We start from the raw sequence: 72089 nt of genomic DNA on the forward strand, positions 1-72089 counted from the left end.
GGCCAAGTCTCCAAACCTGGCTGCACAGATAATAGCAGGCTTATCTGTACTTAAAAACAGCAGTCCACAAAACAATTGGTGAACAGCATCTCCTATGACTTCCCTATAACTGATCCAGAAGCTCCAACCCCAGACAAACCCAACCAACAGACACCAGGCATGTCTTATCTGTTACGTCACACTTGAGACTAAGGGAGCACTGTGGAACTAAAATGATTCGCAGCTCACACACAATCAGAAGAAAGCCCATAACCCCCACAGTTCCATCCACAGCTCAGATCCGAGGCCCAGCCACAGCAGATTTCCCTGAAGGTCTTCCTCATCTCCTGGCTGCGGAAGGCATAGATGAGTGGGTCGATGACCGAGTTACACATGATAAGGATTAGGTACATGTTGAAGTGAGACATGAAGCAGATGCAGTAAGGGTTTCTGGGGCAGGAGATCATGAGGATGAGGTGCAGGAAGAAGGGTGCCCAGCACACCACGAAAACACCCAGCAGGATGGTGAGGGTCACCGCGCCCTTCATGTTGGCCGCCTGCGGTACAGGTCCATTGCCAGGAAGGGCAGCGATTCGCTTCATGTGAAGCCTGGCTAGAAGGAACATGTGGACGTAGAGCGAAGCCATGAGGGCCAGCATGGCGAAGAACATGCTGATAAGGCAGATGAGGACAGTGGGACTCTCCGAGTAGACGATAAAGAGCACGCCGGAAGCTGTGCAGAAAGCCCAGATGCAGACGATGACGATGGCCGCCCGCTTTTGGGTCATGATGTTGTGGTACCGAAGGCCGTAAAAGATGGTGATGTAACGGTCGATGGCTATGGCCAGCAAGTTCCAGATGGAGGCCAAGAGGGAGCTGCAGATCATGGAGTCGAACACATTGTCCATGGTCTTGGCGACTCCTCCAGAAATGCTCAGGTTGCCGCCAGTGATGAGCGCCATGACCACGGTCTCTGTGGAGTTGGAGAGGCTCACCAGAAGATCGGCTGCTGCCAGACTACAGATGAAGAAGTACATGGGCGAGTGGAAATTCTTGTTCTTGACAATGGCAGCGATGACCAGAATGTTCTCCACCAGGCTGACCAGCCCCAAAATGAGGAACACTTCGGTGGAGACCAGCAGTTGCTCATAGCAGCCTGAGGTTGGTTCCCTCTCCACTTTGCTTCCAGCATGAGCAACCAGACTGTGGTTCCTGTGGGAATGGTGCAGCCCATGGTGCTGCGATATGTTCATCTTTGCTTTGCTTTGCTTGGGTTCAGTCAGTCCATTTTAATTGTACAACTTTTTAAGCTTTTTATACAGCCTGTGTCGAGCAACTTTTTTGTTAAGGCAGGTTCAACCACTGAAGAGCAAGACTACAGTAACTGTAGAGGGAAATAGTTGAAGAATGGAAATCCTAAGAGGATTTAGACAGTTTAAGTGAGATCAAAAGGGAGCCAAGAGAATGTCCAGAAACCTAGAACTTTCTACATGCAACTGGGAATTAAGTTACTGCGTAGTCCACTGTGAATCATCAGAGAACAGTCAAAAATACATCAGTGATGTCCTTCGTACTCTCCATAACATCCAGATGTGTCAAAGGTCTAGTCAAAAGTAAGTAGATTTGATCTTCTCACCTCAGAATGTCATCCAATATTTACTCCCAGTGCACTTTAAAATACTAAAATCTTCAGCCCTCCAGTAGGACAGTTGAGACAAGTTGAGATTCCTTGCGTCTTTTTTTCGGAATGGGAAAACAACCTGCATTCTGAATCCTCAGCTGCAGCTGTATCAGCACCCCTGACCAGCTTTCATCTTCTCCTGCTCACTTGCTCTCTCCTCCCGAAGCGTGACAAATTGACAGAGCAACGGAGCAACGCGAGGCAGTCGGAGACTGAAGGAAGGAGGCAGGCAGAGTGAGAGTTGAGCTGTGCAGGCAGTCTCCCAGGTCCCAGCAGCAGAGAGTTGAAGCAAAACCGCTGAACCCAGCAGAAAAAAAGAATGAAAGATGCAAGAATCTGAGGCGAACAGCAGATTGCCAGAGCATCTCTTGACACTCCGGCAAGTAATATTCACTTAGTCAGTGTTCCCCCTCAGCCAGTGTTCTGCACTCTGCTCACAGACTCCTCCTCTAACTCCTGCATCCAATCAGAGCCTATTTTCAGAGGGATGAAGGCACATTCATTTCCATCAATGATGTAGGGATCTGTCAAAAATTAGGTCTGAAGATAGGAATAGGAATAATTTAAACTAATGCGCCATTAAATAAATGTCAGTAATGTTCTCCAAAAGGTCACACAGATTACCAACCTGCATGTTTAATGGTATTTTCATCCCTTAGAGATGCAAAATCTGATGAGTTAATTTGTCCCTTTGCAGCATGTTTTGCATTTGATAAACCACCTCGTTATCACTGTTGCTTAACCGCCGTGCATTAAGCACACCGTTGTTGTCTATCCCACAGTCTCGCTCTCTCCCAGCCTCATTGATCACACGGTTCTAGGTCGTCACCGTGCCAGCATCATCACTTGGCATTGTCAATGCATCGAGTGTCCCCGCTCCTCAGCCAAGTACGTGGGCAGACTTGATTTCAAGTGTCTTCCATCGGCTGAAAGGAAGAACATATTGGATTAGCTGTAATGAAGAAATAAGAAATCTGGAGTGCTAATTCATTACAAAGGTTGTATAGAGAAAATATCAAATGTAAAAATATTAGATTTGTTTATGGGGGTCATTATGAGAAGATTGTGCCTATTGTTTAAAAATGACTTCAGACTACATAGAAAGCATATTAGACAGGAAATCATTGGACAAACTAAAACATTTAAATAGCATTAAAGTGTGTAAAATCTTAACAACAAAAAGATTGAGATATTTTACAAATTAAAAGAGTCATTCGACTTGACCAGGCAACACAAACATGGAAAAAAATACACTCCTATATCAAATAAAACTTGAAAAAAGTGAAGTTTAACATTCCAAAGAGTAATAATGGTGGTAGTGGACAAATAGCTATTTTATTAAACGCGAGGTGACGATACTCAAAAGAGATGTAAGTCCGGATAGGAGTAAAATGACCGGAGGACCACAGAGTTCAGCGAAAAACAGTAGGTAAGACAGAGGACGTCTGAGAAAAACTCATACATGGTCGTTCTGGACGGGAATAAAATCACATAAAAGTGAAAAGTTCCCCAGGACCCCCTGAAAACTAATCCCGTCCAGAAAGGGCTTTAGTGTCGCATGTTAAAAAAAAAAAAACAGATGGACAAGACATGATCCAATTTTTTACCACTGTTTTAGGGATGAATAAAGGTTTTTATAGAGGTAATTATGAAAAGATTGTGCCTTTTGTTTTTAATAACTTTAAAATGACTTTAGACAACATAGAAACCATATTTGACAAGAAATTATTGGACACTTTGAAAAATGAAAATAACTTTTAAGTATTAAAAATCTTCACAACAAAAAGCTTAAGATATTTTACCAATTAAAAGAATCATTAAACTTGACCAGGGAACATGAAAAATGAAAACATACAAGAAGAAGTTTAACATTCCTCTGTTTTTGTTATAATGTGTTTATTTAGGAGAAATCATGAAACATATATTGTTAAATATTTTATAGTCAAGACCCCAAGAATAAAAGGCCAAGTCTGAGTTAAGACCAAGACTTTGACATTAAAACAGCTCTAACCCTTCGAGGCATGACTCCACACAGTCTCTGGAGATGTCGTGTTGTATCTGGCACCAAGAATAACACCAGATGCAGCAGATCCTTTATATTCTCTGCCCTATAAGCTGTAAGGTGGGACCTTCATGGATCTCTGTTTGCTCCCGTCAAACTGTCGAACTCTTGTGCTTGTAATTTTTTCCAATTCTTCTTGCTTCTAACACATCAACTTCAAGAACTGACTGTTCTCTTTCGAAGCCTAATATATCCCACCTCTTCACATGTGCCACTGGAACGAGATAATCAATGTTATTCACTTCAATTCACACCAGTCAGTGTTAATCCACTCATAATGTCACTTGAGTTGAAGGCCACTAAAGCCAATGTCAAGTCTTTTACTTTACGCTTTTTTTCACAGGTACAGTACATGAGCAGTTCAGGAAAACAGTGTCTTGTAGGAGCGTAGGAATTATTTGTACACGTGCATCTGTCCTTCGACTAAAGTGATAACTGAATATGTTACTGTAAATTGAGAGAATATTCTTTCATGGCTGTTCAGCTAGAAGCCAGACTTTTACATAAGATGAACAAGTACACATAAAAATGATAGGGTCAGTCAGTATTGTATTAAGTTCTGAATAAACACTACTCGCATCTTTATAATGTGGCCTCTAGTTAAAGCTTCCAGTAAAACACATTGCAAATGCGTAATAAGGAGGATGACATTTCCGTTTATGGCGCTGATATTTGTTTACGCAAATCCATGTCCAAACAGCAAGTATGTCTTAATGTCTGTAAAAAATATATATTTCTCACGTCTACTCAGTGATAAAACTCTTGTATCCAGACTGCAATTGATAAAAACAGGAGGATCAGTGGGTTTTTGGCTTTCTCTGTCACAGGACATCACGTTCAGTAGCTCCTCCATTTCCACTTGCTGTTGTGTTTATGTGGATCTCTGTGAAAACGGGAGCCCAACGTGTGTAAGTGTGTAATTATGGTGTGTGGCAGTGGACAAATAGCTATTTTATTAAACATTATTTAAAGTAACGAAACTCAGAAATGGGAGTCCTGACGGGACTAAAATTACTGGAGGACCATGGAGTTCAGTGAAAAACAGTAGATAACTCAGCCTGTAATTTTCTCAAAGGATGTTTGAGAAAAAAACACATATATGGTCGTTCCGGACAGGAATAAAATCACAAAGGATACTGATACAGATAATGACTGTAATAACTATAGTGCAAAATGCAATTAAACAAAAAAGCAACGTTTTTAATACTTTTGTTGTCACTATTATTCCGGAGGTCTTGATGATGTATTTTGGAGAACATCCCCTGTTCAAGAAGGAGAATCCAGAGTGTCTGTTTTCAGCTGCAGGTAACATTACTTCAAAAAAGATTTGCATTGCAATCAAATGCTTTTTTTTTAAAGGAACACAAACACAAACACACACACACACAGTGGCGTTTGCATTGATATTGTTAAATCTTTTGGTTTAAGGAACTCGCAGCAGAAATGTGTGAAACTATACATGCATGGACCTGTTTCTGTTAATAAGTTCAAAAGCTAAACTGTTCAGAAGCTGAGATGCACAACATAAAGACATAAAGCCAATGTTTATGCCTTTTTTATTGATTAATGCCATGTATTTTTGAAACTTACAAGAAATGCTAAGTTAAAAGTAATTTAATTTAATTTACTTTTTTACTTGTGGTATTTATTTCAATTTTTCTGTTTTATTTATTTCTATTTGTGTCTGCAATTTGGAAATGTATGGAAATTCACATTTAAAAATATTAACTTAACTTATTTAAAAAGGGAAAGCAATTGGTCATTCATTATTATTTGCTTGAACCAAGCAAATATGTTTTATCTGCTTTACTCGATTAATTAAATTGATTTTTTTTAGTAGAGTACTCGATTACTAAACAATTAATAGCTAAAATTCTGCATATTGGTCCAGCAGAAGTACAGTGGATGATATTGATTTGCAATTCTCAACACTAATAATAGGTTTAGCCAAAATATTATGTAGAGTTGGTTATGTTAGATCTAAATATGATCTAAAACAGATGTCCATCCCATTCTAAATTTGGAACAAATCAGACGGCCGGAAAACAACACAGGGTTTCCCATAGCACTTTTTATATTTAGGGTGGCCTTGACAACAAATTGTCGCTGTCCAATGAAAAAACGTATCTCCAAAACAGCAATTTTACAGGAGAGAGAAAAATCTTCTACAATTTTTAATGGAAGTCAATGTAAAAAGAGTTTATTTCTGGTCATTTTGAAGTATTTCTATTGGTCCGTTCATCAAGAAAATTTGGCACAGTGTAAGGGACAGTTTGTCTGTTCAAATTATGTAGTAAACTAAAAATCGACAAAAATGGAGATAATTGTTTTTCATCGGACAGCGAAGAAATGCACCCCCTTCTTGACAATGTGCGGAATAAAAAAGGCTGCATCGTGATGTTACTGCACCATTTATCACCTGTTGTTACACCAACATTATTAAACAAGGCTGTTGTCCAGTTATCGGCCCCCACCCCACAATCTCCCACCTTCACCCACCCCAGACACAAACAAGAAACCGTGAATCACAGGCACCACAAGGCCACCGCATCCCACTCGCCACCAAACAGATACACCAAACCCCATCCCCCAAACCCCATTTTAAACACAAGCACCACCTTGACCTTGCAGGACCAATCAGGTTTAGTCATTGTGAGTAGGTGCTATACTGGTGCTATAAAGCTAATGCAGCTAACAAGAAATGAAAGACTCTCATATAACAGTGTAATAAACCACATCAGCAAGTCTATTTTTATTTTTATTTATTGAGCTGCTGCATGCAGTGTGGCACAAGTGAGTAAATATATAGACACATACGTTTCCATAAACTTGTGTGTCACAGCTACGTAGCCTCGTAGCTCCAGGGCTAAACAAAAGAAGCTTACCAAAAAGGGACACAAATCGATAAGCAGGGTCTAGTCCCTAGTTTGGTCATTAGTGTGCGAGAGAACAGCTGGCCCTGCTGCTCTTGTGGACTGGAGGGGAGGCTTAGTTCCTGTCTGGTCATTCTGAGCTCTGCTGAAGAGCGATGAGCATCTCTTATAGATCAGTTTTGGAATTTTTTAGTGCAATATAACAGTTAGCATGGGTCTTACAGGCTTAATAATACATTGGTGAGAATTAGTTCTTCAAGTCCCATCAAATCTGTGTTATATAAATGGGACTGAACTCCCTGTTGTTCAGGTGTATAGCTGCATTAAGCAGTAGGCTATGGCTATGTTAGGCTATGTGGCTTACTGTATGCCACCATATGTTGCACCACCAGAAAAAGAAAGAAAAGAAAGAAAGAAAGGCTGCTTTCAGGTGCAAATCAGGCAGGAATTTGTGAACCTGGCATGGCAACATTCATAAGTTCATGACAAAATATATGTATATTGTGGAATCATCATTTAGGAAAGTTCAGTTCTTAATTTTTTTTATGTAATTTTATTCCTCCCCAGTCTACACGGCCAATTACCCAACCCACTCATTAGGACTCCCTCTATCACTAGTGATGGCACACACCAGGAGGAAGAAGACTAGCTCATGCCTCCTCCGATACATGTGAAGTCAGCCACCACCTTTTTTTGAACTGCTGCTGATGCAGCATTACTGAGTAGCATCACAGCGCACTCGGAGGAAAGTGCAGCGACTCGGTTCTGATACATCAGCTCACAGAAGCCTTGTGCTGAGCGACATCACTCTTTGGAGTGATGTGGGGAGAGAGCGCCATCTACCCACCCAGAGAGAGAGCAAGGCCTATTGTGCTCTCTCAGGGCTCCGGTAGCCGATGGCAAGCTGCATGAACAGGATTAAAACCGGAGATCTCCTGATCGCAGTGGCAGCGCTTAGCCTGCTGGACCACTCAGAGCCCCCAGTTCTTTAACCTTAAAAAAACTAAAAAGTGCTTTGATTACTTAATTAATGAAGGCAGTTCATTTAATAACTTACAATAACTCACAATAGTAAAGAAACCTAGAATGAGAATGGTTGCATGGTTAAAGTTGTCCCACTTGTCACTACAGTATCCCAGGTGGTTGCTATGATATCCGTCTTCCTCTTCATTATATTCCAGAGGTTTTTAATTTGGTAAAATAAAAGATAACTCATAATGTTTAAGTTGTCTCTTATTTTTTTCTGAAGCTGTATGGTTCTTTTTTTAAAGGACTCAGTTAACTTCTTCTTTTTTATAAGTATTTTTAATGCATATTCTAATTTTGTGCATGAATATACCACATGGTCAGCATAATTTGCTGCCTGGATGGATGGACAGTGAGCTTCTTTCCTTAGCCATGATAAAAATAGTGCTGACATCAGACATCAAGACTCGGGTAATTGGTGTTGCATCGAAACTTTATATGTACCTGATTCATCATCCAATTTCAGAGTGTGTGTATGGTGAGCACTCACAGCACAGATGAAAAAAAGGGAACAGTTACAAGGGAATAGATTCATTTCTTTGGACCACATTTTGTCTTCGACAAAGTTCGAAAGTATTTTTGTGCTAATTAGGTAGCCATGCTGAACGTCTGGTGCAGTGATTTTTACTAAAGTCTATAAACAGAACGTTTGTAAATTGGTTAAGTATTTGCTCTGTCTGGCTAAATGCACCGAAATGAGCATTTTTTAACTGAACCAAACAAAATGAACTATTTACCATGAACTACAATTACAATTGACATTTTTTTTTCACCTCTGAATTAATCACATGACCTAAATGTGTTTGTGTTTTGCTTTTTTTTTTTTTTTTTAACAAAAATACATACCAACAAAGCTTTGCACAATTAACTCCCTCAGTAGTGGTATTCTAATAATAATTTTACGCCCCATATCATCCAGTCTGAAGGGTGTTAGGACAAACTTTTAAAATTTCTGGTCTTTAAACACTATGGAAGAACAGAGGTCAGGTCAATTGCATATTCTAAATTGCCCAGAAAAATGTAATACTCTAAATTGATCTGGTAAATTGAATAATCTAAATTAATCTGGTAAATTTAATACTCTAAATTGATCTGGTCAATTGGATATTCTAAATTGCCCAGAAAAATTGAATACTCTAAATTGATCTGGTATGTATGTAAGTTTGTGTGTGTGTAAGTGTGTGTGTAAATGTATGTATGACTGTGCCCAGATATGGATTGGCACTCTGTCCTAGGTAAATGCTGTACTGCCCGATGCAGTCCTCCAGGTGGACGGTTGTTTCCGGTTGAGAGTACACTCTGCGCTATTGGCTGCCGCTTCTCACCGGTGTGTGGTGTGCTGATGTGTAATGTGCTTGTCTGAAAAAAACTTGTAAATTTTAAAGCGTCCTTGGGTTTCTAGAAAGGCGCTATATAAGTTGAACTTCATTCATTCATTCATTCAGAGGTGTGCTGTTCATCAAAGGTAAGTACTTTTTATCATGTTTTACTACACCAAAAGTCTATTTTACACCAGAGTTCCTTTTAGTGGTGTAGAGAGTGGACAGGCAGCTTCTATAAGTGTCCTGTAGGAATTTCTAAAGTCCTCCAAGCTCTTAGAATGTAAATAACTTATTTTACTTTATTCTGTTTTTTTCCAGAGATGTGATGATCATATAGAAATGCTTGTTTTTTTTTTTTTTGTAAAAACTCGTCAGTCGTCTGAATGCAGCTGCTTTCATTGAGTTCCAGTAATCAGCGCTGTGGCAGGATCACACACGGAGCGTAAAGGCTGATTGAGGAAGTGTAAAACCCGGTGATCGCCCTGTTAAACAAAGCAGATGTCACTGTAGATAATGAAAGTTTTAATTCACTTGTCAGTGGTGCTTCTGTTATGATTGATTTGTGCATATTTCATGACGTCACTTTATGAAAGATTGTCTCAGGTGACAGGAATTTGCCTCCCAGGTGTTCACAGCGAGCCTGCATTGTGTATCTTTAGCTTTGCAGGTGATGGCAGAATTTTAGATGGCTCCTCCCACTGTGCTTTGGAAATTTTAAAGCTCTACAGTCTGTTCATATTGTGTTTTGAAAACAGCGAAAACCCTTAAGTCATCAAACTCACAAACAACTTAGCAATGCCCCTATAATGCTCTCGTTAATCCTTATCAAGCCTAGAGTTATTGCTTCATTTCTGCTGTATTAGGCAACATAATATTTTGGAACACTCTGAGCGCCCACTATAATGCCCTGATTAAGCCAGTGGCTAGTTACTGAATATCAAACAAATAACAGCTAATTACCCGCCCGCATATTACCGCATTATTATACAACAACTGGGGCGAATGAAGCATCTCCCAGAGTACCGTAAGCTGGGCATAATTTACTTTAATTATGTACACAGCTCCTACATGAGCATCTACATAGGGTATATGGTCTATATTTTGTCTACATTATTCACAGCATCTATTGGGTATCAAAAATGAAACGTTATAATAATATACTTATTTGGCATTGTTTTAAATTGCAATTATAAATCACCAGTTAATTATATGTCCCCAATCTGTTTTCAGAATTTGTTCTTAAATTAGGTTGTTTATTTAATTGGTTGCTGTTTTGGCTCATTATTTTGTTGGTCGGCTGATTATTTTGTTAGTTAGTGGTTTGCTCATTTTTATTGGGTTGTTTGTTTGATTTGATTGGCTGGTTTTTGAATTTGATTATTTTTGATTATTGGTTATTTCATTAACTGGTTAGTTATTTATTTGGTTGGTTGGTTATTTATTAGTTTTTTGGTCATTTGTTTTTATTTGGTTGGTTAATTATTTGTTTTTATTTGGTTGGTTAATTATTTGTTTTTATTTGGTTGGTTGGTTATTTGGTAGTTTGTTTTTTTATTTGGTTGGTTGGTTATTTGTTTGTTTAGTTAGTTAGTTATTTAATTGGGCGGTTGGTTATTTGGTTGTTTAGTTAGTTATTTATTTGGTCGGTTGTTTATTTGGTTGGTTGGTTGGTTGGTTATTTATTCGGTTGTTTGGTTATTTATTTGTTTTTTTTTGGTCATTTGTTTTTATTTGGTTGTTTGATTAGTTATTTATTTGGTTGGTTGGTTATTTATTTGGTTGCTTGGTCATTTGTTTTTATTTGGTTGGTTGGTTATTTGGTTGTTTGATTAGTTATTTGTTTGGTTGTTTGGTTATTTGTTTTTTTTTGGTAATTTGTTTTTATTTGGTTGGTTATTTATTTGGTTGGTTGGTTATTTGCTTGTTATTGCTTTTGACAAAGAAGAGGAACAGCATGAACAAATGTTACAGGTCTACTACTGCTAAAGCTGTTCTATGACATTTATACAGATTAATGAATCTTTTTCTTTATGAATTTTGTTTTTTTATTACTTGTAAATGTCAGTGCTGCTTTTGGGCTATATTTGATTAACTATACTGTCTTTCATTCTGTGTCTCTCTCACACACACTCCACCAACCCATCTATGTTCCAGAGCTTTTACCAATTTGGAGAATCAATTTTCAGAGTTAAGTGCATAAAACACACATCTCTTTTCAGTGAAGTTACCATGGTTGCCGATTCATCACTGAAGAAGGACCATATAGGTCACTTTCAGAGTATTGATCTTAACAGGTAATACCTGTGCACGCACACACACACACAGTCACACACACACAGTCCTGCACTGCCTTGTCTGTGTGTTTAAGCCTACCCTAAGAGAGATTTCATTAATCACTATACCACTGAAGCATATGTGCTGCAGAAGTTAAAGGTTAGACCTGGAGATGAGCCTGTGTTCAATTCCTTCATTTTGTAGGACTTTCTATGAGCCATTTGGAGCTAAGATATATTTTATTGTGCTTAGCTTAGACTATAATCTGATCCCTCAATCAAAATGTCCTCATAAATATCTTTTACTGTACTATACCTACACAAAGCCCTACATATTGTTCCCAAAGGAGCATCTTAAAGAAGAAGTCTGGTGTAAAATTGACTTTGGGAGTATTAAACATGATAAAAAGTCCTTACCTTTGTTGAATAGCCCACCTTCACTCTCCTACAGCTTTCTGAGATATAGTAATTTTGTGTTTTTTGCTCAGCACTCTGTACAACGGCTGTATCGGGGCATATTTTGCCCAGATAAATTGCTTTTTACACCGATATCCAGGCTCAAAGTAGCTCCACACCTTATTGGTAGAATCTGGAGAGCCCTGATATTTAAATCAAGGCATTAATAACTTAAAAATTGCACAAGAAGTTTATTATAAGCCACTGTTTACATTCCATAGCGCTTCTTTGTAGCTCCGGGCGCCTCCATCACTGTACTGATAGTGACAGACATATATACATAGACTCTGCATAGCCTGCCTCCTGGTGCCCAGTGCATTTATTTACACTGAGGAAGGTGTTTAATACACCTATAATAATCACCTCTACAACAACTCTACCAATTTTTACCAGATTTTTACACGGTTTGGTTTGTTAAAACAGCAGAGATGTGGTAATGATTCAGGACGCTGTCGATGCTGCTCAATTTAAATGTCAGGGCTCTCCGGATTCTACCAATGAGGTGTGGAGCTACTTTGAGCCTGGATAACAGTGTAAAAAGTGATTTATCGGGGCAAAATAAGCCCCGACACAGCCATTGTACAGAGTTCTGGGCTAAAACGACAAAATTACTGTATCTCAGAAAGCTGTAGGAGAGTGGAGGTGGGCTATTCAGCAACTTTTACAAAATACTACAAGCACCCATCATCACTACCCTCCTGACTGCTCTCCCCACATTTTTTTCCCTCTGTTTCTCTCTGGCTGAGCCTACGATTGTCTTCCTGGTTGAGCCTTTGTTGTCATCGGGGATGACAGGTTAAAGTCTGACAGATGAGATTTGTACTTGTTTTTTTATGTTGTAAGGAACAACACAACGACTTTGTAAGTGTTGGAGTAACTTTCTGAACTGCTTGTTTTCACTATGTTGTCATACACACCAAGTCTTACACAGAAGATGCTGCCAAACGCTTCCCTGACTGCTTTTAATGCAACCATTATCTTAGCGTGGCGTCCTTGTCAGCAGACAGGCTGTTGCATGTTACTCAGTGGTGTTTTGCCAGATTTCATTCAGCATTTCTAGATGCCAAGCAAATTTGCATTTATCAAGGCCAAGTTAAAGGATCAAACATAAAAAAATGATAACATGACTTGAGGAGTTAATACCTGCTCAAAAAAACTCATTAATTAAACCTCTAAATACATCTCAAAACAATCTTGTCCCTATTAGCAACATCTACTTCCTTTCCGTACTTGCCTTCACTATCAAAAAATAGTATCTTGGGCTGTGGGCTTCTGGCAAGCTGGACAGCAAGGATTGGACTTCCAACACTGACCACCTGAACAGCAATGGACAGAGTTAACTGTACTTTCTAAGAAGGCTGCAGCCTTTTGGCATCTACCAGAATCTCCTGTTGATGTTTTATCAGTGCGTGGTCCCAAGGGAAGTGTTCCACCCCATGGTTTGGTGGGGGGAGGTGGTGTTGCATATCCAAGAAACACACATCCATGCAGGACAAACTGGTCATGTTTTGAAGTTTGAAGGATGTTTGGAAAAACTGTTAAAAAATCTGGATCTCGGAACGCTGTTGGAGAATGGAGGTGGGCTATTAATTAAAGGTAGGTACTTGTTATCATGTTTCTACACCAAAAGTCCATTTTACACCGGAGTTCTCCTTTAATAAACCTGTAAGCAATCCTGCCAGGCTAATGTGATGATAGCAGTGGAGTGCTAGTTGCTGGACTTGTTAATTTTGTAGCATCGTACGTCTTCAAGAAGTGGGCAGGTGGTGCAACAATAAATTATTATTGTCCAACCCTTAATTCCTCTGTGATGGGCAGCTGAAATGTGCTTTTATTTCATTGTATTAGCTTTTATTTTATTTTATTGTATTTTATTGTTATGAGGCAGCAGAGACTGTGTATAAATATGTATTAGATAGTATGCACAGCAAGCCTCAATGTTGCAACCTACATTCTTTGCATCACAGTTTTAAACTAACTATGTTCATTTTGTGGTTTAAGGATAGACTTGACACCTTAACCTACAATTCAACTTATGTTCAGCTGGTCCAACTGGCTGCTCAAGACTTCAAAAGAACATCTAAAAAAGGTCCTGTGGAAAATTTTAGTTGCCATTAAAAAACTTTACATTTATGTGGTAAAACTGTAATTACTGTAATTTTACCAGTCTAAAAATCCCAGTAACAACTGTAAAATACAAATTGATCCTGTATCCTGTAAGCTGTTGACCTTGTTTAGTATCCAAAAATTAGAGACTAACACCTAACAGCAGGAGAGGGCTCTAATAAGACAATAAAGAAGAGTGAGTAATTGTTAGCTGGGTGGGAAAAGTTTAAAGAAAAGAAAGCGCTTTAAAGTTTTTAAGTACCTTTAAAATGATGCACCAAAATGTAAAAAAGCTCACAGAACTTTTGGGCTAGCAGCAGTAATGTCTCACATGACGTCAAGCGAGATTGAGTAGTGGTGATGAGGGACAGACAAGCAGGGAAATTTTACCAGTGAAAAAGCTACCAGTAAATAAGAAGCACATAAAGCAGCAGGTCACGTTTGATCCCTGTCACTATCAGACTCTTTGCTCTGATGCCGTCCGGCAGAAGATACCGGAGCATCTGAGCCTCCACTACCAGACTCTGCAACAGCTTTTTCCACCAGGCAATCAGACTTCTCAACACACAGAGCCTGCACTACCAGACTCTGCAACAGCTTTTTCCACCAGGCAATCAGACTTCTCAACACACAGAGCCTGCACTACCAGACTCTGCAACAGCTTTTTAAACCAGGCAATCAGACTTCTCAACACACAGAGCCTGCACTACCAGACTCTGCAACAGCTTTTTCCAACAGGCAATCAGACGCCTCAACTCACAGAGCCTCCCCTACCAGACTCTGCAACAGCTTTTTTTTTAAGACTAGACCTGTTGTCAAGCTTAATACTTAATATAGAAACTAACAAAAGTGTAGCATAATATTAAAACTATAAAATGTGTCAAGCAGGCAATTTTTTTACACAGGACACACTTAACAGGCTATTATATGTGATGGAAAATGTACCTTTTCGAGATTTTGATGCCAGATGAAACCCAATTTCAAGCTCTTTTCAAAGCTGTTTTATTATTATCTTGTCTGTATCAAATGAAGAATAAGAAAACAAGAAAAAACAAATTAATAATCACATTTTTACATGTTAATCAAGCATATTTTACAAAATATACTAATACATTTAAGGAAAACACAAATATTTCACACAAATATTGCCATTGAACACATTTTCACTCTTTCAAAATAATGTCTACTGTAGATATAATCAAGAGTAGTTGGGCAACAAAAAAATGCTTTTTTTCATCTACAGTGAAACTTTTTGAAATTTTAAGTGCATTGACTGAATACATCTACACACACAATTTACAGTCACTTTGTATCATGTTATAAGCATGTTATAAGAGACAGAAATGAGCAGTCATAACAGATTCAGCAGTTGAGCAATGTAAAATTCCATAACTACCAGGAACTGTCAAATGCTAGTGTTTAATTGCTGTGACTCCAAGCAGCAAGTGTGTGACATAAACTTGTGTTGTAACACCAACCACATGGTTACATGATAGTGTTACATTAATGAGCATAAGCAGTGCATAACAGTGCATAAAGTGGTATGTAAAGTGTCACCTCTAGTATTTCATAACTGTGTGTAATATTTCTACAGTACTATACTGTACTAGACTAGTATTATACTGTACTATACTTAACTTGTACTTTACTACTGTTTACATTTGCTGTTGTGTTTTTTATTTTCTTTACTTTTTTTTTGGTGTTTTCTCATTGGTTGTCCAGAGACAATAAACCACTCCCAGCGCTTCTACTCACATCTATTAAACTCTCTTTGAACTCTCTCTCTCTCATTTTTTCTTTTCTTCATTGAACACATTGAGCTCTGCTGTAAAATATGCAAGATCTAATTCACTATCCTGAATAGAGGAGGACACTTTGATCCTATCAAGGGACAACAAAGCTGATAAAAGCATCTTTTGACTTTGGCTAAGCCCGCTTTTCATAGCTCTCAGTCATCTGTCCGTGCTGACGAAGGGCCGAATAGGTACACAAACTGCACGAGCAAACAAAGGGATAAAACGATGTGCTGTTCTGTTACATCAGAACCTGTTTGAGCTGCACATACCAGGTGAGGGCCACGCCCCGTTCTGCTGCGGGCTCAGGTCTCAGGTTCTTCCCAAATAAAAGCACATAAGTGAGGAGCCACAGACAGATCGGCATGTTTACCTTTAATATCACCTGACTGCAAAGAGTAGAATCAACATCAGCAGACGCTTTCAATCTGATCAGGTAAGTACACCTTTAAAACTACAGTGCTCTGTAATTTGAATGAATTTATAGTGGTTATATATATAGATGGTGTGATTGGAGAATCTTATAAAAATATAACTTATGTTTTACCTATTGCTGACATTATGAAATATTATCTAATTTTCTGGAGTAGACAAACATGAATCTGTTGTCATCATTTGCTTTATATCTACCTAATGCCACTCTCAAATTAATTCTGAGTCAGATTTTGAAGGAGAATTCTAAAGGCAGACTCAGAATCAGATTTTGAGTCAGAATTCCAAGGCGTACTATGAATTGCAATTCAATTCAGAGAGTGAGACTGAATAAGTTGAATTCCAAGGTGCATTTAAAGTGATGTTTCAAAAACTTTAAAAAAGATTTGAGCAATTGTATGGTGATTATATATGGTTGGTGTGGTTGAACAGTTCTTCTCTAGGATTGCCAATGTCTTATACAATCTTACAATAATAATTTGACTTGTACCCATTGCTGCCATAGATGTGCAAATGTACACACCACACACAGCTTGTATAGAAGAGAAGGGCTGGCAATAGATATAGTGCAATATTATACTATAATCTGGAGCAGATCATTTTTTGCATCATCTTTTGCCATCACTGGCATCATGTCTACCAAATGCCATTCCGAGGCAGACTCTGAGTCAGACTCCGTGTTGCAAAACAATTATGAAGCAGAAATCGAGGCGGACTCTGAGTAGCAATTTTAAGCTGGACTCTACTGACAATTGCAATGAGGATTCAGAGTTGTAATTCCAAGGTTGAATTCTGAGGCTGACTCCAAATTGCAATTCTAAGACTAACGTAGAGTTGCAGTTCTTAGACAGATTCAAAGACAGACTCTGAGTTGCAATTCTGAGGCAGACTTTGAGTTGCATTTTCGAGATGGACTCTAAGGTGGACTCTACTGTGAATTCCAAGGAGTTGGGGAACTCCAAGGCGGAATTCCGAGGAGTACTCCGAATTGCAATTCTGAGACGGACTCCGGACTCTTAAGAACTAACTGGGCAGGATTAGTTTCTCTGGGGGGTTCTGAGGTAATTTTCTCTTTTATGGGGGGGTCCTCTGTGATTTTATTCCCGTCTGGAATGACAACGTATGTATTTTTCTCAGACGTCCTCTGAGACAATTACAGGCTGAATTACCTACTGTTTTTTTTCACTGAACTCCGTGGCCCTACAGTATTTTAAGTCCCGTCCGGATCCACATCTCGTTTCGTCACCTCTGTTCAGTAAAATAGATATTTGTCCACTGCTGTGCACCATATAATTACACTTTGAGCACACGTTTCCACAGAGATCCACATAAACACAACGGTGAGTGGAAATGGAGGAGCTACTGAACGCGATGTCATGTGAACGAGAAAGCCAAAAAACTCACTGGTCCTCCTGTTTTTTTAATTGCAGTCCGGATGCTAGAGTTTTATCACTGAGTAGAAGGGTAAAATTTTACACAGCTGAAAAAAATTTTTTACGTCCCCCTGAGAAACTAATCCCACCCAGATAGGGCTTTTGTTGTGATTGAAAATGGGACTCTGAGTTGCAATTCTAAGACAGATTCCGAGGCGGGCTCTGAGTTGCAATTCCAAGGCAAAAACTTAGATCTTAGTTTTGTTCCAGGATATAGGGTAACTTCATTTTACCTAAGGGTATCTGTAACGGGTTCTCACAGGTTAAACATGTCTGTATGAATGACAGGGAGGGGCGTAGCTCCTGGGTATTCACATCTCTGTCACACCTGAATAGTCCATGTGACAGTTTAGTAATTGCTGTCTAAACTCACCCTACGACTGCCAGAAATGTGGTTTCTCTCAGAGGTCCTTTGGACAATCTTCAGTATTTGAAGTCATACTATGTTTGAGGTTTCCCTCATTTGCTACAGACTTGCATGACCTGCTGGCATTATCCCAAACATTGCCACACATTGGCAGTGGTAGGAGCACTGGGTAACTGATCACAAGTCTGTGGATTTAACCTGTTCCACTGTTACATACCTGAGCAAGACCCTGAACTCTCTCTGTTTCAGCTATGCTCCACACTGAGGGAATATTTCTCAACATCTAATTCAGTTACAGAGTCTGAGTCTGAGGGTTAGTATAATTAGATGATTCTAAATATTCTGGAAGACAGATTTCAAAGCAAACTGTTGAATTCTGAAGCAGTCACCCAGGCAGACTCAAATTCCAAGTTGGAATTCTGAGGTGGACTCCAAGTTCAATTCTGATGCCACTTCCACTTCCGAGGTGGACTTCAAGACAGATTTCGAGGCAGCTTCCAAGTTCTGAGGTGGAATCCGAGGCAGACAACAAGGGGAATTACATCTCTGAGTCTGCTACAGAACCCACCTCAGAGTCCAACCTGGAAGCCATTACGGAATCTGTCTTGAAGTCCGCCTCACAGTTCTCATAGGAATTGAAATCCACTTCAGGATTTCGACTTGGAATTTCCAACTTCCAACAGTCCATCTTGGAATTCCTGATTGACTTGGAGTCTGCTTCGGAATTTGACTTGACTTGATTTTGCACTTTTTACAGAGTTCTCCTTGTTGTCTGCCTTAGAATCAGTACAAAGTGCAATTCTGATTCAAATTCTGATTCTACTCCCCATCCTGTAGTGGATTTCAGTTCTTAGGAGAATTCTGAATTGGATTCTGAGGCAGACTCCAAGTTGGACTCTGAGGCAGATTCCAAGGCACATGCAGACAACCAGGGGAACTTGGTAAAAAAGTTCAATTCTGAGATGAATTCTGAAGCAGATTTTGAGTTGGACTACAAATCGATCTTGAATTCCTAGGTGCACTCTAAGTTAGAATACCAAGTTGAAATCCTGGATTTCAATTCCAAGGAAAATTCTAAATTAAATTCTGAGACTCCAAGTTGAATTCTGAAGTGGATTTCAAGGCAGATTTTAAGATGTATTTTGAGGAGAATTCTGAGTCGAATTCAAAGTCGAAATTCCAAGGTGAATTCAGAGGTAGAGTGAATTTCAAGGTGAACTCCAAAGCTGAGTTGCATTCCGAGTAGGAATTCTTAGTTTCAAAGCAGTCTCTTAAATGTATCTTCTAAAATACCATATTACCTGCCTAGTGCAATTCAGTCCATTTTTACATAATTATATATATTATGTGTTCATTTACGATAATTTGCTTTACAAAGTTTGTCAAGTAACGTGTCTTAAGTCTCTTCAACATTGTGAGGTATATGGTTTATTGTAATCATAAAAAAACACTGAAGCTCACATCCTTGCTGGAATGCAGATTGTTTTACGTAACTACAGAGTTTATTGAGGCACTTGCCATTATCCTTTATGCTTTGAGTGCAGGGCATTGCTTTGAATGTATGGGAGCCGCCCAATATATTAACTTTTAGCCAGTTGCTTCATTTATATTCATGCCACATAGAGAGACCGGTGGTTAACAGGGTCAGACATCTGCTTTGTTTTGTACTAGTCTGTATACTTCTATTCATCCGGTCACAGGGGAGTTTTTTTCTTGAACACCTGTCCTTGCATGGAACAAACTAAATCAACCTTGTATAAAGAAATGAATAGAGATTTTTTTTCAATTAAATGAACAAAAGCAGCGTTTTTACAGCAGTTCAAATGTCAAAAGCATGTCAGTTCTTTTTTTTTTCAATCAAGTTTGCCGTGCTCTGCCTTTTTACAATGCATACCAACACTAACATTTAGTGCCTGCAGCAAGAGTTATTTTGTCTGAATATCTCAGAAAACTATTTAAAGACCTATTCGGACAAGATTAAAGGGGGAGGTGTGGTACAGTTATCATTTCTCAGTGCTTTTAGTCCCGTCTGAATGCACCTTGTCAGTCATTTTTATGGACTGTGCGCTCCTGTGTCGGTTAAGATTCTGGCACCTATTTCCCTTTTCTATAAAATGAGTTGAAAAATGACCTCAGGTTCAAGTAATCCTTTGTGCATCGACATGTGGGTAAATATTCTTTCATATTCTGTGAAAAATGAGTTTTGCACTTAAAAAAAAGGAAATACTCAAGGAGATTTTAGTATCAATTGTATCATACACGGCACAGAGACCTCTGGATGTTCAAGTCTGTGACTAACCTCAGGCAAATCCAGAATACGAGCCAAAATACTTTCTTTATTACTGTTGATAAATAAGTAGTTGAAACATTCTGTCTTATGTACTGTTAATTAATGTGTCCTTATTGTAAAGTGTTGCCATCTACAGTTCCAGTCAAAGGTTTGGGCACACCTTCTCATTCAAGGATCATTTTATGTTTTTATTTTTTCCTACTATTCTTAGAAATGAATACTGAAGCCATCTAGACTATATAAGAATGCATAAGGAATCATGTAGTAAAATATTCTCTAAAGCATTTAGGTGGCTCTTATCTGGGGTGCTATTAACTGTTAAATGTGGTTCCTGAAGCTGGTAACTGCAACAGAATTAACTCATGGTCTTTCATTCCTGGAGCAGTCCTGATGAGTGCCAGTTTCATCATAACATTTTTGAAGGATATTTCGAGAGCTTGAGTTCTCTTGAGTCATTGCCACGGATCATCTTCATACTAGGCTACATACGTCTGCTATGTTCTTGGTGAAGTGTGTGTGTGATGCGCATACACCAATCGGGTGTTGGAATGGAATATGTTTATATTTCTCATCCAACCACAATCGAATTCACTCTATCCGAATGGAGAGATTATATGGATAGGGTTTTTTTTAAACAAGCCGGAATAAAAAACAAGCTAAAATTAAATAGGAGTAACGAGGCTATGTTCAAAATGTAAGTAAAAAGTAAAAAGTTCAAATAATTGTGTTAAATTTAAGGAGTGGAAGCAAAATAATGACTCCAGTAAAGTATAGAAAACCAACATTTATACTAAAATAAGGTAACAAAGTATTGTGTAACACCTCCGTCTTAAAGCAAATCTTGCAAAAACCAAAACAGGGCTGGAAAACTGGCCAATCTGAGAACCTCTAAATGGTAGCTAGCTAGCTAACCGTCTTGACTCACAGTCAACATTTTCATACAGGGTGTAGTAGCCATAGACTTTTAAGGATAAACACAATGGCTACATCTGGAGAATATGAAAAAAGAGGGTAAAAATGCCTAAAAGCTATTAAAAGCTAATTAACTAAAAAACAGATAGTGATGAGAGAGACCAAGAGGGTGCTTTCAGCTTCCATAAGGTGCTTGCAAGATGCTAGGCTAAAAGCAAACTCTATCAGAGCCTACTACAACCGCTTCAGCTAGCTAGCTAACAAGCTAACTATGCACTGTGCCAAATATACACCAGTATAATACAGGAAGGACAAAAACACTATCTGCTAGGACTTTTTTGAAAAGCGACTTTTTGTGCTAAGCGATCACAATGTGCTAAGTGCTATTTTTTACAAAGCAAAATCCCCAAAAAGCTAAGCTCTGCTATGTTCTGCTACGTGGCTACTATGAGCTGTCACTAAAATGAGCTGCCATTGAAATGCCTTACTAAAAAAGTTTTATAGTTATTTGTTTCCTTAGCTCTCTGTAAAGAAAAGTAAAGGGAGAAAGCTCAATGCTCAAAGCATTTTCCACACACCAATAAAAAAAAAAACATCAAAACTTGCATTCTATGGCATCTGTACATTAGGTTGAATGGTTTGATACAACCTGATTCTATATAGTGAAGATTAGAAAGTGAATGAATGAATGAATGAATACGAAAGTGCACCAGGTTCACTGCGGAAGCTGGAGAGCACAGTGTATCTTTCACTATATGGCCTTCAAGAAAATGGGTTTTCATCTCCATTCAAGCGTGTACAGAACAGGGTGTTATTAGCAGAGAGCTATTTTCTAGTCCATTTCTATACCAAAAAGATATTTTGTTTGTTTGTTTCAAATCCGAACACGGCTCCGAACATTGTAGTTAAAGGTGAATGTAATTGGATGTAGGTAATTGGTCTTGTAGATAATTAACAAGTTAACCTTTCCAACCTGCCCAGCTGTGATGAACAACTCAATATCTGTTGAAAAATAAAGCAGATTAATTGTGGACAGAACACGAATAGCTCAATTTAAGCTTTAGGTGCTCAAACACAAGAAAACTTGCGTGCATGGTATTTTTCAATAAGTGCAGAAGAGTATAAGAACAGAATTCTGGCGTGGAGAGACAAGAAACATCAGGTTTAAGTTCATTTTTATACTCTACATTTCATGCTTGGTATCTGTTTAAAGTGTACTACCTTTTCACAAACCTCACAGACTGTTTTCAAGCTGACTTGAATTTCAAGTCACATGTGATCTACTGCATGGAGCTTTATACACAAAAACCTAGTAATGCAAATATGACTGTATTATACACTAGAAATAAACTAGACACAAAACTCTTGTACTTTAAAAACATTTTGCAACCCACAAAGCTTTATAGCTTTATTTTTACAAAAAAATATCAAAACTAGCACATATTTTAGTATGATTTTTACAAAAAATCTTAAAAATCATAAAAACCTTTACTTACAAACAACAAAAAATTATTTAGTAAGTAAAATTAAGCTGTTTCTGTTATAAGATGAAAAAGAGTAAGAATGTATGTTACTGCTATAACTGACTACCACCAAATCCTATAGCAAGTTGTATAGTACCATATACATTTATAATGTTTTATAAACACACGAGAATGTCAAAGATCATTTCAAGAAGTTAGCAAAACCTTGCCAGAGTCACTGCAGTGCTGAAACCCACCACCTAAATAGTACCTGATGTGTGACAGAGGGCGATTTTATCACTTAAAGTGTGCATGGAGTAGCATTAGCAACATGCTAGCTAAATCCACACTAGCATTAGCGTATTTTAAGCAACAAGTTAGTGGCATCGGTAGCATCCTTAGCGACCCCAGTGACCAGGCTTAGCAGGCTATTGACCCATCCAGTCTAGCCTCCGTGCTCCAACTAGCTAGCTAATTTATCAGGCAACAAGTCAGCAAGCTAGATTGTACAAATGAGCAATTTGACCTTGTAAAAACCTACAGTTTCTACTAGTTAGCTATTTGCCTGATTAATTATATCTATCTATCTATCTATCTATCTATCTATCTAGCTTTGAATTTTTCAGAAAACTTGTGTATTTCCTAGCTAGCTAAAACTACAGCATAGCTAGCTAACTAGCCACCAGTTTAAGGCGGTATTGTATTGTCAGTTTAATACTTGCCTACTTCCAAGAAATATCTCTAAAACTGTTTTGTGAACAAAATCCACTGCAGCGCTGTGTCTAAACCAGTTTAGATTTGGAGTTCTCTTGATTTTTACGAATGATTTGGGTTCAAATGTATGTAAACCCTTCTAATGACACAAAATAACACCCATGTAATAAACATCTAGCAACACAAATGCAACCACACAGCAAGACCATTTTAACCACATAGCAATGCCACAGCAACATCATAACAATCACCTGGTATATCATAGCAACCACCAAGCAACAAAAACCTTTTACCTCAGAAACAGCCTAGAAATTGCCTGGAAATGGACTGTGCAAGCTCAAGCTGTGCAAGCATGCTGTGTTCCTATAAGAAAATGCAATTACTCTAAATGTCTACTCTAAGTCTAATCACTTTCAATAAACATCAGTTTCTAATCATCATTATACAATAGATTACATGGAAATGAATGTTTACTTGCTGAATTGTTCTTAAGTTGTACATTTTAGAATGATGGCAATGCAGGGTTTTAAATGGTGACTAAAATTGTTTACAGTTTATAAAATAGAAGTTTATAAAGAGTGATGTGATAATTTTAGAGTATTATGCAAATGTTTTATTGGTAAAATGCTACAACAAATCAGTTATTTTGGTTATGCATAGAAAAACATGTAATTACACTACTTTTAATGGACGTCAGAGTACAAAGATTTAACTGGTAAGTCAGTCATTATAACATTTGGACACAAAGTGAAGGCTACCTGCTGGGTGTCCAAAAATAATGCGTTTTTTTTTTAACAGTAACATTATATAGTGGTTTATCGTGGGCTACTCAGCACTACAGTATTTTATGTGTGTGTGTGTGTGTGCTTATGTGTGTGTGTGTGTGTGTTTGTGCGGGCGTGTGTGTTTGTGCTGGCCTGTGCGTGTGTGTTTGTATGCAGAACTCACTAAACTCAATGGAAATCAAACAGGACGTCAATCAGCTGATGAGTTGGAGCAAACAGGATGGAGGTTCGTTTGAAAACACAGAGGAACCTGACAGACAGTCTGCAGCCAATGACTTCAGCACCATCCACAGCAAAGGTGAGGCACTGCGCCAAACGCTGAGATGAAAAGGTGCTGATATCTCAGAGCCTTCCTGCATTCAGCATTCAGCAGCCACACAACACAGCACACATCTGCCAGGAAACCCCTCTACTCCACTGTAATTACCCTGTGCCCAACTGGGAGACATCCCAACAGAGAAAGATGCAGGGCTGGACTATGATTCGTATAAATCATTTAGACATCCTATTTAAACTCCAACTTCATAACTCGCAATAACAAGCGATGTGCATGTTTTCCCCCCTGCTGATCTAGTTTCTTCATAATCAGTCATGCTGCGAATATCAGAATTCATACCCTGTTCTCGCCAAGTCGCTTCTTGCCATTTGCTAAAAGTGCTCTGGATGGAAAATCTTCGTTTAATGCGGTTCATAAAAAACATACATTCAAGCCCAAGTACCAATATGCACTAGAGAAGCTTTTATCATGAGTCATTTTTTTAAAAAGAACAAGGAATGACATGGTGAATAGATCTTCAGAGCGGTGTGTGGGAGCAGAGAAGAGAGTGGCAGCACTTTCAAACCTCTTATGACTCTGAATTTAATTAAATTCAATTCAATTTCTTATGTACAGCATAGCTTTCCAGCATGAGTGTTGCTGAAGAAGACAGCGAAAGGAAAAAGTAGATAGCAAGATTGTGAGGAAAAACATTAAGCGAAACCAAGACTCAAAAGGGAACAGTCCCTAAAAGAATGAGATATAACTGCTGAGGAAGCAAGACTAACCTACTAAGAGCATGGAGATAAACTAAACTAACCAGACACAATGAGACAATAAGGATCATTGTGTCAGGAACATTATTAAGTAGTAGAAACACTGAGGAAGACACAAAAAAAGATGTTCAATCAAACCATTAGGAATAACCACTGAAAAAATCTGTAAAACTTTAGGGAAAACCGCTTAGAAGAACAAAAACTCCAAATTAGAAATGTCATAGGAATATGAGGGAAAATCACTTAGAAAAACAACGACTCCAAAGTAGAAACTCTTTTAGAACATGATATAAAACCACTTAGAAGAACAAAGACTCCAAAATAGAAACTTCCTTAAAACATGGGGGAAACTATTTAGAAGAACAAAGACGCTAAAGAAGGAACTCAGTATAAACAAGATGTAAAATCACTTAGAAGAACAAAAACTCCAAAGTAGAAACTGAGTAAAATCATGAGAAAAAAATACTTAGAAGAATTTAGACTTCAAGTTAGAAACTCACTGAGAACATGGGGGAAACCACTTAGAAGAACAGAGACTCCAAACTCAAAACTCTCTTAGAACATGATATAAAACTCACTTAGAAGAACAAAGACTCCAAAGTAGAAACTTCCTAAAAACATGGGGAGAAAACCATTTAAAAGAACAAAAGACTCTGAAGTCAAAAATCCTTAAGAACATCAGGGAAAAGCACTTAAAAGAACAAAGACTCCGAAGTCAAAACTCTCTTAGAACATGATATAAATCCACTTAGAAGAACAAAGACTCCCAAAAAAGAATCTTCCTAAGAACACGGGGGGGAAATTATTTAGAAGGACAAAGACTCCAAAGTAGAAACAAGCAGCAAAACAGTATGACTCAAATAAAGATGCTGCCTTAGATAAGAAAGAACTACAAATATCCCAAAAGTTAAAATTAGAAACTCTGCAATCTGGTAAGAAGGAGAACAACTGAAAAAAAAGAAATGACAAGAACCAAGACAAAAGAAGAAACAATTAAAGTGTGACGAAGGACTACTGAAATGAACCAAGCCTCAAAAGAAAAGGTCCCTAAGAACATGAAGGAGGAGGAAGCAATACAAAACATGAACGCATAAAAATTGTACAATTAAATACTTTTAACCTGTAGGTTCTAGCTGTGTATACGACAAACCAACCAGTAGAGAGAGTTGCACTTATTCAGACATCTCCAATAACTTTAATTACTCTTCTTTCATGAACCACTGTGGTCTTTTTTACCAGGCCTTCTGATGAGCCAGCATAGCTAAAGTTCTACCAGTTGATTCTGGAGGCAAGAGAAAATATTTAATCTTGACCAATTATTTTACCAAGGTAGAGAAGACTGTTTACGAGGTTCGAGTCTCCGGTGTCAGTTAAAGTCTTGTCCTCATCCCAAGTCTTGCTACATTTGGACTTATCCTGATGCTAACGGAACTAAAGACAGGTGAAAGCTGGTGATTGGCTGAGATAAAGATGATGCAGCATTTGAGTCTCCTGGTAGAACTTTTGCTATGGTTTTAGTTTCTTGTTGCTAACACCAGGATTGTACTAACTTTAAAAGTCAATTATTCAAGACATGTTCAGTACAGACAGAATTCAGACATGAGGATGTTTGTTTTTTAGCCATGCCACAAATGTTTATTCATTTGTATAGATAACCGTGTCTAATACAGTGTCAAAAACCACATTCGTTATTCAATTCCATTTAAGATTACCTGAAAACTTGTTACAGTCTCAGGAAAGAAAGAGCAAATTTAATGTAATGACTCAAGCATGCAGTTTAAACAGTGCTACAATATATCAGATGACTATGGAGCTTCAATGCAAGTAGTCATAGTTGAATGACTGCGTCTGGGATAAGACATTCACTGAACAGTTGCTTTGAAAGGAAACAAAGCATAAACTACTGCAAAGCTGCCCTGAATGCTCAACCTGTTTTTCTTATCACCATAACTGTGGTTTTGGATGAATTCCAGCTGGATTCTTGTTCCATGCAAATAGTAAGACAACCAATAGGCATGTAGTAAAACAGCTCCAAGAACAAGTATCTCTGTGCCTATGTACAAAATATTGCACCTAGAGCAAGTTGCTTGAAACAAATGAAACTTTGTGTGACTGTATTATTGATATATACAACTTTAAAATGATGAGTTTCTTTGATTTTACCAAATGTAAAACATCTGGAATATAATCAAAAGGAAGATGGATGATCACAAGACACCAAACCAAGCTGAACTGCTTGAATTTTTGCACCAAGTGTGGCATAAAGTTATCCAAAAGCAGTGTGTAAGACTGGTGGAGAAGAACATGCCAAGATGCATGAAAACTCTGATTAAAAACCAGGGTTCAATCAAATATTGATTTCTGAACTCTATGAACTTTATGAATATGAACTTGTATTTTTTCTTTGCATTATTTTAGGTCTGAAAGCTCGGTATCTTTTTTGTTATTTCAGCCATTTTCTGCAAATAAATGCTCTAAATGACAATATTTTTATTTGGAATTTGGGAGAAATGTTGTCTGTAGTTTATAGAATAAAACAATAATGTTAATTTTACTCAAACATACCTATAAATAGCACAATCAGAGAAACGGATTCAGAAACTGAAGTAATCTCTTATTTGTTTCCAAAGTTGTATATATACAGTAAGTGATTACAATTTTTTGAAAGGAGTGAAATGATATGTTTATTTGGGAAACTCTTTTGTTGAATGGATTCTCTGGTACCTTATTGGGCCACCTGGAAACCTGTAAACAAGAATAGATGGTTGAGTATAGAGGCGTGCAAGTTCCGTATGGCATCCTGTAGCACATCTGCTCACAGATGTTGCAGCTGGGCCTGTAAACCCTGCACACTCATCAGTTGCTGAAGTTGGCTTCCCAGCTGCTACCATAAATGGTTGACTGGAGATAAAATAACAAGCCAGTGAAGTGTTACAATCTGGCAAAGACATTTCTGGAAAACCCTTTGCTGTTTGTTGGTGAGCTTTGTCCTGCTGAATATGCTTTTGGAAGTTGGTAAGCCCTGCATTCAGAGATAACATATTTGGTCACAAGATGTTCTGCATGTATAACTCAGGTGTTAGCCTTCCACAAATCACTACTAGGGGTGTCCGGCTGTTGCATGTGAAGTTAGGGCAGTGTGTCTCTCCGCAACAAGGGCATGAGTGAGGATTGAAGCTCTTACCATGAGGTTTCCACACTGAAACCTGACCATCTTCTGATCCCAAACAAAACAATCCGGGTTAGCACCCGAACATCCCTTTCAGACAGCTTCCTCTTACAGCGTCCACAGTTAATCCTGTTGGATGTGGTTCATCTTTTTTGGTGGTATGCTGACATTACCCTGGATACCGTGGCTCTTGATACATCACAAAGACTTGCTGTCTTGGTCACAGATGCGCCAGCAAGACGTGCACCAACAAGTTGTCCTCTTTTGAACTCTGGTATATCACCCATAATGTTGTGTGCATTGCAATATTTTGAGCAAAACTGTGCTCTTACCCTGCTAATTGAACCTTCACACTTCACACGCTCCTACTGGTGCAATATGCAATTAATGAAGACTGACCACCAGGCTGGTCCCCCTGTATTTCTATACCTATGCCTTCCAGAAGCAAACACAGGGATGCATAGCACAAATATTCCTGCTTGAGCAGACTATTAACCATAATAAATGGAATTTGATTGATTGTTGATAAACCTCCCTGTGCTATTCTGTTCTTTCCACTTAGATCTCCTTCCTGCAGAGAATGGAAAGGAGGTGACTAAACACTTCTTGCAGGAGATACTAAATATTCTCCTTTCATACATCAATAAGTCTCTGAACCGCAACTCCAAAGTGTTGGACTTCCACCACCCCCACCAGCTGAAAGAAGGTCTCGAGGGCTTCAGCCTGGAGCTCCCAGATCAGCCAGACAACCTAGAGCAGCTGTTGGTGGACTGCCGGGACACTCTGAAATACGGAGTCAAAACAGGTTAGCTTAATAGATTTTAGGGCTTTTTTGTTTGGTCTGGTCTGAGAATAATTTATTGAGTTTGTAAACTTTAAGCTTTTATTGTTTTTACAAAAAATTGTTTGAGAAAGTTCTATCTGTTGATTGATCAGATATTTCTGGGGCAAGAGCAAGAAAGAAACACAAAAAGAAGGTCTTGTTGGTCAGTGTAAGTCAGTGTTTAGCGGTTTAATTTTCTGACTGTATCAAGCTAAATTCGAAATGAAGAAAAAAATGGGTTTTCATCCAATTTTTCAATTATCGAGTTTTTCATTTCCGCCTTTCGCAAACAGAATTTCAAGAAAAATGAAAAGTTGAATCTTCTTTCAATTTTCAGATTTGTCCATTTTTGTATTTTGTAACACAAATCTGATGGTATCCAACTTGCAAAATGCAAAATTTAAAAAAAAAAAATTTGAGAAAATATTCATTTTTCCTTAAATTCTGATTGTGAGAGGCAGAGATGAAAATTAAATGTCTGAAAATTAAATTGATGAATGTAACACTGACCCTTGTTTTCTTGTAATGTTTGAAGGTGAACCAGATGCTCATATAAAATGTTAAAAAAGGAAAAGGCTATAGGGAGCAGCTATAATGCTAGATGCTTTCCAATCCAAGCCAGAAGTCAAACAAAAAGAACCAAACAATCAGGCAAACCAAGAAACAAGCAGAAATTAAACATGGATAAAGCTAAACAGGAGAAATGATAGTTATGCAACAGATACAGTTGGCAATACTTGGCAAAGAGAAAAACTGAACTGAGCTGAGGAGCTGATGGAGGCAGAGGTAGAAGTTGTAAACCTGTCAGTTTTAGCAATTGAATTTAAAATAATCTGATGCTCACTTAATACTATCTGGTGCTCACTTAATAATATTTTTTTTTTGGTTCAACAAGAAGAAAAAACAACAACAATTCTTCAACTTTTGTTAAGTCAAGCTTGGCACAATCATATTGTCTCCTGTCCTGAACGTATTGTGTTGAACCCTCAGGTCACCCTCGCTTCTTCAACCAGCTGTCGACTGGACTGGACATCGTAGGACTAGCTGGGGAATGGGTCACATCAACGGCCAATACAAACATGTCAGTGCACACTCTGTGAAGAAGCTTCCCTAAGGGCCTAATTTAGTAGATGTTTTGTCTTTCAATTAGACAAAATCATTAAAACGAATCAATTTTATCTGACAAAAAGGCATATAGTAGCAGTATCTGTAGGCGACATCAGTTCCTTTAACAAATCGTGTGATTGCATGGCAGGTTCACCTACGAGATAGCGCCTGTGTTCATCCTCATGGAAGACATCATCCTCAAGAAAATGCATTCCTTTGTTGGCTGGTCTGAGAAGGAGGGAGATGGGATCTTCTGTCCTGGTAATATAGTGTACTCCTTACATCTATACGTATGCCTCGCTCTTACTTCAAATGTAGTTGGAGTAAATAACAAGACATTTTGACTCAAATATGATTATTCTGCTTGGTAACACTTTACTTGGATGGTCCATTTGATGGCCTCTTTGATGCTCAACTGACTTTCAACTAACATTCAACTACATGTCTATTAAATGCAAATGAACTAAAATGTGAAAGTAATTGATTCTCTATTGAATATAACCCTACATTCAACTCTAATCCAAACGCTTATCTTAATATTTTAGGATTGGGTTTAGGGTTAGATTTTAAGCTTAGGTTAAGGTTAGGGTAAGGGTTACGTGTAGGATTAGATTTTATGGTTGATTAAGGGTTAAGGTTAGGGTAAGGGTTAGGTGTAGGGTTAGATTTTAGGGTTGATTAAGGGTTAAGGTTGGGGTTAGGTGTAGGGTTAGATTTTATGGTTGATTAAGGGTTAAGGTTAAGGTTAAGTGTATGGTTAGGTTCTATTTTGAATCATTTACATTCAACATAAGGTTAAGTTAAATTTAATGGACATTCAATTCAGTGTTAGTTGAATGTTAGTTGAGCATCAACATGGCCATAAAATGGACCATCCAAGTAAAGTGTTACCTTTTGCTTTGCACTGGAGCTTCAAGACTAATGCAGCTAAAATGTGAAAGCCAAACCAGGCTAACCATACTGAAATAAAATGTTAAAACACTTTGTAAATGCAATTTGTACGCAAACAAAGGGACTCCAATTACACACTCCAAAATGTACTCTAAGTAATTAAGGTTTTTTTTTTTTTTTTTTTTTGCAGTTATGTCTCAGACAGATACCTAAATAAAAAAACTGTCTGATTAGATTTTTGGGGCCCTATTGAATGCATCTGTAAAGACATACTGTCAACTGTGCACCCCACAGCTAATTTAGGGTCTGCCAGTGTGGCATCGCTATCATAACCACGGGAAAAGGAAATACTTTTGCCACATGTGTGTGTGGATAATGCTCATCCACACACGACAAGTGGGTTCACCAGACCAGCTTCACCAGCTTCGATAACATAAACATATAAGTGAATAACTTATGTATAACGGTAGTTAAATGTGCTGCAGGATACCCTATAGAACCTGTATGCCTGTAGCCTTTTTTGTGTTATTTATTTATCATATTTTTTGTACTACAAGGTGCACCATCAATAAATTTATATTTTCTGGTCTATTTTCATACATAAGGTGCACCGGGTTATAAGGCGTATTATGCAACACTAGTAAGGAAAAGGGGTGTCACCATGTTTTCCTTCTAATTCAGCAGGTCTCACCTGGGTGACGAGTCGTGTAAAACTAAACTAAGTTAAGTAAACAATCTGTACAAACTGTAATAAAAAAAAAACATTTTCTTTAAAGTTAAACAAGCGCTGGATGTCAATCTACACAGATTTCTCTTCTGAAAAATGTTTATTTACAGTTAGCTTAGATTTCTAGATTTCCACTAATGCTGGGTGCAGCAATATTATCGTTAGCAGCTGACCACTTTAGCATTAGCCACGGTTAGTGCCTAATGCCGCCCAACAGTGCTACACTTAGGAACCCTGGGTGTTTTGGTAAGCCAGGGTGATATTAGCTAGTGGTTTGTCCTGAGTAGCTTGTTTTAACATGGTAAACACACAGACCACAGCCTGATATACTCAACTCTGTTTGGTTAGCAGCTAATGCTAATGCTGCTCTAGAAATGCTAGCCAGGGTTAGCAGCAGGTTACAGCCCGATAATACTTACCTATGACCGCGAAAGTGCTAGCACTTAGCGCGTTTAGCGGCTAATGCTAATGCTGCTCCAGCAGTGCTAGCCAGGGTAAGCAGCAGACTACAGGCCAATAATACTCACTAGCACTGTGCTACTGTGCTAGATACAATAACTTCTGCACATACTAGCATTTTTCTGTTGTTTCTGTTAGCTTTTCTGTTAGCTTTGTAGCTCCAGCACAAAAATAAAAAGCAAGACACTGAACGTATCTTCTTTAACTGACTGCATTTAGGGTAAATATAAGTGTGATAAGTGAAATTCTATAAATCCTGACTGTTTTATCTCTTTAGGAGGCACCATGTCCAATCTTTATAGCATTCTGCTGGCCAGATATCATTTCTTCCCCGAGGTGAAAACTGCAGGGATGCGCGCCCTGCCTCCTCTCGCCCTCTTCACCTCTGCACATGTGAGCTCAGCCCCCCTCGCTCTCACTCTCATACAATTATCTTTCCCTGCTCAACCTCAAATGGGGCACATTATGTGTCCGTGCCTTTTATTCAAATATTAGCCTACATTATTCAGCCGCTCTGATGTGAATGGTGGTGGAGCGTCAGTGGCTTTATTAGTATTTCCTGGCCAAATTACACTTTTGATGTCTGTCCCCTATTCCAATTACTCCTCTAGAGTCATTATTCTATCAAGAAGTCAGCCGCTGTGCTGGGGATTGGCTCTGAAAATGTTATTGTGGTGAAGTGTGATGAAAGGTAAGAATGAAGACTGTAATTTTCTGCTCTTCGGGGTTATGTCGGTTGCATGTATGCTAACGTCTTGTGTGCTAACGTCTTGTGTTCTGATGTTGGTTTTTTATAAGAGGCAAAATGATTCCTGAAGAACTGGAGTCCAGTATCCGAAGAGCAGAGACAAAGGTACGTATTAGAATAATAATAAGAATAGAAGAATACTTTTTCATACATGCACAGTGTTAATTCAACAGTTTTAGTGTTGAATTAATATTATGAGTGTTACATTTTAACTAGTTCTGGCAACCAGGGCTGGGTATAGTTTTAAATTTATGCCTATACCTAAACAATACTTTTTGCTGTACCCTTTACTAAACTGGAACCAAAAAATTCAAAAAGGGATAATTGTTCTCACACAACATATTTATTTAAAAGCCCATTTTTTTAATCCATTTTTGGATCTTGTTGGAAAAAATAAATAAATATAAGCCATTTTGTTTGTGGCACTTTTTAAACAATGAAAACAACATGTCACACTGGCCAGATAAATTATTGCATGGAGCACTATCATCATTCCAGAGAACACAGTTCTATCACTGCTCCACAGGTCAGTGCTAGAGTGGGTCTTTATACCTCACTAGTTCATATAATTTTGCTTCAAATAGACTTATTCTATTGGTAGAAATAAAAAAAAAAACATTTTTAGCACATCTGTGTCAGCAATGGGTGCAACTTACAGTAGCTGAATGCATTAAAGGTGTCCTTCTGTTAAAATCTACTTTTTCTTGTTCTTTGTGAAACACAATAGGTCTCTCTGAGTTGTATTTGGATGCTACACATGAAACTCTTCCTCAACCTCCATTGTCTGCAGTGTCTAGTAAAAGAAAATATTCAGAAAAACAAGTCGATCAGAAAAAAGCACCCATGTCTATGTCAACCCATGAATTAGTATTCATGGCCACGCCCACTTTGGCTCGTGACCACCAACAGACAGAGCTGAAGCCACTCAGCAAAGCCGTCTCGTCAGATAGGAGCTATCAGCACTAAAAACATTAATTCCTGTGTTATTTGTGCAAATATCACATCAGTGTTTTATGCTTTGCTCAGAGCTAAAAACAAATGGTTCGAATTTGTCTATGAAACAACACCAGGGAACAATTAAGATGGTAGGATTTTGTGTAAAACAGTTCTGTTTACACTTGTTAAAAGTCAAAATCCTCCCCAGGGTGGATTTTTACTTTTTGGACCTGGACTACCCACCTCTGCATAAAACTATAAGATTTACATAGGATCTCCAGTGGATTTGGCATTACACATGTTGTAAAGTAACATATAACATTGACTGTTATTAGTGTAAAAATGGCTTTATTTTAAAACATTAATAACTGTTGTTCATCTCACTGGTGTTACAGTGCTGTTAGCCAATCAGGGGTCATATGTTTGCATGTATGAATATTCATAAGCAACAGCCAAAATCCTGTCTTTCTTCCCAGCCCACTCTTCCACTGGACTAAAGCAGCGTTATACTGGATTCCCTAAGCACTTTTTTAACAAAATAAAAGTTCACCTTGCATTCATTCATACTAGAGACCACAATTAGATGTTTTAAAATGAATGAAAAAATTATGGAATGAAATAAAAGAGTTTATAATATTATGTTGTAATCAGTATTTAATCATTTCATATTGTTTTTTTTTTTTTTGTTTTGTTCACAGGGTCTGGTTCCATTCTATGTAAACGCCACAGCTGGGACCACTGTGTACGGGGCCTTCGACCCTCTGAATGAAATTGCGGACATCTGTGCCAGATGTGGCCTGTGGATGCATGTGGATGTATGTACTTATTTACTCACTATTTTCCTCCATACATTATGCCACATTGAGTATATTTCAAATATATTTCAAATATCAAGGTTATCAGTACTGTAATGTACAGGGGTTGGACATTAAAACTGAAACACCTGTCATTTTAGTGTGGGAGGTTTCATGGCTAAATTGGAGCAGCCTGGTGGCCAATCTTCATTAATTGCACATTGCCCCAGTAAGAGCAGAGTCTGAAGGTTCAACTAGCAGGGTAAGAGCACAACAAAATATAATGCTATAAAGCTCAAAATATAATGCACACAACATTATGGGTGACATACCAGAGTTCAAAAGAGGACAAATTGTTGGTGCACGTCTTGCTGGCGCATCTGTGACCAAGACAGCAAGTCTTTGTGATGTATCAAGAGCCACGGTATCCAGGGTAATGTCAGCATATCACCAAGAAGGACGAACTACATCCAACAGGATTAACTGTGGACGCTGTAAGAGGAAGCTGTCTAAAAGGGATGTTCGGGTGCTAACCGGGATTGTATCCAAAAAACATAAACCACGGCTGCTCAAATCACGGCAGAATTCAATGTGCACCTCAACTCTCCTGTTTCCACCAGGACTGTCTGTTGGGACAATAAATGATTGTGGTCTAAAACCAGGTGTTTCAGTTTCACTGTCCAACACCTGTACATGTGTAATGTCTGTAAATGTAGATTTAACATAGGCTTAAATTCTCTTAAAGGCAGCCTGGGGAGGAAGCCTGCTCCTGTCCAGGAGGCACCGCATGAAACTGCAGGGCATTGACAGGTGAGGGAACTCCACTGGGAAATCAATAGTAATATTTAGTGGCTGGTGTGCATATCAATGAAGGAGTTAAACCAAATCAATAACCAGGTCAATAATTAGATCCAGAGTGCAGAATGAAGACCAGAGCTGTTCATGCTCTCTAACATGATTTATAAACCTGTAGAATATTAAGAATGATGTCCTAATGACGTTAATCAACAGAATGCCCAAAATCTCTGTTGCTCTGTTTTTTTCAGTAATTGAAGCTCACTTAATTAATGCAGTATTAATTAAATCTCTTCATGCACTACATTTAATTTATGGTTTGCTTAATTAGTTCTTTACAATTAAGTAAGTCTGTCACAAAGTGCTATCCTTTTAATCTTTATCTGTCTTTGCAAATTAACTCTTTGTTATCCCAAAAACAATTGCAATAAGCAATATAATTACTGCAGTTATCTTATTATTTAAGTAGCCATGTAAAAAGCATACTATAGTTTTATTATAGATCAGAGTAAGGTCTAGAAATCAAATTAAGAAATCTAATAAATAGAGCTGGATTTTAGCTCAGTAATAGTGTTACTCAGAGCATGTATAATCTTAGCCGGAGTATTCCACGATTTCGCAGTTTGTGCATAAGTGAAAACAGACCCTGGAACTAAAAAAGAAGTGAGCAGTGTTTAACGCAACACGGTTGATATAACGACAAAACACTTTCTAATAAAAAAAAAAAAAAGATTTTTGTACATATAGTGGCTTAAAGCTACAGCATGAATTTTAGCGGATGAAATTTGGTTGCAAAGCAAAAATCCTATTTAGACTTACCAAAGTGCATGTAACCGCATTTATCAGATTACTGACCTTTTTTGCAGACAATCTGCAGTGTAAACGCACTTTTAATCTCATTTTAAGACTTTAAGATTTTATGCCACTAACGCACTGATAATATAATGCGTAATAATGCATTTACAAATTACATTTATTAAAAAGCAATTAACTTTAAATGAGTGTTAAATATTTAGACATTGGAACAATACAAATTGTATACAAAAATGGCTATAAAGATATAATAGATACATCTAAATATAACCACTGTTTTTAGCCAACTTTCTATACCAGCTGAAAATTTGAATTTGTCTGCGCTCAACTATTTTGAGTTAGGTGAACATTTGTGGTAATTTTATACTGTATATCCAAATGGGATCTTTGAGTTAAATCCACTTAAAATAATTAAGTTAAGTCTGTTTCTTATTGGCAACTTCTTTTCTATTTGCTTCTGCACTGTAAACCCACAATTAGTTTAACTCAAACAAATTAAATTTGTTTTATGTAAAATTGGATATTTCCTAACATCACTCAACTATTATAAATTAGATGAACATTTGTGGAAACATATACATTCAAACTGAGACCTGAGGACAAACTATTTGCATTTTGGATGTGTCCTCCAGTTTCTGACACTCACCATCAGTATGTAGTCATTCCCCGGGACTGCTTTTGGTAAACTTGTAGATCGTAAATCATGATTTACTGTCTGGCCTAAAATTCACATTTTCCAGGCTTACAGTGTGACTGTTTTATAGAATTAATATGTAAGTACAATGGCAACCGAAGAGAAGTAAGAAGAAATCAACACATTTATTTATTTGGAAGTGAATTTTTTTTTGTTGCAAATTACTTGGTACAACAAAAATAAGGAAGTTAAATCAACTTTCCTTTTAGTTTTAATAACTTGATGTTTTAATTTATGCTAACTCAAGATTTCATTCCCTATTACTTAAAAAAAAAAGCAAACTGGTGGCCTAAAAAAAGTAAAAAAAAAAAAAAAAAAGAAAGAAAAAAAGATTAAACTCAACTTATCCGGTCTTACAGTATAACAAAAATTAAAAAGTTAAATCAGCTTTTCCCTTTAGTTGTATAATAACTTGATGTTCTACGTTATGCTATCTCCAGACATTGACGCTCACTGTCAGTGTGTAGTCATTCCCCTCAGTATAAAACTAATAAAAATATTACTTATAAATATACAAATGAATTGCATTCAATTAACGACAACATTCGAAGTAGAATTAGAATTATTAAATCAACTTGCAGTTTAGGAGTATTAACTTAATTTTTTAGATTTAATTAACTTTCATTTTCAGTAAACATTACTTATCCTTACATTATTTAAGTAAATTCAGCTTATTCAGGTTTACACCCTAGTAAGTGAGCTGGTCTCATAAAGTAATGAGTTACTACAGCTGTACAATAGCTAATATTGAGGTCAGCAAAAAATATTGAGGTTATGTCCATATATTATATGTTATACGTCGATAACGTAATTATTGTGACAGGCCTACTACTAAGAAATTCCATTATTCAGAATATCACTCCTCTATATTCCTCCCACAGGGCCTCATCCATCACCTGGAACCCCCACAAGATGATGGGCGTACCACTGCAGTGTTCAGCCATACTGGTGCGAAAGAAGGTTGGTTATATCACAGATACTCAAAATGTGCATCACGAAAAGCCACCTATACGGATCATAACCTTTACCCAGCTGTGTATATATGTTTCCCTGTGTGTGTGTGTGTGTGTGTGCTGCTGTCAGGGTCTGCTGCAGGAGTGCAATCAGCTGTGTGCCGAGTATCTTTTCCAGCCTGATAAGCACTACGACGTGTCCTATGACACCGGAGACAAGAGCATCCAGTGCGGGAGACATGTGGACGTCTTCAAGCTGTGGCTCATGTGGAAGGCCAAGGTTTCATCTTCAGCGTTTTGTCATATAAGTTTTTTTTTGCTTGTTTCCCAACAGTGGTGCTTGAAAATTTGTGAACCCTTTAGAATTTTCTATATTTCTGCATTAATATGACCTAAAACATCATCAGGTTTTCATACAACTCATAAAGGTAGATAAGGAGAACCCATTGAAAAAAAAAAAAAAATGAAACACAAATATTATACTTGGTTATTTATTTTCTTGAAGAAAATGATCCAATATAACATATTTGCGCGTGAAAAGAGCATGTAATCATCCAGGATTAGCTGTTAGTTTGAAGGTGAAATTAGAGCCAGGTGCTTTTTTGGCAATCAACACACGTTTGTGGAAGTGCATCCTGTCACAGATCAAATTTAGATGTCTGAGGACCTTAGAAAAAAAAGAGTTGTTGGTGCTCATCAAAACCATCTCTAAAGTGGTTGACTAACAAAGATTGCTGCAAGATTGAAGCATGTAATAGTCAACAAGGTGAAGGTGGGTCATGCAGCAAGACAATGACCCTAAGCACACAAGTCATTCTATCAAAGAATGGTTCAAGAAGAATAAAGTTTTGGACCATGTTTTGGAAGAGCCTGACCTTTTTCCAATCAAAATGTTGTGGAAGGACCTGAAGTGAGGGTTCTCAAACTTTCAGGCACCACTGTATGGACAAAAGTATTGGAACACTTTCTTGTTCATTGTTTTTTTTCCTTAAATGAAGGGTATTAACAAGATTGTATCCTGCTTTTGGAGTAACTGTCTCTGAGAAAAAGCCAATGTTCTGCAAAAAAGAACATTTATTGCTGCTTGTCTGCAGTTTGCTAAGAGTTTACATGGACAAGCCAGCAAGCTATTGGAAGAATGTTTTATGGATAAAGAAACTTTTGGAGAAAGAACTCTATAACTCTGCATTTCGGCATAAGAACCTTATGCCATTTGAGAAACATGGTGGTGGTAGTATCAAAGTTTGTGCCTGTTTGCTGCATCTGGGCCAGGAAGGCTTGCTTTCACTTTTGGAACGATGAATTCTGAAGTGTGTCTGAGAATTCTAAAGGAAAATGTCGGGACATATGTCCATGAAATAAACCTCAAGAGAAGGTGGGTCCTGCAGCAAGACAACGACCCTAAGCACACAAGTCGTTCTACCAGTTTTGGACCATGTTTTGGAAGAGCCTGACCTTAGTCCAATCAAAATGTTGTGGAAGGACCTGAAGTGAGTGTTCTCAAACTTTCAGGCACCACTGTATATGGACAAAAGTATTGGAACACTTACTTGTTCATTGTTTTTTTTTTTTCTTTAAATCAAGGGTATTATGAAGATTGTTTCTTGCTTTTGGAGTTTTGGAGTTAGAGTAATTGTCACAATTCAGGGAAAACGCTCTAAATGTGTCTCTACTAGATTTTTAGATACTTTAGGAGCACCACCATTCCTCATAGCACAGTTCTTCTTTCACAGTTCTGCTCCACATCCCAATGCTGAGGTGCTTTATAGTACTTTAGCCTAGCACATACCTGCCATTTGGCATGGTGCCAATAGGTTTATCTTCATCATGTTTGTTTGCTCCAGAGAGTCCTATACTATTGGCAATACTTCTCAACATGAACTAGACACAGTCTTTAGAAATGGTATCTTATTTTATTCCCACTTCACACAATTAATCCAAACACTCATTAGGACTCCTATCATTTAGGACAGGCGCATGCCTCCTCTGATACAAGTCAGCCATTTTTCTCTTTTTTAACTGCCTCCAGTGAAACATCACCGGGCAGCCAACATCACCTACTTTTTTTGTGTACTAGGTATGTCCTCCAGACACTGTCAGTGTGTAGTCATTCCCTTTAATACCTTAGTTAAATGTAATATAAAACAAATGAATAACATTGGGCATAACATATAAAGTAGAATTTTGTAAAATATTTTTCACACTATAAGGTGCTTCAAGATTATAATAAACGTTTTTTGTTTTTTGTTTTGGTCTATTTTCAAACATGAGGCCCATTGGATTATAAGGTGCATAATGTGACACTAGTGAGGAACAGTGGTGCTGCCATGTTTTCCATTTAATTTTGCAGGGCTTGCTGCTGGGTGTCGAGACCTGTAAAGCTAAGCTAAGTTAAGTAAACAAAACTGTAATTCTGTAAAAAAAAACATTTTCTTTTAAAGTCAAACGAGGGCTGGATGTTAATTTACACAGATTTAGCTAGCAGTTCGTCCCACAAAACATGCAGGCTCCAGGCCAATATACACACCTCTGAACAGCAAAAAAGCTAGCACTTTGCTCGCTTAGCATCTAATGCTAATACTGCTGGGGAACTTAACAGAAACTCCTGTGCAACACTGTACTTCAACGAATTGGCTTTACTACTCTTTACATCCTGAATGGAAAAATTCATACATAAGGAGCACCGAATTATAAGGTGCTCTGACAATTTTTGGGAAAATTTAAGGATTTTAAGTGTGCCTTATAGTGCAAAAAATACGGTTATGTATTTTGTTTTTGCATGGGTCTTTCAATTCATTTAGGTCACTGACGTACTCCTTGTCCATCGTTGTGAACTCTTGTTTAACCCTTGTGTTCTGTATACTCGCCATGTCCTAGTGCTCAAAAATGTACCTGAGACATGTATTATATCTTCTTTGTATCTGAGGTTTGCAGAGCTTTTTAAACTGAAGTACATAAAAAAGCTATGCCTAACTTTTCTTTTTCTAATGTTAAGAAAGTGTGTTTAACTCTAGCAAAAGTTATAACATTTCTAGCTGTATTTTTTCTGCTGTTAAACATGGTGATGGGTGATTTTTTTTACCTTTAAAGACAACACAAGTGTTTAATCCTGGAATTGTTGAAGAAGCACTTCTGTTGTGTGTTTTGCTGTAAAACCAAGAACTGCTCGGTCTAGAACTGGAAAGAATGAAGACAAACATATTGGCATTCTGAAGAGAGCTGAAGTACACTCGTTTTCAAGGCCGAGCTGCACTTCTCACACAAAGCTCCTCATCCTGAGGCATTTCACTTTGAAGGACTGCACTGTGAACACCTAACTGCCAACAGCTCTGCTAATGTTATACAATTATGTCTGTTTTACATACAGAAACCTCAAGCTGCTTTGCATGTATAATTTAGAGAATTTCACGACATGCAGTGACAGACCGCTTGCATTAAAATGTGGCAAATGTTCAGGGAAGTATAAACAAACCTAAGAAATACAGGGGTTCTACAATGAAACTGAAACACCTGGTTTTAGACCACAATAATTTATTGTCCCGACAGACTGGTGGAAACAGGAGAGTTGAGGTGCACATTGAATTCTGTCGTGATTTGAGCAGCCGTGGTTTTATGTTTTTTGGATGCAGTCCGGTTAGCACCCGAACATCCCTTTCAGACAGCTTCCTCTTGTGTCCACAGTTAATCCTGTTGGATGTGGTTCATCCTTCTAATTGAACCTTCACACTCTGCTCTTACTGGTGCAATGTGCAATTAATGAAGATTGGCCACCAGGCTGCTCCAATTTATCCATGAAACCTCCCACACTAAAATGACAGGTATTTCAGTGTCATTGTCCAACCCCTGTATATGAATATAGAAAAAACTAAGATTAGAGGAAACGCAGTTTCCCAGTATGTAATACTAGGGATATTGCATATAGGTTAATGATGTGGCAAATAAATAGTAAATAAGTGGTAAAATTGCACATAGTGATGGGGTGGTAAACAGATTATGCTATCTATGGTTAATTTAGATATTGCTCATAGTAGAACAGCACTACAGAAGCTGTATATGTTACATATGTATAAAACATATAACATGCTATTCACACTATTTTCCATCTTATAATACGGTGTGTCTTGTGTATGAATTTTACCAGTCAGGTTGTAAGAAGCTGTAAAGCCACTAAAGCAGTAAAGTTTCTCTAACACCAAGGCTGGAGGAGTATTAGCATTAGCCGCTAACTACAGCGATAGCTCTTTTGCTGTTCAGATCCTGACTTCACTAATATTCTTGTCACTGAATGCAATCAAAACCTCACAGCAATGTGCCAGAATCTAGTAGAAAGCTTTTTTACTGGACAGTAGAGACAGTTACTCCTACAAAAGCAGAATTAACTCTTTTTAATATAAACATGCCCCAACATGTCCCCAGTTGTCTATATAGATAAATGACAAAGTTTTATTATTGACCCACATTTTGATTGATTGCTTTCCAGGGCTCTGAAGGTTTTGAGTCTCAGATCAACCACTGTCTGGAAAACGCAGAGTACCTTTACCACAAGCTGAAGAGCAGAACGGACTTCCAGTTGGTCTTCCAAAGCAAGGTAACAACAAGCAACTAGTTTTTTTTTTTTTATCAGATCACTCAATGTTACATACTGTACACTCATTGAGCCAAAAAAAATGCACCCAAGATCGCTGAAGAATGCAGGTATGTATCAGGCAGATATGTAAATGATTACGTGTGTGGTATAATTAAACACTGGATTTTGCTATGAAAAGGCAAGAAGACAAGTGATTCCCTCGGTGCCCTATAAAGGCTCTCAGAGGCTACTTTTAAGAAGTATACCTCCTGGTGAGAGATCGCTGACTGCTAGACATGCCTCAACGATGCACTCAAACACATATAACATAGTTGACAGACCTTAAGAGGAAGTACATCAATGGGCTAAAATGTCACAATGGTCATTTAAACTAATTTAAATTATCACTGCCAATGAAAAACACTTATCTCCATTTTTGTCAATTTTTGGTTTACTACATAATTTGAACAGACAAACTGTATCTTACACTGTGCCAAAATTTCTTGATGAACAGACCAATATAAACTCTTCAAAATGACCTGGAATAAACTCTTTTTACATTGACTTCCATTGAAAGTTTACAAGGTTTTTTCTCTCTCCTGTAAAGTTGCTGTTTTGGAGATAAGTGGTTTTCTTTGGACAGCGACAGTCTGGAATCGCATCGTCTTTAGTGAGAAACATAGATTCTGTTTGGGATTGAGTGTTTCAAACTTCCCTTTTGCTGTGGAACATGTGATGATCTGGGGAACCATCGCATATGACAGTCTGTCATCCCAAAAAAATTATATGGGGGAGAATAACAGCTCAGAAAAAAGGATATCCTGGACATGTTTTGCCCCTGAAGATCATTGCAGGGCTTCCAACTAGCGAGGTAATGCTCACCAAGAAACAGCAGGGGTTTCCCAAGAATGTTTCCGCCAGATTGCAACACTTGCAAAACCTGGTTGCCAGATTTATCACCAAGCAAGCATTTATATGACCTTATGAGCTAAGATATTAATTTTACTAACCTATGAACGATAAGCATGAGCTACAGTTGGTAAAAATGCTGCTTGATGCCACATGGAACCTGTATGCCTCCATTGCCCAATTCACATATAATTTTCTCCCAAATTGTAATCACTTACATTACATTACATTACATTACATTACATTTGGCAGACGCTTTTGTCCAAAGCGACTTACAATAGTCAAGTACAATGTAAAATAAGTTTAAAGGTAAAACATCTTTGTATAGGGATAAAAGGAGGTCAAAGGGGAATAATAGGATAGAGGAGTGAAGGAGGGGAAGAAGGAAATGAGGTTAGAAGTAGTTAGTGTGTTAGAGGTGTTAGGAGAGTAAGTGCTCTTTGAAGAGCTCTGTCTTCAGGAGTTTCTTAAAGATAGCGAGAGATTCTCCTGATCTGGTAGTGGAAGGTAGTTTGTTCCACCATTGGGGAACTCTGTATGAGAACAGTCTGGATTGCTTTGTGTGAAAGTTTGGCAAAGCGAGGCGACGTTCATTGGAGGAGCGCAGCGGCCGGGAGGTAGCGTAAGCCTTCAGGAGCGAGTGCAGGTAGGAAGGAGCCTGTTCTGTCATCACCTTGTAGGCGATTGTAAGAGCTTTGAATTTTATGCGAGCATCAACTGGTAGCCAATGGAGCTCAATGAGCAGCGGGGTGACATGTGCCCGTTTTGGCTGGTTGAAGACCAGACGTGCTGTTGCGTTCTGGATCATCTGGAGTGGTTTTACTACACAGGCCGAGAGGCCAGTTAGCAGGGCATTGCAGTAGTCGAGGCGTGAGATGACGACCGCTTGCACCAGGAGTTGGGTGGCCTGTTGCGTCAAGAACGGTCTAATTTTTTGGATGTTATTGAGCGCAAAGCGGCAGGACCGAGCAACTGAGGCCACATGGTGCGTGAAGGAGAGCTGGTCATCAACCAGAACACCCAGGTTCCTAGCAACCTTTGTCGGTGAGAGAGAGAGAGAGTCGATACTTATAGAGAAGTTGTGTTGAAAAGATGGTTTTGCTGGTATAACCAGAAGTTCAGTCTTTGAGAGATTTAATTGAAGGTGATGCTCCTTCATCCATGAGGATATGTCAGAGAGACACTGCGATATCCGTGCAGAGATTGAGTGATCTTCAGGTGAGAACGACAGGTATAGCTGGGTGTCATCAGCAAAGCAATGGTAGGAAAATCCGTGTGAGTGGACAACCTGACCAAGAGAGGTGGTGTATATGGAGAAGAGAAGGGGTCCCAGTACCGAACCGAACCTGTATGTACCGACATAGACATCGCTGAAAAGATCAGTTTCTCTGATTTTGCTATTTATAGGTATATGTTTGAGTAAAATCAACATTGTTGTTTTATTCTATAAACAACATGTCTCCCAAATTCCAAAAAAAATTATTGTCATTTTAAGCATTTATTTGCAAAAAATGAGAAATGGCTGAAATAACAAAAAAAGATGCAGAGCTTTCAAACCTCAAATAATGCTAAGAAAACAAGTTTATATTCATATATTTTTAAGAGTTCAGAAATCAATATTTGGTGGAATAATCCTGGTTTTTAATCACAGTTCTCATGTATCTTGGCGTGTTCTCCTCCACCAGTCTTACACACTGCTTTTGGATAACTTTATGCCACTCCTGGTGCAAATATTCAAGCAGTAAATATTCAATTTGGTAAAATCAAAGAAACTAATCATTTTAAGTGGTCTCTTATTTTTATCCAGAGCTGTATCATCATTACATTCACACATATACAGTTTCAATCCATTCTAACAGTTCCTTAATGATGTGTTTTTTTTTTTTTTGAGTGTATATCAAGATTTGTCATCTTTACAATAAAAATATGCACTATAGTTGTCAACTATCTTTGGTTCTTATATAAAATCAGAATTTGAAAACAATTGTTTGATTGATAAGTGTCATTAGCTTAATTTCACCACAAACTGTATACTAACATTCATCTAAAATGTGTCCCCAGCCAGAACACAGTAACGTCTGCTTCTGGCACCTTCCAAGCCATGTGAGGAACATGCCTGCAGGACCGGAGAGAGACAGAGAGCTTCATATGGTGAGGATATGTATTAAATAACAGTACCTGGAACAAAGCAGGAGATTTAGATATGATCCTCCTCCTGTTTGCAAACATTATTACGTTGCAGCAGAAGAGGAGCTCCATCTATGATTGTCTGTGTGTGGATGAGCATTATCCTGCTGAAAAATACCAGTTGGATGCCCTGCCAGAATTTACAATACCAGCACTGGTAGCTAGCTTGACTGAACGACTATGGAGAACGAAAATGATATACGTGTAAATAAATAAATGCACATATAAATGAACAAATAAATAAATACCTGCATAAATAAATGTATAGGCAAATAAATAAATGAATAAATACATGTCATGAAAAAAGTACACACTTAAAATTGTATCAGGAACCTATGTTTATATTTCCATGCATGAGCCGTTATTTCATGCATGTCATTTTATGTCTTTTTTCATTTCATGCATGAACCGTTATTTCATGCATGAACTGTTATTTGGGGCTGTTTCTGCATTTCTGCATTTATTTATTTATTTATTTTCAATTTCTGTAGATTCATGTAAAAATACATGCATCAATAAATATATAAATAAGTGCATTTATTTATTTATACTTATGTATAAATAAGTCATTTTCATCCTCCATAATAGACAGCCTTAAAGGCAGGATGACCACCCAGCTTCTCTCAACGTCTGTTAACTATAGAAAAGGATATATAGATATATATTAAATTCTATATTAAAATATACATTACTTGTTACATTAACATTTCACTGCTCACACTTCATCCAACTAATCAGGGATTTCCAGGGCTTTAGAACCAGATGTGTTAGGATGAGGTGGGATCTCAGTGAGGGGATTTCATATCTCGTGGTGCATGGCTAGATGCCAGAAGCTGTTCATTTATAATTAAAACACATCTGTCTTTTTTGTTGTTGCTGTTGTTGTTGCTGTTGCTTTAGGTGGCTCCAAAAATCAAGGCGAAGATGATGGAGGAAGGAGTGACCATGATTGGCTACCAGCCTCTTCAAGACAAGGTGAATTTCTTCCGCTGCGTTTTTTCCAACCCGGCCACGCAGAGGGAAGATGTGGATTTCCTACTGGACGAAATTGTCCGTCTGGGTCGTGAGGTTTAGGCCCAGAACTATGTGATTATTAAATTGCACTTTCTGTAGACTTCATCGAGACGTCAGTCTCAGGAAATAGGCCGATGTTTCTGGTGTAGCTCAGTGTGAATGCTTTGCTGAGTCTGTAGGTCACACTGCGTTTATTTATTCTGTGGCAGAATTCATTTCCTTGTCTTTATTGATTAGGACAGCATTAAAGTGATGCTTCGGCCAGCGTTGCACATCTCACTATCTGCACAACTTTCCCCAAATAGCTCCAGATTAAGCTAAAAAGTGAGAAAATAGTGCAAATCGTTGGCAAATCGTCATTTTAAGTTTTAGTTTCAGTGATCTAGTAGTAGTAGTTTTATACACAATCCCTAATCATCAAGTTGGAACATCACGGAAAGCGCAAATAAGAATAAGTACAGTATTTTCTTTTTCTTTTTTGATTTATTTGATTTATTTTGATCATTTGATAATTTACATCCATTTAAGGCCTGCAATACATTCCAAGAGCAGCTATTTTGACCAATTCATAGACAAGTGTCATACACTGCAATAAATCATTTTTTTAATGATTTTTATTTCCTCATTTTTACAGTGTGCAGTTGGACCTAAGTCTTATAATTGTATATTTCTAAAAGAATTATGCTTCTTTACATTATATTTTTGTTGAAAATAAGAAATTAATAAACACAATTCCATAAACACAATTGTTGAGATAATTGACGTGCATATTACGTATACTTCACAGTATATTTGATCTTGATATAGTTTATAACACACAGTCATCCTGCATCAGTAAAACATTTATTTCCTTTATTAATGACTGGCATTTACTGTATTTCTGTTCCTTTGGTCACAAAAAACAAACTAAAAGTTGTACGAGATGTAATCTCGCAATATTACGACTTTAATCGCATAATATTACGACTTTATTCTCATAATATAACGACATTATTCTTGTAATATTATAAGTTTAAATTTGTAATAATATGAGATGAAAGTCGTAATATTACAAGATTAAATCTCACGACTTTAATATCATAATATTACGACTTTAATCTCATAATATTACGACTTAATTCTCATAATATAACAACTTTATTCTCGTAGTATTACGACCTTTTTCTTGTAATATTACGACTTTAAACTTGTAATAGTACGACTTTCATCTCATATTATTACAACTTTAAGCTTGTAATATTACAACTTTAATCTCGTAATATTACGTCTTTCACCTCATATTATTAAGACTTAATCTCATAATATTACGACTTTATTTTTGTAATATTACAACTTTATTCTCGAAGTGAACTGTTTTTGTTTATTTATTTTTTGTATGGCCCTAAAACGCTGTCGTACAACTGGTGATTCTAATCATGATTTAATTCAAAAACGGTGTCCATGAAAGGAGTAAAATGGACAGAGAATCTTCAGTTTCTAACAAACAAATGACAAAATTGCTAAAATAATGTTCCCCAAAGAAAGGCTTAACAGAATTTGCATATTTCCCCATCTCCACTGCATAACATCATTAAACTTTCACATTAAACCAGTCATTAAAATGAATTGGGAAGAATTTCTGTGTGTAAAGGGCAAGAGCAAACCACCTAAACTGAACACCTTCAGAAATGTCCCTTAAACCTTTACTGTACAAAACAGAAGCCTTATATAAACCATGTCTAGAAGCGGTATCATCTCTCTAGGGCTTGGAGGCATCTCAGATGAACCTTCACTCAGAGACAGAGACGGCAGCATTAATGCAGAAATGTTAATACAAAACACTTTAGCATTTTCTATACTGTTCCAACTTCATCTGATTTGGGATTGCTCTTTTATATATTATATACTGACTAATGCTTATTCATTATGTTCTATTTTATTGATATTAAGAAACAATCATATATTTAAACATGTATATCATTATTAAACATGTATATCACATCTGTACTGTAAGGGCTGTGACTTCTTTTCTGTACTTGTGTTTATTATTAGATTAATCCATTTAAAAGTCAACTTACAAACTAAATATGTTACCTAATATTACAGTGTACTGATTTCTGTTGTCAGAAAACTTGAACCTGAAATGAAATTATCAGTATAGTGTCTGGATTATATTCATATAACATAACATAAAAAATGTTTGTGTGCCCTTTCCAGTAGCTTTAGGCAAGACCCATGATCTACGATAAAAAATATGGCAAAATGTTTTTAAACTAATTATACTGCAACATAATTTCAGTCATTTCCACTCTCTTACTCACTGTATAGTATAAACCAAATGATTATAAGTAAACTATATGCATATTTTAATACATTTCAAATGTAGCATAGACTGAATAGAATATATAACAGAGCGTTTCTCAGAAAAATGGATTGATTGACTATAAATTCACAAAGGATTTGTGCTTATTTGAGACATAGGGCCCTATTTTAGTTATCTATGGCGCATCAGTCAGTTGCGTATCGTGCAGCTGGATTTAGGGCATGTCGTTGTGTCTTTTGTATTGTAAGAGTGCAAAACAATACGTCGCTTAATTAATCATGGGTGTGTTCTGGGCGCAACATGAAATAAACCAATCAGTGTCCCACTTGCCATTACCTTTAAGAGCCAGATGAGCTCTGACTTTGGCATGTTGGTATCTTGACAGCATGGCCGTTTGTGCGTCTCAGCAGGGAATACTGACCTGCACGTTCAGGGAAGAGCAATGTTATTTAACTCTTTATTCTGTTATTGTTGAGTCGGGTTTATGCTCTGCAGCACCTATAGGAATGGACTCTGATTATTAACAAAAAAAAGACTGTTGACAGGGTGTAAGGTAGCAAAAAGCATCTAGACACACCATAGAACACAGGGTGAATGATAGGGCCCGTATTGTTTGTGGACTGCCTGTAGGAGTTGATTTATAGTCCATTCTTAATTAAAATGAGTCTGTTTTTGGTTTCTCAATTTCTTTATTTTTCTCTAATGTTACATGCAGCCAGAGAGCTCATTATTCCCGCCTTGTGGTAGATTGATCCCGGCTGCAGAGTTGAGTGTGACCTCCCGGCTATCTTACAGGCTAGCTTATTGTTAAGTTTAATAACCCCTTGCTGATTCAGTAAACTGTGTTGCCCACATGATGCATACAATGTGAAAGTGCTCTTATTATGGTATTTTTAGAATAGCGTAGAATAGAACAGCAATGCTAGAAAAAAAATAGCAGATTGGTACTTTATTACTTTATGGTGTTGATCTCCCATCAACACATGTACAGTGGTCCTTTAAGGACATTGTCACATCTGAAACAGTTAGTTTTAGTAAGGACTTCATTATTGCAATTCACCTGTTAGACCTATAATTCTTCTCTTTCCTGCTGAAACTAAGACCTAGTCCTATGTTAAACTAAGCTAAAAGTGCTGTTGCCAGACCTGACTCCTCCTGTACCAGTTTTCTCCAGTTTCTTAGGGCATTTTTCACACCTGTAGTTCGTTTCCATGGTCCGAATCCATCAATGGGTTTGTTTTTTTGGAGCGTTTTCTCCTTTTGTTTAGTTTGGTTTCACACAGACCTAAACCTAAACTCACCAAGATATGCACCAATAAACTACGTGAGCATGTTGTCTCCTCTGATTGGTCAGAGCTGTCTGGCGCGGGAGCAGGAAAGTGAATATAGCGCGATGATTCTGTGTTCCAGCACGTACAGTATATCTGTGCAGTGTGAAGCTGCTTTAACACCGATCGCTAAAAAACACTGAGCTTTTAAACACGCAGTTGCGCAGCTGAGAGCAGTGAACGCTGCACGCACATACTGTTCGTGTAAACAGCATGGAGCAGCAGAGACAGCGTCTGTTTTAACCGGACCAAAAATTGCTGGTGTGAAAACGCATTAATTAATAGTTTTAACGCATTAATCATTAGTAATTATGATGGTGAAAGTGTGAATGTGCTGTGTGTGTTAGTGGGTAAATGCTGCAGTAGTGAGTGCAGTAACACAATCTGTTCCAGCACTACAGCTTAACTACAGACAAAGGCTTTGTAAATTGACATTAAAAAAATAAATAAATAAATAAAGCTCAGTTTGTGCCCATTGCTACTTACCAGATGTTAACCAATTAATTGATTATTAAAAAAATAACCCCCTCTTTTTTAAACTATATATGATTTTTTTTGTACAATATTGAAATTACATTTTTTAAATTTTTTAGTTAATTAAAGGCTCTGGCACTTTTTATGATTTTGTACACTGGAATTGTACCTTTTCCGGTTATAGACTGGACCTGAAATGCTTAAAAGGCAAAGAGGGAACCTTTGACCGGTAGTGTAGGTGTGAAATCATCCTACAACAGTGAAGCAATAAATGAAGACTCGTGTACCACAAACATCTGACGCTCTCTGAATCAGCTCACACATACACACAGCTGCACTGCCGCCCACCCACTGCTGTTTCAGCAAATGCCTCGTACTGTTTATTAAACCTCCAGATCTGAGCTTCTGATCACATTTCAGCCCTGAACAATCGAGACCTCTGAGAAATGGCAACAGAATGAGAAGGAACTCATTAGCATGTGGAGGTCTGTAAGTTCACCCTGCACTTACTGATTAAATAAGGTAGACTGGCTCACTAAAGCACTAACAGAGCCCTGAAGAGATGTTCCAGAACTGGCTTTTTTTTTTGGCCTGCTACTGCCATCTGCTGGTGAAACAGTGAAAAATCACAATTAGTTCAGAGTTACAGGTCCTATACAACTCAGAAAAAAATTAAGAAACCATTTCAGTTTCTCTGATTTTGCTATTTATAGGTATATATCTGAGTAAAATGAACATTGTTGTTTTATTCTATAAACTATCTATAAACATTTCTCCCAAATTCCAAAGAAAACTTTGCAGAAAAGGAGAAATGGAAAGATGCAGAGCTTTCAGACCTCAAATAATGCAAAGAAAACAAGTTTATATTCATGAAGTTTAAGGAGTTCCAAATTTGGTGGAATAACCCTGTTTTTTAATCACAGTTTTCATGCATCTTGGCATGCTCTCCTCCACCAGTCTTACACACTGCTTTTGGATATTTCTTTGCCACTCCTTTTCAATTTGGTAAAATCAAGGAAATTTTTTTCTTAAAAAGTGGTCTCTTAATTTTTTTCCAGAGCTGAACATGTAAGGGTCAATATTAGTTGTGTGATAAAAAAAAATCAGATTAATTACAATTAATCACAAGTTATCCTGCCTTCTGAAAGTAAGCTTTTAATAATGGGTATTTAAATGTAAATAAAAAAAAACAGTGTGGCAAAATGCTAATTTATGTCAAATTTATGTCAAATATTTTGTGTTAAAATATTGATTAAAAAGTTTTAAACGTTTACAAATACTTCCCTGTTTTCTGGACTAAAGTAGAGTCTTTTTTTAATTATTATAACATCTTAGGGTAGGTTTATTTGTTTTAAGGCACGATATTTAAATTTGCTGAGTAAAAGTTTAACACAGCTCTTTCAACATAAGGACGATTTAAAGAAAGAAAGAATTGCGTGTGTGTGAATGTATAGGATCAACCTTTGGGCGTAGTTTGAGTTAAGGTGGATTGATTGAGTTGAGTTACAATGACAGCAGAGATTCATTTCAGTTAAAATATGGTAAAATCTTTAGGGTGTGTCTTATGTTTGTGTAGTGCAGCATTAATGAGTGAAACACCTTTCCTATTGGCTCCTGCGCCCATTTATTTGCATATTGGGTGTCACAACCACCTTTCCTCGCCATCCATGAGCAGCTATTCCCCCCAGACTACCTTCCTTTATGTGATATTTTCATATACAAGGTGGTACAGCTGCCTGGTCTCAGCGTAATAGGCTGTAAGAGCAAAATTTCTCTGCTGCAAGATTTTTTCTTAACTGAGTATCACATCTGAAACTAATGCAAAATTATGTTGTTAATACCTGTTAAATCATATTTTTAAAACTGTGTTTTAACTGTTCTGGTTGTATTAAAATCAGAAGTTTTAAAACAGATTTCAGTCTTGGATTTCGTTTTTGCTGAAATTTAAAGGAACAGTTTGTGTATTTGATTGGTCAGTTAGCACCTCACCTACCAAACATTACAAATCCAGGACTGGATACTGGATCAAAGATTCAGATGTAAAAAAGATATTTGCGTAAAGACAACATAAATTAAGTACAGGTAATTCAATTCCTTTAAGTAATCTTAGTACTTAGTTCGGTGTCTTATTTAAGCTCAAATCATTGTTCTTGCTGAAATTTAAAAGAACAGTTTATGTGTTTGATTGGTCAGATAGCATAACACCTACCAAATATTACAATTCCAGGACTGGATGCTGTATTAAAGGTCCAGATGTAAAAGAGCTCTTTGAGTAAAGTCAATATAAATTAAGTACAGTTGACTTAATTCCACTAAGTAGTCTTAGTATTTATTTCAGTGTTTTATTTAAACTCAAGTCATTTAAGTTAATAACATTGAAATTATTTAAGTTGGCTTTCTGTACATTTAAGTTGCATTCATTCAAACTGTTAACTTAAAAACAATCAGATAATTAGTTTGAGCTGACTTAAGGTAAATGTGTTCATTTAACTTTTATTAACTTGATTTAGAAAAAAAATAATTCAATTATGTGTTACCAGTGGAAGCATTTTATTTAAGTTTGTTCAACAATTCTCCTTTTTTAGTGTACAAAAAAGTGCATAAAAAGATCAGTTTCTACCTGTTCTGTACTGTACTCACAGTGTAGTGTATTCTAATATGCTCTGATGTTGATCATGTGCTTCTTCAGGCTGGTCAGCAGAGGGTAGCCTTGGTATGAAGTCTGACTAAATGCAGTGCACTATACTGTACAGGGATTAATGCACCTAAATATATACTTAAATATTGCCTTTGATCAACAAAAAATACTGTTTAAAAAAAAGTATTTTAAGTATGGTGAATCAGTTTTTCAGTTATAGTAGAAAGTTTTTTTAAATGTCATTAACTTAATTTTCATATTCACTGCACAAAAAAACAATTGACATAAATCAAACTCTTATAATAAGCGCAACACTAAAATTTTTATTATTGTTAGTTAACAACTGAGAATTCATGACTATTTATTATATGTCCTATTGTCCGTCATATAAGTATTGCAGTAAAACAGCATATAGTCTAAACACACTAAACAACATAAAACACAATAACTTACTCTTACAGCCTTCAACACTAAAACCAGGCAGTTACTATATAACACATATATAAATCCCAAGAGAAGCAGCCTGTGAAGAATGACTACACACTGATGATGAGTGAGAGGTGAGAGGACACGCCCAACATGCAAATAGCATGACCAACATCAGGTGAAAGCCCCTGCATAATTGCTCAGTAGACCCTGTTTAACTAAATACTTCATCTGAGCATGTGCAGTAGAGCAGAGTAGTCGGCTCGGCCTCAACTAGAGCTCAACTACAATTTGTAAATTTTGCAACACTTATGATTTATTTACACCAACTTTTAGCAAGATACTTAATAAAGTTAGTTAAGGCAACTAGTTTACTATAGTTTATGGTGCCATTCAATAATTCTTGGTCAGCTGACTTAAAAAAAGAATCACCTTAAGGAGAACAATTTTAAGTTTAGTCTATCATTACCAAAAATTGATTTATTAATCTTGTTGATTTGCTCATATAATATATTTTCTCTATTGCCACTATAATGTCAGTTTTGCTAAAATGTCTTAATAAAGTTAAACAATATCAATATTCAACAGTTTGATCAACTTTCTTCAATACATTGGTCACACAGCTCATCCCTCACATACTTAAAACTGGTGTCTGGTGGAGCTTCTCTACTTCTCCAGAGTGATTTACATGAATATGACTTTTGTATTTTAGTTTTTAATGGAATATATTTATTCTGGGTTAGTCAGGAAAGTGTGTTAAAACAACACTTCTATTTATTATGTTACTAAAACTCAATAAAACAATAAATGAAAATAAAAATTCTACGAAATTCATATAACGTTTTTTTTTTTATCTTCCAACAGCAATGAAAAAAATATTGATTGGCTTAGCTTAACTCTGTCAAGTCACCATATTTCTTTGACTCAGTTATGAGGTAAATATATACAATTTTAAGCTCATTCAACTTAACTAGGTCAAAGCTAGATGATATCTTGAGTCAGCTGAGCTTATTCAACTTAACCAAGTTTTGTTCACACAACAATAGTTTAATTAAAAGTTTTTTTCCAAGTATTGTGGGTTCAAGGAATGTAAGCAATTTAATGTATGTATATGTACATAGGTTTTCTCAACATATTTGGAATATTTTTACAGAATTGCCAATCCTGACAGCCTACAACACTGAAGCCTATTAAACAACACTTATGTTACACTAATACATGCCTAGGATAAGGTAGCTTTGGGCAACAGACAACACAAAGATGGTAAGTAAGGAAGAGGCCACACCCAACATGCAAATATATGGTGCCAGGAGCCTTTTGGGAAAGCTGTATGAACCAAAACTGTAGAAAAAGAGCATTGACTTGTGTATTAACTAAAAGTTGGTTGAAATCTCATTTTTTGGGTCAACAAACTTTGTCTGTCTATATCAGAGACTGTAAAAAAGATGGACGCCGTGTCGCCGTTCCCATTTATTCAATGAAAATGAAGACAAAAACTTCCTGTGGACTGTGGATAGCAGCCTACTCATTTAAATAACTCCGCCCCTGAGGGCTGCTTCGAGGTCACAGGCTGCAGAGCGGAGCGGAGCGGAGCTGACGGTCTGTTATTGGTCCCGCCCATAACCAGCCCTTTTACAATAACCACACCTTTTTTGAATAGAGCTGAATAACGGTTTAAAAAACGAATTCTGTGGGGATATAAAAATGTGACAATAAAAGCAGAGGTTACACTAGCTGCTGCATTTAAATAATGGAGGTATAATTACAGTATATTGGAAAAAAGCGTGATTGAAAGTGGTCCTTTTGCCATTGAAACCTATGGGGATGGGTGGTGTTACACAGCTTTCTGCAACCGAACAGCAGGGGGCGCCCGACCTGTGGTTGCTTCACTTGTGAGAGACGATGCTCTGTCCAGCTATACACAGTCTATGGTCTATACATAGTCTGTATTAATTGTTTTTCTTATGTCTTAACTTTTTTATGCACTGATTTCCTTATGGAAATGCATATCTACTTCATTATTAATGTATTGGTCCTGTCTGCACGTGTGAGGACAGGCCGTGTCTGTGTGTTGTGTTAATGATCTGTTTAAGCAGCCGTTATACAGGTGATTTAACAATGTTAGTGCAGAAAATGACACGTAGTTTTGCACCCAGACAACACCATCAATCACACACACACTGCTGTTGCCACTTCTGCAGGAATTTGTGCGTATGTATGCAGTTCAGCTGCGTGTGGATTAATGAGCTGTGCTGCTGCTGTGCTTTTTTATGACGGTGGACACAGAAGCAGATGCAGATATGTAGTGATGTCATTATACAGAATATACACACATGCATATGTTTTATTAGAACGTTAAAGACCATCATTGACTTTTATATAACCTAAACTTAAACTTATATACTTAAATCTTAATCTAAACCTAACTTTTACCCTAACCCCAGGAATCAAAAGTACTCTTAATCTCATCTTGTTATGTGTATAAAATACAGCTGTCTCAGAATCAGTCTCTCCACCACCATGCATGAGATCAAAGAGCGAAAACTTGATGAGAGATGATGGTGTGATGATTCAAACAGGTGATCTCCCTCCTTCTGAAGCTCCATGCATGATCTCACCTCATGCTAATGATCTCAAGGGAGCTGGGAGCATGCACTGAAAAAAGTGTAACAACCATGTCATTGATTTAAGGTGTGCTTTTATGTTGGTCTAATTAAAAATTATGATTTCTGGTTTTAACTTGTTTTTCTCAGTTTGCCTAAAAGCAAATCCATTCCATATTAAAACAACTTAAAATAAAGAATTTAACTCAAATAATGTTTTTACTTAGTTTCAGAGGTTATGACATCATCACATCAGATCACTCCCCCTGGAGATTTTCTGTCAAGAAGTCTCACACTTTTCCCATTGGCTCCCATCACTACTATTACACGTAAAGGGCGTGGCCTCCCTCACCATCATTGTGAAGTTGTTACTCTCAGGGTGTCTTCTCTTAGCTAATGAGGAAAGTTTTATATAATGATTAAATGCTTGTGTTCAGTGTTGTTGGTTGTAAAAGCATTGTTGTTTAACTCCACAGTTGATGATGCTTTTACTTAAGAAATGAAAGCTTGATTGAAGACTTTGAAAGTTTGCCCAGCTTTAACTGTTACTTAATATTTGAATGTAAAGTTGTTTTAAATTATTCTAAAATAATTTAGTTGGTTTTATAGTTGGATAGTTTATTAGTTGGATTCAGAAAAGGTTTTGATTTTAACCAACTTTTAGTTGTTACATGTGTCAATGCTCTTCCTACAGTGTTGGTGAATACAGCTTTTCTATAGGCTCCTGGCACCATATAGTTGCATATTGGGTGTGGCCTCTCCCTTACCTACCATCTTTGTGTTGTCTGTTGCCCAAAGTGACCTTATCCTATTAGTGCAAAATAATTTATTTTTTAGGTTTGTGTAATATTTGTGTTCATGGATTGAGGCCTTAGAGTGGGAGGTTGTAAGAATGAATCACCATTATTATGTGTTCCTAGTGCTACAAAAAGGCATTTTAATAAAAAGAATGTGGTAAATATGTTAAGCTTGTCTATATATATTGAATAAACTAAATCCTTTAAAGCAACAACACTAAAAATAAACAAAACACTTAATTTAATTAAACTGTTGTTGTGTAAACAGAACTCAGGCAAGTTGAATAAACTTAACTGATTCAAGTTATCATCTAGCTTTGACTCAGTTAATAAAGTTAATGACGATTAATAACTTGACTGAGTTAAGTTGAGCCCATTATTATTTTTTTTTTTTACAAAGCAGTGTTCAATAAATATTACTTGGCTGGCATTCTTATGACAAGGTGCTGTGAATGATCAGAGTAAAAGCAATACTCTATTTATGAAGTTGTGTGGGTTTTTAAATTTCCTCGATCCACAGTGTCATATGTGATAGGAAATATATAATTGACGTCATTATCATCCACAGTGGACAGTGCAGCTGATGGTAATGATCATGAGTGGCGACATCTGAGTAGAATTGTCCATTGTCAATTAACTCAATGTTAACCGTTTGAGAGTGTTAAATTAGGTCATCCGTCAATTAGAACAGTGCTAGACTAAATTGTGTGTATATTTTTAGCTGAAGCAGTTTTGCATTTGGCCTGTGGAGTTGGAATAAATTGAATAATATGAAAACAATCATATTAATTTTCTGCTTTTTACAAAAATAGCCTCAGGCACTTGCCTGTAGGGCCTGATACTCCACGGCGCTTGGCAGAAACCAAGCATAGCTAATTAGCTCCCCCCCACCTCAAGCATCAGGAGCCGTCAGCGGCGTCACATGACCCAGTCGGCACGCTCCCGCCTCGCGCCTCACACCCGGACTGACTCGGCTCTCTCCCCTCAGTGTTTCTGAAGGGAAATTTCATGCACAAATTGTTCCCTCTGGAGCTCAGTAAAAATAGCCCTTTCTCCATTACACCGTCCCCCTGCAATCTCCACGGAGCACTATTCATTTCCAAAAACGTGATCTGGACAAATGGAAAAGTCATACAAATGTAACGGATAGATTTCTTAGCTATTCTCAGGTGGCTAAACTGAAGTGAGGAGCGGCTGATTTCATTTCAGTGGGCATGCAGCCTCAGAGACTGGAGTAAAGGGCATTTCAAGGTCACTGTTCCTACTTACCTGTACATCTCAAACTACACTGGAAAAAGATACTTTGGACCAACTTTTCAACTTATATTTATAATTCTGTTAGAATCTAACAGTTTGATTTAAAATCAATCAATATATTATTTAACCCAAGTACTGAAAAGTTATTTAAAACAAAGATAAAAGATGAATTATAATAAATATCCTTTTTTACCTTTTTTTTTTTTTTACACTTTTTTTATCTTAAATAACAGATTATTTTCTATTACAGCAATGTATAATTTTATTTTAGTAATTAAACAATTTGAATTCTATAAGTTCATTTTATAAACTTTCCGTAATTTCTTTTTCAGCCAAAATGCATTATTTATTTATATATCTACTATAATCACAAGTAAAAAAACTACTAAATTATGTTAGAACAATTCAAAACAACTTATAATATTAAATATTGAAGCTTGGCAAATTTAAACAAGATTTCATTTCTCAAGTAAAAGCAATAAAACTACAGAGTTAAACAACTATGCTCTTTCAATTTGCTCTTACAGCCAACAACACTAAGTAGGAGCTTTTAACCATTACATAAAACTTCCCGCAGTAGCTAAGAGAAGATACCCTGAGGAGAACAACTTCACAATGATGGTGAGAGAGGCCACGACCTTTACGTGTAATAGTGGTGACGGGAACCAATGGGAAGAGAGTGAGCACTAACTGACAGAAAATCTCCAGGAGGAGTGATTTAATGTGATGATGTCATAACCTCTGAAATGAAGTATAAAACATTATTTGAGTTAATTTTTTTATTTTAAGTTGTTTTAATAAGGCATGGATTTGCTTTTAGGCAAACTGAGAAAAACAGGTTTAAATCAGAAATCATAAATTTTCATTAGACCAATATAAAAACTTTAAATCGATGACATGGTTCTTACACTTTTGATATACTCTAAATATATATATTCTCAACATGTTTAGCATATTTTTATTGAACTGCCTATAATGACAGCATAATACAGGGGCAGTACAAAAGTAAACTCTATAGCTCCAAGCTAACATACTGTAAGCACTAAGAACACAGAATAACAGTGATTTACTCTTACAACCTACAACACTGAGGCCTGGAAATCAACATACTTCTACTACACTAACGCATGCTTAGGAAAAAGTAGCTTTGGGCAACAGACAACATAAAGATGGTAAGTAATGGAGAGGCCACACCCAATATGCAAATATATGGTGCCAGGAGCCTATGGGAAAGCTGTATTTACCAACACTGCATTGATACGTGTGGTTTACTAAAAGTTGGTTCAAATCAAATTCGAATTTTTTATTGGCTCAGCAAACATTTTTATTTTTTGCGGTTCAAGTTCTCTATAATCTAATATTAGTTCTTCTGGGGGGGGGGGGGGGGGGCACGGAAGAACACAGGACCACGTGGAAAATAACAGGCACTAAGGAGGAAAAGGTAAACAAACACAGAGAAACAAGACCACAGAAGGGAAATTGCAGGGCAAGGATGTGACACAAGCTTACAATGCAATCTTTTTTTAATAATTTAATTTCTAATTTTTTCCATTTTCTCCCCAATTTACACAGCCACTTATGACTACCCCTATCACTTGTAATGCCCCAACACGCCAGGAGGGTGAAGATTAGCACATGCGTCCTCCGATACATGTGAAGTCATGTGAAGTCAGCCACCTCTTCCTCTCGAGCTGCTGCTGATGCAGCATTGCCGTGCAGCCAGCGCGCTTGGATACACACAGCGCACTTCGAGCACAGCGGCTTGATTCTGATACCTGCGACCTCCTGCTCATAGTGGCAGCACTTTAGACCGCTTGACAACTCGGCGCCCCAAAAATATACATTTTTTACTAATTTAGTAATTTAGAAATTAGTTGCTAAAACATTTTAGTTACATTAACAAACATTCATTGGCTCAACTTAACTCTTAACTTAACTATAACATTTTAAGTTTATTCAATTTAACTGAGTTTTGTTCACACAACAAAAGTTTAATTAGCTCAACAGTTTTTTGTCAAGTACTGTGGGTTTAAATAACTTATTTTATTTAACATATATAGGTATTCTTAGTATTTTTTATAGGACTGCCAACACTGACAGCATAATACTGTGACCACTACAAATACAGAACAAAGGTAATTTGCCAAGGCTTAGCTATCAACACATATATGTTTCACTAAAACATGCCCAGGATAAGGTAGCTTTGGGCAACAGACAACACAAAGATGGTAAGTAAGGGAAAGGCCACACCCAATATGCAAATATATGGTGCCAGGAGCCTATAGGAAAGTTGTATGAACCAACACTGCAGAAAGCATTGACACGTGTAGTAGTAAAAGTTCATTGAAATCACATTTTTTCATTGGCTCAACAAGCATTTTAAGTTTTCAGATTCATTTTATTGAGTTGTTCTGGCCGGTAAGTTCACTCAGCTTGATAATTTCAGTTTTCCTGACTAAAACACAAAATCACTTTTTTGAGTGTACCTGCTTGTCATGCGGGCTAGACACATGGCAGACAAATGCAGATAATAAACATAATCTTTATTGAAGGGGCTAAGCAAAAGGGGATAGTGAGAGACTGGCAAGGCCATTAACACAAGGGCAGCATACAAAAACAACATAGCAAAAAGTGGTCAGGCAGTTCAGGGTTATACAAAAAAAATCCCAAAATCAGGGAGCAGGCTAAGGCGAAGTCAAATATATGAAAAGTGTCAGTAACAAGGCAATAAATAGAATAGTCAAGGCAAAATAGTAATAGGATAGTCAAAAAAAAAACAAAAAAAGATTATGAGAGCTAGAACCTAGAATCAATCCTCGGCAAGGACAGGAAGGAAGTAAGGTGTATTTATAACAGGATAAACAGGTGTGAGCAATCAGTAGTTGGGTGAGTGGGAACGACGCTAGTTCCAGTAGGAGTGCATGTTGGTAATTGGAGTTCAGAGTGACAAATTTAAAGTCCGGAGCAGGCAGGCTGACAAAATCAGCAATGACACTGCTAATTAATTATCTCCAACAAATGATTTCATTTACATGATGTAATAAACCCTCAATCTTCCTTTGTGAAGAAGTGATGGCCCCTTTCTTTTAATAGCTAATTATCACCCCCAGATTAGCAGCCACAAGTAAAATAAACCACTTTCTGTTGTTCTGATTAATGTCTCAATTTTTGTGTCCTATCCTTTAAAAAAATGTTCTGCTGCTACTGTAGATCCACTGCTGCTGCTGCTGCTTGCTGGTAAGATTACAGCAAATATTTCAGGAAATCTCACAGCATTTCAGGCGCGAGTTCTGAGGCCCTGCCCGAGCTGAAGGACAGGTACGAGCTGAAGTCCCGTTCCAGGCCCAGCAGGACGTCTCAGTGGGATACTTTCAATTAAATGTCATCCCGTCACGTCGCCGTGTCCGAGGCCTTATTACAGATGCTATCTGCACCCCGTTTGACATCTGATCAAAGTCAGATTGGGCTGTGTTCTCCTTACGGACGTGCATGATAGCAAACCACAACATGAAGACACAGGGGAGTGCATTTACCCTTTTAACCTGAGGCTGATTCATTCAGTCCACACTGTCTTTCCTGCTTCCACACAGATTCGAATAACTGGCTTGATAATATGGGTCAACAATAAGGGTTTGTAAAGAGATATTTTGTGGTACTTAAAGGAGAAATCCAGTGTGAAATGGTGTAGTGAAACATGAGTACAAACCTTTGTCAAATAGTCCACCTCCATTCACCACAAGCATTATAAAAAACAGCAATTTTAGCTGATGCTTACAACAGGTTTACAACTGTAAACCCATACGTTGTTTGAACTCAAATGATTTAAGTCTGTTTTACATAAAACTGGAGATTTCTAAACAATACTCTATTTTGAGTTAGTTGAACATTTGTGGGCACATATATACATTCAAACTGAGATCTTTGAGTTGAACCAACTTATAATAACTTAGTTTAATCTGTTGTCATTAACAGCTTCTTTTCTATTGGCTTCTGTCACAATCTATTTGCATACTGGGTGTGTCCAACAGTTTCTGACTAACACTCACCATCAGTGTGTAGTGATTCCCATTGGGCTACCTTAGAAATAAATCAAGTTTCCATTTATTTTTCAAAACCTGATGTTCTAAGTTATGCTAACTTAAGTTTTCATTACCCATTACTTAACTCTTTAAAGTAAATTCAATATATCTGGCCTTACAGTACAGTGCAGGGGTATAGCTTTACCAATGCAAAGAAATCACTATTTTTTACGTATAGGTGCAACTCCAAAAAATTGGAATACCATTGAAAAGTTACGTTACTTCAGTAAAGAAAACTCATATATTATACAAATGTATTGAATTACCTATTTTAAGCCTTTATTTATTTTATTGTTGATGATTTTGGCTTATAGCCAGTGAAAACCCAAAAATCAGTTTTTTAGAAAATTACAATATTATTTATATAAGACCAATTGCGACTTTTGACAGTGTGGGCCGTGTGCCAAGTCCTGCTGGAAAATGAAAGATGACATGTCTCTCCAAACCATCACTGATCATCAGTAAATTTTACATTTCATTTAAAAATCAAGAGACCAGAGTCTGGAGGAAGAGTGGAGAGACACACAGTCCAAACTGCTTGAGGTATTGTGTGAAGTTTCCACAATCAGTGATGGTTTGGACAGACATGTCATCTGCTGGTGTTGATCCACTGTGTTTTATTATCAAGTCTAAAGTCAGTGTAGTGTTTTGTTTTCCCTCAAAATCTTACAGCACTTCATGCTTCCCTCTGCTGACAACTTTTACGGAGATGCGGATTTCATTTTCCAGCAGGTATTGGCACACTGCCCACACTGCCAAAAGTACCAATTGGTCTGAGATTTAGTAAAAAATAAAAGTTCAAAAAAGATGGTGGTTATAGCTAGGTGGCTCAAAGTGGTCAAGTGGGCTAAGCGCTGCCACTATGATCAGACAATCGTTGGTTTGAATCCTATTTATGTAGCTTGCCATTGGTTGCCGGAGCCCAAAAAGAGCACAATTGGCCCTGCTCTTTTTGGGTGGTAGATGTTGCTCTTTCCCTTTATCACTCCGAAGGGTGATGTACCTGCAATGCTGCATCAGCAGCAGTTTGAAAAGAAGTGGTGGGTGACTTCATATGTATTGGAGGGGGTATGTGCTAGTCTTCACCCTCCTGGTGTGTTGGGGCATCACTAGTGATAGGGGGAGTCCTAATGAGTGAGTTGGGTAATTGACTGTAAATTTGGGAGAAAATAAGAAAAAAATAAATAAAATTATATATATATATATATATATATATATATATATATATATATATATATATATATATATATATATATAAATATGGTGCTTATAGTTTGTTGATCATCTTCTAAGATAACTCTAGAGGTCACTAGTTCAATCCATAGTGATTCAACCAGGTGATCTCTGGGTTGATAGGATGGCCCTCCCTCTCTCCTGTCACTTGAATGCTACCATTAAAATGCTAGCCATCTATCGTGCAATTTATTGTGCTATTGTATACCATCCGTGACCTAAAGTCACATGACCAGATGTAAATGAGGTCAAGCGTGCTGTATTTATGTAGTGTGACAAAAAAAACATATTACAACAGTGACTACATAAAAAATATGCTGTTAATTAACTGTTTACCTAAGTGTGTACAAAAGCATTGCAGTTTCAGCATTCTGTCAGCATGGATCACTCATCACATTGCTGCAGCCCAGAGGAATGACTCTGAGACCACCACACCCAGGTCAGGGGGGAGACTACGAATAACAGGAGTGCATGCACGGTTATATCAGTGCAGCAAAAAAAAAAAAAAATAGCAATCACAAAAATGACACAAAGGGAGGTGTTAAAATGGAGTTAACACATATCAGATTAAATCTGTTTTTGATGGAAGAAGTAGAGTTGAATGAGGAAGTTCAGTGAATGACATAAGACAATTTATGGGGAAGTGAGAACCGTTTCCAATTTTAAACTCTGACCATGAAAAAATGCATGAAAGTATTGTTTAGCTGGTTGCACTATTTATTAGACTACTTTAGCATGATCTAAAAAAATCATTACCTAATCCCAATTTAGTACCACATTACTGTATTTCACAGTCCACTCACTCCTATTTGCAAGAAGGTACTTACGACAAGTAACAGGACTTACGACAGTAACAATGTTAAATGGTTAAGTAATGCCTCAACACAGCAAGCTTGACCACGTTTTAACATGGTCAGGTGACTTTAGCATTGCACTAAATAATGAGGGAGAGGGAGGGTCATCCTTTCAACCCAGAGATCACCAGGTCATCTGTTCCTTATGGGATTCTCAGCCACCTTCTGACAAACTGCTATCCCATGACTTTTGGCACGTCAGTGAACCATCCTTTGTGTAGTTTTTGACTTAGTTACGTTCTAAATATATTCAATTTGAAGTTTATTCAACTTAAGTTATCATTTTGATTTGAATTTAATTAACAGAACTGTTTTTGGTTTTTCAAGTATTTTGGGCTTCAGGAATTTAGTTTACAACAACATATATTAATATATAAATATATATATATATATATATATATATATATATGTATATATATATATATATATATATATATAAATTATTTTTAAAGAACTGCCAATACTGACAATATAATACTGGGGAAGCATATGGTTAAACTCTTTAGCTCAAAGCCAACAAACTGTGACAAGCAGAAACACAATTTTTTTTTGTAATCAACACATGAGTTTTGCTATCACATGCCCAGGATAAGGTAGCTTTGGGCAACAGACAGCACAAAGATGGTAAGTAAGGTAGCGGCCACACCCAATATGCAAATATATGGTACCAGCCGTATGAACCAACACTGAATGAACCAACACTGTAGAAAGAGCATTGACGTGTAGTCATCATTTTGCTCAGTTAAGTTGTCAAAGCTAGATGATAACTTGAATCAGTTAAGTTTATTCAACTTAACTAAGGTTTGTTCAAACAACAACAATTTAAATAACTCACTATTATTATATATAGTATATTATTATTTAACTGCCTAAACTGACAGTTTGATACAAGAGCAGTACCAGCTGTAAAGAGTGAACTTTGTACATCCAAGCCAACTTGATAATATTAGTTTTCCTAACTAAAACACAAAATCACTTTTTAGAATGTGGCAAAGTATAACCAAACAAAATAACAAAAGCTGCAGACTGAACACAATTTCAGCATCCATCCAGTGTTCATAATCATCATAACAACATAATACATGATTTAGACAGAAACCTAGAAAAGGAAAAAATTGTTGGGTGGCCTTGGCTGGAAAAGTCTATTTATTACATGGAAAAAAGATATTTTAAACCAACCAAAAAAAAAAACGCTCTAATTTGTTACACCTAAATATATTTGTTTTTTCAACTTATACTTATGATTTAGTTAGAATCTAACATTTTGACTTAAAGTCAATCAAAACTTTCTTTAAAACAAAGATAAAAAAAAGATTTATAATAAATATCCTTTCCTAGAACAATAGCCAACAACACTAAACACGAGCATTTAACCATTACACCAACCTTCCTTCAGTAGCTATAAGAGAAGACACCCTGAGGAGAACAACTTCACAATGATGGTGAGGGAGGTCACGCCCTTTACGTGTAATAGTGGTGATGGAGCCAATGGGAAGAGAGTGAGACTGACTGAGAGAAAAGCACCAGGAGGAGGGATCTGATGTGATGATGTCATAACCTCTGAAATGAAGTGAAAATATTATTTGATCGATAATAGATTTGCTTTCAGGCAAACTGAGGAAAACAGGTTTAAACCAGAAATCATAATTTTTCATTAGACCAACATAAAAGTACACTTTAAATCAGTGACATGGTTGATGCACTTTAAATCAGTGTACATGGAGTACCTGAGTTGGGCTATTGGTTGCATTAACAGACACTTTATAAAAAGTTATTTTCTCTCTCTCAGACTTTATTTTGTTGTTTAAAAACATTCAAAACCTTATATTTTCTTCTTTAAACAGCCACTGGTGCCCTCTCTTGCAGAAGCTGGGAGAATAAACTAGACTGTAGTAGTTTCACTTTATGTCAAAGGCAAACAAACCTGAGCTCTGACACTGTAATTTGATGGAAATGGAAATGGTTTGGTAATAAAATGCATGAACTTCACTGTTACTTTTGAAACATTACACTTAATAGATAATAGATAATAATACATTTTTATTATTATATTTTATTATTATTGTGTCAGGCTTTTCTCCCTAATTTAGCTAGGCAGATTATCTCATCCAATCAGCTGCACCCAGCCCCCACATCACAAGTGAAGTCAGACACTGCCTCCTTTGAACTGCTGCAACTGCTAATGTAGCATTACTGGGTAGCCAGCACAGCACTCGGAGGAAAGCGCAGCGACTCAGCTCTGATACATCAGCTAACAGATGGCTGTGCTGTACAACTTCACATCGGGAGTGACATAGGGAAAAACCCACAATCTCCTGATCATATCCTGAGCAGAGCCTTAGTCCGCTGGAGCCTTAGTACCTATTTCCAAATAATTATAATAATTTCTTAGAAATTTCTTTCCCATATATAATAACAACTGCCACTTAAATCTTAGCATTAGATTAAATATTAAATATAGAAAATCGTAAGTTTTTTCTAATTTGTTTTACAAATGTGATGACTTGGCAGCGATGCCTTATAACTGTGTTATGAATGTAAGATATTATAATCTTATGTATTAACAAAATCTCATTCACTGTAACTAGAGGCATTAGCAGTTCATATATACAGTTGTGGTCAAAAGTTTACATACACTTGTAAAAAAACATAATGTTATGGCTGTCTTGAGTTTTCAATAAGTTCTACAACTCTTATTTTTCTGTGATAGAGTGATCGGAACATATACATGTTTGTCACAAAAAACAGTCATAAAATTTGGTTCTTTCATAAATTTATTATGGGTCTGCTGAAAATGTCACCAAATCTGCTGGGTCAAAAATATACATACAGCAACAAAATTTGTCAATTTTGGTGATGTAGCGAGTTGTGTCAATCAAATTAGCTTCATGTCATGGCCTCTTCACTTCTTGTAAGTGATTCTGATTGACTACAGCTGTTGACTTCTCATGAGCCCATTTTAATAGGGCTCATTTGACCCAGTGATTAGACTCAGCTACAAAAGCTACAATGGGAAAGTCAAAGGAACTCAGTGTGGATCTGAAAAAGCGAATTATTGACTTGAACAAGTCAGGGAAGTCACTTGGAGCCATTTCAAAGCAGCTACAGGTCCCAAGAGCAACTGTGCAGACAATTATACGCAAGTATAAAGTGCATGGAACAGTTGTGTCACTGCCACGATCAGGAAGAAAACGCAAGCTATCACATGCTGCCGAGAGGAGATTGGTCAGGATGGTCAAGAGTCAACCAAGAATCACCAAGAAGCAGGTCTGCAAGGATTTGGAAGCTGATGGAACACAGGTGTCAGTCTCCACAGTCAAGCGTGTTTTACATCGCCATGGACTGAGAGGCTGCCGTTCAAGAAAGAAGCCCTTGCTCCAGAAAAGGCACCTTAAGACTCGGCTGAAGTTTGCTGCTGATCACATGGACAAAGATAAAACCTTCTGGAGGAAAGTTCTCTGGTCAGACAAAACAAAAATTGAGCTGTTTGGCCACAACACCCAGCAATATGTTTGGAGGAGAAAAGGTGAGGCCTTTAATCCCAGGAACACCATGCCTACTGTCAAGCATGGTGGTGGTAGTATTATGCTCTGGGGATGTTTTGCTGCCAGTGGAACTGGTTCTTTGCAGAAAGTAAATGGGATAATGAAGAAGGAGGATTACCTCCAAATTCTGCAGGAAAACTTAAAACCATCAGCCCGAAGGTTGGGTCTTGGGCGCAGTTGGGTGTTCCAACAAGACAATGACCCAAAACACACATCAAAATTGGTAAAGGAATGGCTAAACCAGGCTAGAATTAAGGTTTTAGAATGGCCTTCCCAAAGTCCTGACTTAAACCCCATTGAGAACATGTGGACAGTGCTAAAGAAACGGGTTCATGCAAGAAAACCATCACATTTAGCTGAACTGCACCAATTCTGTCAAGAAGAGTGGTCAAACATTCGACCTGAAGCTTGCCAGGAGCTTGTGGATGGCTACCAAAAGCGCCTAGTTGCCGTGAAAATGGCCAAGGGACATGTAACCAAATACTAATGTTGCTGTATGTATATTTTTGACCCAGCAGATTTGGTGACATTTTCAGCAGACCCATAATAAATTTATGAAAGAACCAAATTTTATGACTGTTTTTTGTGACAAACATGTATGTGTTCCGATCACTCTATCACAGAAAAATAAGAGTTGTAGAACTTATTGAAAACTCAAGACAGCCATAACATTATGTTTTTTTACAAGTGTATGTAAACTTTTGACCACAACTGTATATATATATAGTCATAACAGATTCATCATTCAATGCTTACCGTCACTGTCCTATAAAAAAACACTTATCTCCATTTTTGTCGTTTTTTAGTTTACTGCATAATTTGAACAGACAAACTGTCCCTTACACTGTGCCAAAATTTCTTGATGAACGGACCAATGGAAACTTTTCAAAATGACCTGTAATAAACTCTTTTCACATTGACTTCCACTAAAAGTTTAGAAGGTTTTTTCTCTGTCCTGTAAAGTTGCTGTTTTGGAGATAAGTGTTTTTCATTGGACAGCGACGTTATGCATGAGTTAGGTCCTTATACGAGTAGCATTCAAATAAAGTGTTACCAATTATTCACACCTCAAAAAAACAGGATTTATTGTGTACAAGAAAGGAAAACCAGAAATTCTATGTAATAAACAGTCTGTTAAAATGTACATGTCTGTGTATCTAGTTTAATTTCGGTCACCATCAACATTGTTAAATGTTTAAATATCCAAACCCAAAAGACATCATAAATAAACAGTCTATCATGTTAAAATAATACAGATGCCTGGGAATGCTTGTGCTGTATATATTTCTTTAGCTATTCCCAGGCTCAGCCTTCTAATTGCATTACTGTTGTTTTTCCTTCAGCTTCAGCTGCTCTGATCAAACTGTACAATGTAATTGGCAAGAACATAAAGTTGAATCTAGAAAATATAAATAAACAATGTTTTCAATGATTCAATGCAATAAACAGTCTAATGATTCAAAATGAAGGCTCGTATGTTTCATATGTTTCTTGGCTGAACTTATAAACTCATGAATAAACTGTCAAACCAATCAAAGATGGCAATGTCTCTGTGCTTCCATTATAAACTCAGCCTAGCCTTTATTCACAAAGATGAAATCTGAATCTAGCAATCATAAATAAACACAATTCATTAAAATAAGCATTTATTGAAACATGGCTGTCATGGGGGTGAGGCTAAAGGGATATATGACACAGGGTGGAACTGGACCTCAAGGCCACTGGAATACAAAGCACCACATTTTAACTAATCTTAACCAGGTCACTAACTAATTACCTGTTTATTCTGCCTGAAGATTGGCTTTTGGTGCAACAAAAAAGTGGTGCTTCACATCAGTGATACTGAGTGTTCAGATTCAGTTATGTGTTCACAACTGATCCAATGTGATTAGTATGGTCAGACTAATGTGATTAGTAGTGACATTTACTCACTGATTTGGTACAGTTGCCCACCAACCCATTCTAATATCAAACGTATCAAAAGTGACTGGTCTAACTAAGTTTTGTTGTTGATTTGCATCAGATTTTAACCCCCATCTTTTGTGTTCAGACTGTAGGAAACCTTTCCTGCCCGAATCCAAATTAGACGCTGAAAATCGGACATGAGCTGCTGTCTCAACAAAGCCTGTGAACAAAATAAAGTTTGTCCTCATTTTAGGCGATGCAAAGTAGGTCCACCATACAAAAAAAAAAAAATGATTAGATATCTTGTAGAAATCAATAAATAAACAATTAAAAATCACTGGTTTAATGCTTAAACATCTTAAACATGGTCCTTCTTGGCATTCACAAGAACTCACAGTGAATCTAAACACAACCCCCATAGATGCTCCAGATTAGCCTCACAATGGTGAGCCTAAGGTCACCATGCCCAAAGCCAAGCACTGGCTACTGTGGGCCTATAAAGCCCCTCAGCATTGGGCTGTGAGACAGCAGAACTTCTGGATTGTTCTATTGATTGATGGAGCTCCATCAACACCAACACCTGGCAGACATTACATTTTATGTAATCACTCATAAAGTAATTAAACTCTAGCAAATACAATCAGATCCACACAGCAATGTTCCAGCATCTAGTACAGAGTCTTCCTTTACAAGTAAAGGCTGGTACAAACTCTCCATCAATACCATTGATTCCAAAATGAACATTGAGTGACTTGGTACGAGATGACCAGGTCCAGAGTTCTAACAGTACTTTGGCTACTGTTCTGGCCATTGCATGGTTACTTCTTAGTCTGTTCACTATTAGCTCTGACACCTAATAGTGAATAGTGAACATGTGAATCAGTGTTCCACTCCACACAGAGCCCCATCATCCACAGGAAATGATGCTGAACCTCTTGGAGACGCAGGACATGTTGTGCAGGACGATGCCCAGAAGGAAAATAAGGATGACTGCCACTAGAAGGACAGTGCAGAAACCAGTCCAGGCCGAACTCTTCAGCGTCCCTTCTTCCTCCTCCATCTCCAGACCCTAGGGTGAGAGACACTATGTTTTCATATGTTTTCAATAAGATGGGAACACATTTGCTTATTCATAAATAACTATATTGGTATGTTTTTTTATGTTTCTAATAAGTGGCACTACTCTTTTTTCTATTATTTGGATGTATCATTTTCAATTCATAAAAAGTTCCAATTAAATCAGAAAGCAAATGAAAGTTTTCTTTCACTTCAGTTATGTGAAGAAAATGTTGGCTACAAATGCTGTAAAACTGACAACAAAAATAAATACATAATTCCTGGAATTTGCCTGGAACTATGCTCATATACTCAAACTCGTACTCAAAAACTGAGAGAGAGAGAGAGAGAGAGAGAGAGAGAGAGAGAGAGAGAGAGAGAGAGAGAGAGAGAGAAAGCAAGAGAATGAGAGAGAGAAAGAGAGAGCAAAAGAAAGAGAGAGAGAGAAAGAGAGAGTGAGAGAGAGCATGAGAGAGAAAACAAGAGTGAGATAGTAAGAGAATGAGAAAGAGAGGGAGAGTGAGCCAAAAAATGAGAGTAAGACAGAAAATTAGAGTAAAAGAGAGCAAGAGAATGAGAAAGTGAGGAAAAGAGAGCATGAGAGAGAAAACAAGAGTGAGAGAGCAAGAGAATGAGAGAGAGAGAAAGGAAGAGAGAGCAAGAGAGAGAGTGAGAGGGAGAAAATGACAGTCAGAGAATGAAATAGAGCTTGAGACAGAGAGAGAAAATGAGGGAGAGAGAATATGACAGAACAAGTAAGAGAGAGAGAGCAAGGGAGAACGCGAGAAAAGAGCAAAAGAGAGAGCAAAACAGAAAGAAAGTGAGTGAATGAGAGAGCGAGAGGGAGAAAGAGAGAGATCGAGAAAATGAGAGCGCAAACGAAAGAATGAGAGAGAACAAAAGAGAAAGTGAGAGAATGAGAAAGCAACAGAGAGCATGAGAGAGAGAGAATGAGAAAGTAAGAGTGAGAGAGACCAAGAGAGAGTAATAGAATATGAGAGAGTGCA

General features: G+C 37.3%; 3 protein-coding genes across 3 annotated transcripts in view; 1 reads left to right on the forward strand and 2 right to left on the reverse strand.

The window, feature by feature from the left end:
- mc4r (melanocortin 4 receptor) overlaps window positions 1-2042 on the reverse strand; it is a 4267-nt gene extending 2225 nt beyond the window's left edge. The window contains exon 1 of the mRNA XM_007232098.4: window positions 1-2042. This exon is cut by the window's left edge and continues 2225 nt beyond it. Within this exon, the coding sequence (XP_007232160.1) occupies window positions 225-1232 (1008 nt within the window). The 5' untranslated portion in view covers window positions 1233-2042 and the 3' untranslated portion in view covers window positions 1-224.
- A 13590-nt stretch (window positions 2043-15632) lies between these two features.
- Window positions 15633-50487, forward strand: gad3 (glutamate decarboxylase 3). Its single transcript, XM_022679137.2, has 15 exons — window positions 15633-16007; window positions 24124-24265; window positions 28731-28973; window positions 29982-30072; window positions 30247-30359; window positions 32453-32568; window positions 32787-32866; window positions 32974-33028; window positions 34558-34674; window positions 35399-35463; window positions 37837-37915; window positions 38039-38188; window positions 42389-42496; window positions 45446-45535; window positions 46472-50487. The coding sequence occupies exons 2-15, from the start codon at window positions 24139-24141 to the stop codon at window positions 46643-46645; spliced, it is 1608 nt and encodes a 535-aa protein (XP_022534858.2). The 5' UTR covers window positions 15633-16007; window positions 24124-24138; the 3' UTR covers window positions 46646-50487.
- An 18691-nt stretch (window positions 50488-69178) lies between these two features.
- Window positions 69179-72089, reverse strand: part of rnf152 (ring finger protein 152) — a 23583-nt gene continuing 20672 nt past the window's right edge. Inside the window, exon 3 of the mRNA XM_022679138.2 lies at window positions 69179-71095. Within this exon, the coding sequence (XP_022534859.1) occupies window positions 70934-71095 (162 nt within the window). The 3' untranslated portion in view covers window positions 69179-70933. The remainder of the gene's footprint in view (window positions 71096-72089) is intronic.

This window comes from Astyanax mexicanus, chromosome 4, assembly GCF_023375975.1.
Source record: "Astyanax mexicanus isolate ESR-SI-001 chromosome 4, AstMex3_surface, whole genome shotgun sequence".
Lineage (NCBI taxonomy): Eukaryota > Metazoa > Chordata > Actinopteri > Characiformes > Acestrorhamphidae > Astyanax > Astyanax mexicanus.

Excerpts from the sequence above, each read along its gene's own strand:
- gad3 (XM_022679137.2), top strand. The coding sequence starts at position 24,139 with ATGGAAATCAAACAGGACGTCAATCAGCTGATGAGTTGGAGCAAACAG. Across the intron at positions 24,266-28,730 it reads CAGCACCATCCACAGCAAAG|ATCTCCTTCCTGCAGAGAAT; the intron begins GTGAGGCACTGC and ends CTTTCCACTTAG. Across the intron at positions 28,974-29,981 it reads GAAATACGGAGTCAAAACAG|GTCACCCTCGCTTCTTCAAC; the intron begins GTTAGCTTAATA and ends TTGAACCCTCAG.